Source organism: Mercurialis annua, linkage group LG1-X (assembly GCF_937616625.2).
Source record: "Mercurialis annua linkage group LG1-X, ddMerAnnu1.2, whole genome shotgun sequence".
NCBI lineage: Eukaryota > Viridiplantae > Streptophyta > Magnoliopsida > Malpighiales > Euphorbiaceae > Mercurialis > Mercurialis annua.
This window is the reverse complement of record NC_065570.1, coordinates 48,208,242-48,280,330: the sequence shown is the minus strand read 5'-3', so window position 1 is coordinate 48,280,330 and position 72,089 is coordinate 48,208,242. Positions and strand designations below refer to the sequence as shown.

Below are 72,089 nucleotides of genomic sequence, written 5' to 3'. Positions count from 1 at the left end.
CTTTTGATACTCTATAAGTAATTTAAATCTAATAATTGCTTTTAAGATTTTGTTGAATTAAGAGTTTGTTTGAACATAGTCAGATTAAAATCGTGACATTACAAAAGAAATTTGGTTTTAATTAAGTAGCAATCTTAAATACAAGATGGATTATTTGTAATTTGAAACGACATCACTATTGGATCGCTCATAAGTCAATTTGTTTAAAGATAGGCAGAATATTTGTTTGATCCAAAAATTTATGCAGATTCAGGTTGTTCATATCACATGTGTGCCAATTTCAATTGGTTTTACGACTCTAACTGAGTTGATATTGGAGTTGGAGTTATAGGCAATAGTAAATACATGTGGAATTTTGGATACTGGTTCAATTAAGGGCAAGATGAATAATGAGGCGGTTAGAACAATAATGAAGATACATAATTTCTAAATGCACATTTATGGTATCTCAATATATATAAAACTATGAGTTTGATAGGTTATTTGAAAATAAAGTGAGATTGCATGCTGCACTTATGATATATGCTCATTGAGTTGGTCGACTTATGAAGATTAAAGAATATGTTACGGCTGCAATATTTTTTTTACTTAATTATTATAGGTTGCTAATGACTTTATTTTCTGTATCAGTTATAAGACCTGAAAAATTCAAAACTTCGTGAAATTTTGATTGATACACTTGAAGATGGTACATGTTGAAGACGTTCTTAAAGCTTGTATGATCTTCCTCGACCTCTTTTGGAATAAGTTCAGTTTAGACATAAAGTGGAGAAAGTGGAGCACAATAGTAATCACAGTTTATTTGAGAATTCAAGTTCAAATTTGCATTAGGACTCTATTAGTGGAGTATTTGGGTGAATGATAACTTTATTGTTATTAGACTATTAGGAAGTATAATCCAATTAGGATTAGTACTCCTTATGCTATAAGGAAAATTTGTTCCCTATATATATCCTAGTTTATTCATCTTTCTGAATAGAATCAAAAAGTACGGAGCACACAATGCAGATTATACATTGATGTGAATAAGGGAAAAAAGGGGTGTGTGGGTGGTGTGAGGAATATAAGTTAATTCTAATTCTTTTTGATTACTTTTTGTAGAAAATTAAACACTTGCGCGTTTTTTTAGGCCGAACATATTTTTAGGTCCCTCTACTCTTCACTTTTTTTTCATCAGGTCCTTCTACTTCAATTTATCGTTTTTTTCATCCTTGTACTTTATACCCTTACACGGATGGACTATGGAGAATGTGCTACACTCTCCGTTAAATAGTTAACTCTGTTAAATATTAATGATAAAATTCAAAAAAAAGAACAGTAATATAGTTAAAATTCAAGGACTAAATAACACATTTTTTCAAAAAAAAAGGGCTTTTTACACAAACAACCTACATTTGCTAATTATTTACTTTTATACATGACATACTTTCCACTTACTAAACTACCACACACGGAGCTAATTATAACTTTTATACGGATCTTATATATTCAGCCCTAATATCACAATTTCATTTATTTTCTCTCTCTTCATCATTCATTCTCTCTTCTTCTCAGCTCATATTTCTCTCTCTTCCTCTCACCTCATTTTCCTCTCTTTTCTCTACCGTTCTTTATTTTTCTGTTCTGTCGTCTTCCGCTTCGCCGTCCTTCGCTCCTCCGTCATCGTTCTCATCATCATCTTTGTTGTCATCTTCGCCAACGCCATCATCTCCTCTACTCGTCGTCGTCATTTATTTGATTTCAGATCTACAATTTATTCATTCTTCTTCTTTTTTATTTTCAGATCTATACTTTTTTTACTGTTTCTCACCATTAAACATGTATAGAGATTATATTTCAAGAATATAATGTTAATTTCATGTTATGTAATATCAATTAATGGTTATATGGAATAATTTTTTGTTATTTCTGCATTTTTTTGTGTTTGGTTGTATTTCTGTGTTTTTTTTATTCTGCAGCTCGATTTGTTGATGATGGTTGATTGCTGAAATATTATAATATTACAGTGATGTTGATTTTATGTTGATTTTGTGTTGATAATCAGTTGGTATTTCCTTAATTTTAACATTGAAAAATTTATTCTAAAAAATACATTAGCAAATTAGATAATTTTGTGCGTGAAATAAACTGAAAAAAAAAACAAAATTTAAATGAGATTAGATAAGAATATGTTAGCATTATCATGTTGACAAGTTGTTGATTTCTTGTTGATATTTTATCGATTGTCACAATTTTTCAAAAAAAATATATTTTATTTTATTCCTTATGTTGATTCGTTGTTGATTTATTGTTGAAATTATGTTGATATGTATTTCAACTTTTTTTAATTTTCAATTTTATGTTAACATGTTGTTGATATACTGTTGATAACATGTTGATTTTTCAATCATTGAAAGAAAAATAAAGTTAGTCTTAAATTGATGTATTAATGAACTATTGATATGTTTTTGATAATATGTTGATTGTTTTTTACTTAAATCAATCAATGTTCTCATTTTACAAACATCTTGACTAAATTAACATTAATTGTTGATTCGTTGTTGATTTATTATTGACATTATGTTGATAAGTATTTTAACTTTTTTTGATTTTCAATTTTATGTTGACATGTTGTTGATATACTGTTGATAACATGTTGATTTTTCAATCATTAAAAGAAAAGTAAAGTTAGTCTTAAATTGCTGTATTGATGAGCTGTTGACATGTTTTTGATAATATGGTGATTGTTTTTGACTTAAATCAATCGATGCTCTCATTTTACAAACATCTTGACTAAATTAGCATTAATTGTTGATATCATGTTGACATTATGTTGATAACTTGTTAATATGATAGTATAATTTTACTAAAGAACAATAAAGGTACAAAATGTTTAAAATAAATGAATCAGATAAAGATGTTAGCAAAGTAAGTAATCAAAACAATATGAAAAAACAACAACAATAATTCAAATGAAAAAATAAAATTATTCTTACATATAAAAATAAAAATATATTAAATATACACCAACACAACAGTTCACAAATTAAAGAAATCTATTTCAAAATATATTTTTTTCCTCAATTCTCTTTGCAGTTGCACAGTTTCTTCAAAATCACTTGTATAATTGTTTTGTGTTCCACCTCTCATACCTAACTAAATTTCGACAAAGACAGCTATGATACAGTTTCATTTCATCCACCTAAAGTTTATTTCACAGACAATATTATCTTATTTGTCAATGTTAAAATAAAAAGAATCAGTAGATATCAACATAATATCAACATAAAGTCAACATAAAATCAACAACACTGTAACATTACAATAATTCAGCAATCAATCATCAATAACAAATCGTTCTGCAGAATAAAAAAAACGCAGAAATACAACAAAACACAAAAAAATGCAGAAATAACAGAATTTTATTATATAAAATCACAAAATTATTATATATAACATGAAATAAGTATTAGATTCTTTAAAGATACTCTTTATACATGTTTAATGGTGAATCAACAGTAAAAGATAAACAAATTACAGATCTGAAAATAAAAAAAAGAACAAAAAATTTCAGATCTAAAATTAAAAAGATAAAAGCGCGGCGAGACAAAGGCGGAACGATGGAGGCGAAACGGCGGAGGCGCAACAGCGGAGGCGAAACGGCGTAAGTGAAGGAGTAGAAATCGTGAATTTTTTTTCACAACTCAAAAGAATTTACTGTTATATAAGCAAGAACGATTGAGATAATGATGAAATAGAAATAAAAATGAGAGAAGCAAGAGGAGTCGTGCAGTAATGGAGATAACGCACAACAAAATCGTGGAGAAGAGAAGCGAAAATGGCGGAGAAGAATGAAGAAACCGTCAATTGAGAAGGAAAATAAGAAAACGGTAAAAAAGAAAGAAATCCAAAAAAAAAGGTTAGGTTTCATAAAATTGATGGTGTGAAAAGTAAAGATATGCATTGGGCTGTATAAAAGTAAAGTCTAGCCCAAATCCTGTATTTTATATAAAAAGCCCAAAAAAAAACAAGTTACCGGAATTAAAAAAATATCTATCTGGTGGTCACCTTTCTTTCCTCCATTAATGAAGGAGAGACCAGTAGATTTCTCCTCTAAAAATGGAGAAAACGGACCTGTGCGTTTCCTCCATTAATGGAGGAAACGCACCTTCTGATTTCCTCCATTAATGGAAGAAACGGGTCTGTGTTCTCCATTAATGGAGGAAACCGACCTGCGAGCAGATCTGCGTTTTCTCCATTAATGGAGGAAACGCACCTGCTGGTTTCTCCATTAATGGAAGAAACAGGTTTGTTTCCTCCATTAGTGGAGGAAACAGATATATGTTTCCTCCATTAAGAAAATGCAGATATACTCGTTCCTCCATTAATGGAGGAAACGAGCTCAGGTTCGTTTCATCCGTTAATGGAGGAAACGAACCTGCAAAGGCCACCACTTTTCGGTGGTGGCCGGTCGAATTTTTTTTCCTGGAGAGGAAGAAGACCGTGACGGAATTAAAATACGGACTAAATTTTATTTTTAAATAAAAATTAAATCTCAAAATAAATTGAAATTGAAATTTATTTTTAAAATTACGAACTAAATTTTATTTCGAAATAATAAAATTAAATCTCAAAATAAACCGAGTGTAGTGGGGAGGAAAAAGAAGGCGACAGGTTTAAAATTACGGATTGAATTTTATTTTGGAATGAAAATTATGTCTTGAAATTAATTGAAATAAAATAAAATAATTATAATTCGAGATTAATTATAATTATTAAATTAATTATAATTAGTTAATTAAAAATAGTTATTTCTAAATATATAAATTTATAAAAATGGGTTCGATTTTTGTTTATAAATTTAATACAAGGGTTTAAATATAGTATAAATTAAATACAAGAATTTTAATGTATTTTTTACTTTATTTTAAAGTTAAAATATCATATATTTTTTCAACACTCTCATTAATGGAGAGTGTGACACACTCTCCAAATTCCATCCTTAAAAGGATATAATAACAACGAAATTAAAGTTCAAGGGACACGTAAACTTAAAGTAGAGGGATCTATTGAAAAAAATTTGAAGAGTATAGGGACCTGAGGATGGGTTTGGCCTTTTTTTTTAATAGCATATTTACTAGATTTGTTCACTATTTGGTGATTCTCCATCAATTTTGTAGTCCTTTTATTATTAGTGGATGGCTCGATTCTTTCACCCGTAGATTTATGCTATGATGTCGAACCACGTAAATCTCTTGTGTTATTTATATATTTTGCTATATTATTATTTGTTGATCAAATTTATAATTAAATACCTACCTATTGGTTTCGGTTATGATGTACATACTAATATGATCATGAACCGGTCATAACAATTATTACTATAACTTCAGCAATTAATATTAATGTTGCAGTGAAATTTCTATTTTTTAATGCTCCATTTGGTGTACTTTAATGACATGAACATAACTTTAATTCATCAATAAATTTGAATTTAAAATTCGAACAAATACTGAAATAAATTTGATAATAAAAAATTAACACACTAAACCATAATTTACGTCGTCGAGATACACCGAAACCATACATATAACGAAACAGTTTATTTAAAAATTAAGAATATATATTCCCCCTGTTTCGTTTAAGAAAGAACAAATGAGTTTTACATATAAATTAAAAAAGCATCAATTGCTATAGTTTTTTCTCATTTTACTCCTATTAATAATGATTTTGTAATTTTTATATAGACTAATAGCCATTAATCATAGAAATAGAAAAAGGGGTAAAAGAAAAAAATTCATATTAAATGGCATAAAAAATAAGATACAACCATTTTAAATTGGACAAGTAAAAATAGGATGTATTTTTGTTTAAACGGGACAGAAGGAGTAGAATATACAGACAAAGAAACAATAATTTTTTTCTCAGAGGTCGAAAACCAATGCCTTCTACCTAGAACTGTGTGTCGGTCGGTTCGGTTCGATTCGGCAGTAAAGATTAAAAAACCGACGGTGCTGATTAATTTGAAAAATGGAAACCAAATTGCCAAATTATTTAACAGAAACCGAATAAAATATAACCGAAATGTATTGGTCGGTTCGGTTCGAGTTCGGATCGGTACATCAATTTGGGCCTTATAAATGGGCCAATAAATGGGCCTTTTACAAAGATACAAATTGTAAAGTAAACAAACATTTTACATGAAAATACATCATTACAATATTAATATGCAGTGCTAAACTGCTAAATAATACATACAATAGAGTTTGTATCATAATATCTGCATCACCCCATATAAAATTATACAAATATTCCCTTATCCTATACAAATGATATAAAGTTGCTGAATTTACAAAAATTCCTTTATCCTATACAAAAAATGATATAAAGTTACTGAATTTACAAAAATTCCCTTTAGGCCATCACATAATTACAGTTCAAATATATAATACAAATTATCTGTTTCAAAATGTAAATAATTGACAAGTCAAAAAACAGAGTTCATGTAGAGATTCCATTTGCCAATTGAACTTCATCTCTTTCAATTGAATAAGCCATGCGTTTGTAACAGCAATCATATAAGCAGAGATCAGAGCACAACAAAAACGAGAGAATTTGTGTAAAGACATTAAAAAGTACATAAAACATAAAAAGTGTACTAAATTGAAAAAAATTTAAAAACCAAAATTAAAAACTGAAATTGGAAAAGAGAATTTATAATTAAACAGGGGCTCAGGAATATAATTTTCCAGTCATTTATAAGGCGAACACAATGATATGATGGCTCTAAAAGGTGCCAATACATCACATCACTTTAATGCAGGCACTACAAAATCTGAATATAGTGGAAGATCATTATTGTCCAAAAAAAATACAAAAAAAAAACAAAGCAGTTTAAAAACAGTTTTTAAAGAGAGTTTAAAGTTAGAACAAATTGAAAAAGTTTCAAACTAGCTTGAAATTCTTTTCAAAATTAGAACAAATTCAAAACTGTACAAAAGTTTAAAATTAGAAGAAGTTCATACTTTTTTTGATAAGAAGTCATATTTAGATTTTTGCTTTCATTTAGACTTCAAATCCAGTTCTACCCTTAAAATAAAAAGTTCAAAATTTTCTCTTTTATGTTCTAATTTTCTCTCTGGAAGAGAAAACACTGCTCTTTTAAAATAAAAAGAAATAGAATATTTACATATAAAAAGTTGCATTAGTTTGAATAAGTCATACTATAATGACCAAAACCAATAAAACATTGTATTAAAAATCCTCAATTTTGTTGGTGAGTGTATGTAATTAGAATTGATATTATGGACATGCAATTGCAATTTGGAAACTGGTCAACTATGAGTATTTTCATGTATGGTTCTAGATAGCCTCCAAAACCCTGTTATTAGTCAACACCATTTCTAGATCTATTTCTCAATAACACCATCTGCAACATAATATATTTTTGTTTTTTGTTTTTATCAAAAAATAACACATATTTGATCAGAAATTTCAAATTCGAGTACTGAATATGCATTAAAGTTAAAATTTAGTGGTGATAGTTTTTCTGCTCTTATGTCGTATTTGATTCAAATCTGGATTAGTCGATACAATATGATATATAATTGAATTTTGGCCAATTAAAAATAGAAAAAAGTAAATAAAAAAAATAAGCTCTTTTTTGCCCATGTATGCCAGAAATGATAATTTGAAGAATATTTATAAAATTATTAAAAGGTTGGGGTTTTATTTACAATAAAATATGACTTGTCCATTATACAAAAAGTTGGGATTTGTTTTAATAACTCCTTAAATTTAAAGAAAAGAGATTATGAACTATGACTTACTTAAATGAAGCCAACTGAGCAATCAATTAATTTGGCATTAATTTAAAATTAAGATAAGATTTTATTAACATTAAAAAAAATTATTCATCAAAAAGAAAAAGAATTTGATTGAATATTGGATCTATTATTGCTAATTTTATTTGATGTTATGTCTTTGTCATCATCTACACACAAAAAAAATCGGAAATACCAACTTCACAATGTGAATGTTATAATATTCATCTAACTTAAAGTGAGATTCATCAACCTTCTCTTATTTCACTTAAAAAGTTAAATATACCATAACTTCAAGGGTTTGGTGTGCATAAGTAGGAGGTTTCTTAATAAACTTTTTTTTATGGTAGCAATTTGCACTGAATTTACTTAAGTCTATTATTTCCCTTAACAACTTAATGTGAATTTTATACACTAATACTCCCTCCGTCCAAAATTGATAGACAATCCGAAACTAATACAAATATTAAAAATATAGTTTATCGAGGTAACATAAGTTAATTTATACTAAAGTATCATATAGTGACTTTTATTTCTTTCTAACATTCCATTACAATTAATAAGAATTTATATAGTTATTTATTATTTAAATAATAATTGAATCTTTATAATTTAAAATAAAAAATTAAAATAATGTCAATCAATTTGAGACGGAAAGAATACCAAATAATAATGAAATAACTACAAAACTATCCTGAAAAATCACTTAATTTATAAAAATACATACCTAATAAAAAGAATCAATTTTATCTAAATATTAAAAAACTATACATAGTTTACGTATTTTTTTTATTATAAAAAACATTTTTGATACATATTTGAAACATATTTTATATATTATCAATACATCTCTAATACAGTACGTAAAAAGTGAAAATTTTATTTCGAATTTTATAAATTTTTTTGGAAGTATTTATTTTTATAATGTTTTTTTTCTTTTTTTGAATTTTTAAATTTTTTCCCAATAATCACCAACAAGAAAGTAGAGGCCACTTAAAAATATTGTATTAGTCCTTAAGAAAGATATTTGCTTATGCACACTTTGGATATTTCAAGAGAACATGTATTAAGATGAATATTATAATAAAATTTAGTAGAATTGAATTCTAGATTTAACGTGTGAGAACCAAGCATAAATATATATTGCAAAACATGTTTTCAAGAATTCCCCTAAAATATTTCCCATTTTATCACTTACTAATATCACATACATAGCATCAGCAGAAGAATAATTCTGATATTGAATTGAGGTATACAATAGCATAAATAAAGATGGTAGGCCATAAAAATAAAAAATAAAAAACTGGTCCAAACCTTTCACATCACACCAATTCAAACCTTCAAATCCTTTTCTGGTTTACCGAAACTTATCAAGTATTAAGTTTCTATATTTTATTTTAATTTTAAAACTTTAATTCTATAAAAAATATATAGTTTTTTATTTGTTTTCATTTTTCATTGAACATAATTTTGCGTTAAATAGGAAAAATTATATAACATAATGATTATGTCATTTTATTCGCGAAACAAATCAATGAAACGTTTGTCAAATTATGATAAAACTAATTAAAAACTTTTTACACCAAATATTTATTGGCTTGTAAATATATCACGGCACAACAGTTACATTGCGACATTAAATAGTACTATGTTTATATAAATCAAACGTACACGATTTTCATTAATTACAACAGCCCTGAAATTTAAATAATACTATATTCTTATCATCACACAATAAAGAAAAACTTAAATAATGAGTACAAAATAACACGTATTAATAAAAGTTTGGTAGTCTAATTTTTAGCAGTTAGCCCGTAGCTTACTTAACAGACTTTCCTTGACTTGTAGATTGGCGGGTAAACTATGCCCACCTTAACCTTTTTTTTAATTAGTATTGCGTCCATATTCTGTTTTCTTGATTTTCTTTCTTGAATTTTCTTGTTCTTGTTCTTCCTTTTATTACATGTCCATACAAAAAATCTTGAATATTAATATATATCACATCAAATTAAATTAATTTTAGCTAGTTGCCTTTCCTGATTCTTCAAAATATAGATTTGCTCTTCTTTTTACTCTCTTAGTTGTTCATCAGGTTAGTTCTCACCTTTTTTGTGCTTCTTTAGATACCTTTCCATGAATTTCAAGTTACCTATGCTTAGTTTTGTTACGGAAACTTATCGAGTTTTATATTTATAATCTTTCATAAAAAAGATTCATTTGGCTTTTTATATTTTTTGATGCTATTTCAGGATTTAAAAGTGGAGTAATTTTGATCAAGTTGTGGGTATTTGATATAAATTAGATTTTCTTTTTCTTGTTTGATAGAGAGATGGGGAAGCAATTTGATCGTCAAGATTCTGAGATTGAATTTCAGAGAAATCTTCCGGGTTGTATGTGGAGCATGTTTCATGTTCTTGATTATCATCACTGGCACAGTAAGATTTCTCCCAGAAGAAGACATAGGAGAGGGAAACACACCATATGTAAGCTATCTTATTTCTGCCCTTAATCTGTTTGTGTTGTATGGAAACTTCTCGAGTTTTGCGTATCAGCGTTTTGTTTGTGTTAACTAAAACGCTTTTGAAACTCCGAAACTCAATACTGTATTGGGGAATTTGTTTTGGAAGCTAAAATGCTTTTGAAACTCCAAACCTCAATATTTTTTATTGGGCGTCTTGTTTTTGAAAACTAAAACGCTTTTAAAACTTCGAAACTCGATATGGGCGTTCTGTTTATGGAAACTAAAATGCTTTTAAGACCCCGAAACTCATTATTGTATTGTGCGTTTTGTTTTTGGAAACGAAAATGCTTTTGAAACTCCGAAACTCAATTTTGTATTGGGCACTTTTTCATTTCAATGTTCTTATTTCCGTGCTACATAGTTTACGCACTTATGTGCCATTTATTGTGTTGTGTAGGCTGTGGATATCCAAAAACAATATCGTTTCCGCATTACACGGATGAAGAGCAGAACTTTTTGGATGTTGATGCTGTCCCCTCACAGGTACGGTCATGTTCTACCTGTGTGATGATTGCAAGTTGATTGCCCAAATGTATATATGTATAATGTATGTTGATAGTTGTTGAATTACAGCACGGTGTAGAAGCTGCGGCAAGCAAAAGAAATTCGGGTAAAGCTCGAATAAAAGCACTGATTGCTAAAGAGATCTCTACAAGATCACAGTTGCAGCGAGATATTTCAATCAATGGCTTCCGGCAATCAAAAGATGTTAGCAAAAAAACTGCTGATTGGCGAAATCCTATAATAATCCTTGAACGAAACGGTGATAATGCTGCCTCTAGATTGCATGTTTCATCTCAACTAAAAGAGTCTGATGCATTTTCCTCAGAAATGGGTGATAAGTTAGTCAGCAAGTCACTGAATCACAACTTTTCAGACAGTAAGCAGATTTCGCATAGTCAATTTGTGGAATGCGGAGAAGTTGTAGAGATTTTTAAGGCTGAGAATAAGTTATTCGTCGAAATCCTACACGACCCTGATGTTCAAGCTTCCAAGAAACTAAAAAAGTCAGGATCATTTCCTTTAGCTGTCTCCCCACATAAAATTTTCAAGCCTGTTACACTTGAACACAAGTGGAAGGAAACTTGGTCCTTCCGGAAAGGAGAAAAGTCCCCAAATGTTGTTGGATCGAAGTTTGATATGTTATCAGGTTTAAAAGATGATGATGACGGCGGTGGAGTAGCCGGTGTTACTCATGAATCAGACTTGTATTCTTCGTCTACGTCTAAGTTGCCTCATGGATCAAATAAGCACGGTTGGCATCAATCATTTATGCGTCATTTGAAAGATGCTATAAAGAAAATAACACATATAGGGAGCGAAAAGAAGGATCACATGTCGATGAATGCTTTCTTCCATAGAATTCCCTCAATTTCGAATGATAAGAACGAGAATTCTTCTGAAAAATTGAAGGATATTGAGGCGAATAATTCTTATAATGATTTTGTGAAGAAAGTTGAACTTCCTCATATGAGAAGGATATCCTCTTTGAATGAGTCAATGGATAGATATACTCGGTTGTTTGAATATAGTTCAAACAAAGAGGCCGGGTGGCATAAGTATCAATCCAAGAGCTTAAGATTGGCAAACGAAGACAAGTTTCCAACGAGAGGATCGAGTCAAAAATCCGTCAGGAGAAGACTTTCTCTGCCTGATCTTGAATCGCTTTGTCCCTTTCCGAATGAGACATCAATTGATGCATTTCAATCGGGGACACCAATCAAGACTAGTACGAAATATGATATGAGTAGCGAGAATGTCACCTGGAATGAGCTGAACTCAAGAATCGAACAGCTCGATGGTGTTGAAGAGGCGGTTGAGGAAAACACAGAGGAGGCTGGAAACAGCTGCGAGATTAAAGAATATTCTGATGATTTAATAGTTTGCCAGGATCAGAATATTAGTCCCGTTATAAACTCTAGCATTGTGCACGAAAATGAAAGTCCTGTTTCGGTTCTTGAGACACATTTTCGACATGACATAACTTCCCAGGCAGAGTTCCCTTTCTCAAAAGGTAAAAACATATACTTCTGTTACTTCCAATTGGATCGCTTTGATTATTTTAGTCATTAACTATATTCTCTAAATTGTATCAGATTCTGAATTGGACTCAAAGGGCATTTGCATCGACGAACCAGATTCTTCGGTCAATCTACAAGAAGCATCTATCAGCAACTCCTGGTCAGATTCAAACCTCGAGAATACTCAAAATACGCAGACGAAACCCAACAACAGTTTCCTTCCCTTGGTAGACGATGCTGATTTTAATTATGTGAGAGACATTCTTGAATTATCCGGCTTCACCGAGCAAGAGTGCCTTGGAATGTGGCACTCACTAGACCATCCATTAAGTCCTACTTTATTCAAAGAACTAGAGGCTTATTTGCATCAAGAAGTAGAATGCTCACCAGAAGATGTGGCCTCCACCAACAATCACCAGCTTCTGTTTGATTTGAGTAATGAGTTTCTACTTCAGATATATGAGAGCTCATTAGCTTACTACCCTAAGCCATTCTCCTTTGCTCGACGTGTACGTCTACGTCCATCACCTAAGGGAGACCATATTGTTGAGGAAGTATGGAGAAGAATTAGTTCCTTTAGGAACCCGAATTCGAAGTTGGATCAAACATTGGATGACATAGTGGCTCGAGACTTGGCGAAAGATGAGAGTTGGATAAACCTTCAGTTGGATGTTGAGGACATAGCACTTGACCTTGAAGATTTGATTTTTGATCAACTTTTAGATGAAATTATTTGCTCATGAGAAACTGAATTTGTTGGTTCCGTTCAGTTAATTCGATTTGGTTCGGTTTTTGCACACCTCGAGTAGGCCTAGTTATGATGCATCAATAGCAACTTTGTTTATATGAATTTTGTTTCTTCTTGGTTTTTTTCCTAGTAAATTAATGCTTCATTCTTGATTCTTACAAAGACTTGGAACATTGAAACAACTAGGTGTTCTGTTGTATTGTACGTTGTAATTATAAACTTGTATATATGTTGGTAAAATTCTTTGAAAAGTGATGCTTCTTCTGAACACATTAATAAAGTTTTATTTTACCATTGTAAAGAGGTTCAGGGTGTTCTGTTCTCTATTGCTGATACCTTTATGTTTCTTATTTTAGCAAAGGGTCAACCTGAACTCTGAACTTGTGACACGAAATTAAATAACTCACTCTCAACCATTTTGATCAATTACGGACAATATTCTTAATTTTAGATCAATAAAGGACAGTATTTTTTTTTCTAATTTTGCTGTTTTCTGGAAGAAAAGGATTTGAATTGTTCTTAGGTACAAAAATTCCAGTCAGTCAACATAATCTCTTGAAGTTCTAATTAGAAGTCTGATTAAATAATGGTTAAAGTATTGGTTGGGCCATAATTATTTCTTTCTCTTTGATAAACATGAATCTAGAATATTTATTTCCTTGTTTAGTTCAATACAACTGTACAAGGACATAAAGAAAGTGTTACTTCTGGACTTCTTCCACTTATACATGACTTCATATCAAATTCAACCTGGTCTCATTTTCTAATAAAAAAAAAACCTATAAAATTATAGAAAATAATTTAAAATGCGCTTTGAGCCTAAAAATTCACTTTTTGCATTTTGTTTTTCTTACAAACGTTTCAGTAGTGATACATTTCTAGTAATGTTTATTACGGACATAGAAAGTGTAAACTTTTAAGTATAAAGTGAAAAATGAAACATACAAGAATGAAAAAACGTATTTTTAAACGACTTCACTTTCAAATCCGGCCAATGAATTGATTTTATGCGAATTTTAAGTGAACTTTTAACTAGGAACAAAACTCTAAAACCCGTCCATATACTGCGGACCTAATACAAATTTGTATTTTATGCATACTTCATAGGAAAATTAAAAATTCAAACCCGCTGAATAGGAGCGAGCCTAGACGGGTACCCAAACTCGTGCACATATCTAATTCCACCTACCCATATTAGTAATGAGATAAGGGGAAGTACTTATGTAAACTGCAGGAAAGGTGCAGAATAAGAGAGTTAAATGCAAAGTAGATGGTGGCACAACTGTAATGTAACCCACCAGTTTGAACCATCATTCATTCTATAGCATTAGGACAGCTGAAAATACTAATAATGGTGGCTGCATAAATATCCCATAATTACTTTAAGCCTCAATAAATATAGATGGTAACACATGACATCATTTATTTTCTGATTTTGATTTTATTACCTTACTAGGTGACTGTATCAGTGTCATACATGTGGCACAGCTATTGAACTGCAACATAATTAAGGTACAAAATCAAGAGACGGAATGTTAAAACTATGGGAGGACAATTGGTTGGCTTTGGAATCAGCTTTAAAAGCATGTTTGGATCAATTCTAACGTAAAATTCATTTTATTTCATTTTTAAATGAATTCTATTTGAAAAATTATTTGAAGACTGAATTTTTGTGTTGGTTTTCTGAATTTTAATTATAAAATTAATTTTAAATGAATTGAAATAAATTGATTTTAAAGAATGAGGTTAAGTTTTGGAGGGGATAAAAAGAGCAAAAATGCAGTGTGAAGGTTGATCATCATTATCAAAATTGCCACAATTATTGTTTACTGAATACTAAAGACGAGCGAGGGGGAAAAGAAAAAGAAAACATAAACCGGTACAAGTAAAAAAAAAAAAAAACACAACAAAACTACACGGCTGCCCTCTATCAGCAAACAACACAAAAGAAACCAACTGTATCTACACCTTCCCAAATTCACTCCCTTCCACAGACGCACATATTCCACTACACTGCACTTGTAACCATAATGCAACTACAAATTTATACCTCTATTTTGCATCGAAAAGAGCGGAGCTAATCATTTCATCTCGATTTCAGTCTGCAGTACACTTACAGCTTCACCTGTCTATCAAATATCCAGCTGAAAGGAGCGATGGATGCTTCTTTCGCCCTACCTTGAGATCTCTCTTCCAGCCTTCTAATTCTCGGAGCTAGCCGACAAACGTAGTCCTGCGCCTTTTGTCCCTCAGCGGAAAGGCCTGTTAGTGTATCTACCTTCCATCTCCCCACCAAGAACTCCAGTATATCTGCATAATCCCTTGCTGTGTACACCCCGAGCCGCTGTGCAACAGCTGAGAAGTTATCAAAAAGATTGTCATCGCGGCCATCGTACATCAAGTGTGCAGGCATAGAGATTTTCTTTCTCATCATATCAGCAAAAGCCAAAACAGTTCCATCAGGATCAATCTCAAAGAGTTTTTCCACTATCTTTGTGTAGGCCGTCTCGTGGCGCTTCTCATCTGCAGCAATTGTACCGCATATTTGGGCCAACTTTATGTCTCCATACTCCTTGGCATGTCTAGCGGTGTTCCCGTGAGAGATGAAGGTTGCCCTTTCCTGGAATGATGTGTAGATGAAGCCAAGATAGGGGCTGTTTTCTGTCCGAGGATCCTACATGTTATAACGAAAAACTATCAGAATACAGTTCTAAAAAGAATAGGAATTAAGCAATGGGGACCAACAGAGATGAAAGGGGAATAAAACGGCATGGTATATCTATCTGATCACCTACTCCATAAATCTGCATTTCTAATTCTCAAAAGGTGCATAACCAAAACAAGGAAAACACTTTGCCTGTACTTTTGTTTGTGGGTATAGAAGCACACTGTGTTGCACGATAACTTCTCCAATCTTACATTTTGAAGTTTCGTTTCCATTCTCGGAAAACCTTGTGAAACACTGAAACTCTATACATAGCACATTGTTGTATAAAATCATTTACCATTTTCCGATTCAGCGATTCATGTTTCAACATTTCTGTTTCCGTGCTACATAGGAAGCACATTAACTATCTTCCAAAATTCTAATGCTCAATGAACAAGGATAATATACGTTAAGTTAAAAGGAACTCACCATTCCAGACCCGATCAGATATTGGATTGTTTTCTCAATTTGTCTCATGTCCACTCGTCCAGATAGATAGAGATACTTATTGAGAAGGTCGCCATGTCTGTTCTCTTCAGCAGTCCATGCCCTGGTCCAGACTGCCCAAGAAGTAAGACTTGCACCGGTTTCATCCCTAACTCCATCTAAGGTATTAAGCATTGTCTGATAAGTGGGAAGAGCTTCTTCTGTGATCATATCTCCAACCAAAACAACAAAGTATTCATCGGGAATCTCCTTTGCTCTCGCCCTGAGTTCCTTCACTTGCTCTTCAAACCCATCGGAGGCAGGATCTGGCAAAAAATCCTGTGGTTGCCAACACTTCTCAACCGGCTTCAGATGAACTAGAATGTTATCCTCAGCCCAATCCTCCAGAGATTTAAAGATCTCAATCTTTTGGGGTGGCATCGAATGAGTAACCTGAACATGCACCTCTCGAGGAGGCATAAACGGTTTCTTGATATTCTCAACCTCCCTGCATTAAGTAGAAAAACGAAGAGATCTTCAAAATTGACTTTAACATATAAACTAAAGATTGCTTAGCACTTTCAGAGATCATGTGGAAAATAAATCATAATTGAGTAGTAGTGGTTACCAAATCTTACACACGGAAGGCGTACATGCCATGAAAGTTTAACAAACATTGTAAAAAGAGTCACATTGATGTGCTCAATAATCAACCATTTGATTTATATATCCCCAAAAAGGCAACTAAATGAAAAATTGTTATCCAACATAGATTTAAATATGTTGCCCATATTGAAATCGATCAGAAATTGTTCAGTAATCCTTGGCTGTTGAGCATTAGCTTAAAAATATACTTAACGCGTTCACTCAGGACTCTAAAAATTAGAACGTAAGATGTCCAGAGATTTCGGTAGAGTAAGCTTGATATCTTGGTTTCTTCCACTTTCTAAAAGATGTTTATACAATCTATAGTCTGATTGAAATCACAATTCAAGAAATAGATACTTGATTGATCACCCAAGCTCAATAAGACAACTTGATGATCAATTCGAAATAGTGCTTCTTCGAACAAAGTTGCCAAAAGTACAGAGCATGAGCAAATTTTTCTCATCAAAAGCTAGCTTCAATTAGTACATAACAGTTTTGTCCATTAAAGTTCTTTCTAACATCCCTGTTATTATTATTTGTTTTTTTTTAAGATCCCTGTCTATTAAAGTTCTGCAAATGTTTTGCTGTAATTAAACAGAAACGTAATATTCCATCGGTGTGCTTAACAGCACATGTTCCACTCAAATGATTAAGAATAAAGCTTCCAACCAAAACAGTATCAGCTATAGTATACGACAACCAATAGCAATAGCAAAGTACCACACGGTGGTTGCTCTCAATATCGAAAATAAACAAAGTTCCTATAAAAATGCCATCCCAAGAGAAGAAACAAATATGGAGTAAATAGAAAGCACGCAGAAAATCATATAAAAAGAATTAATGGAGAAAGAGAATTTACACTCATAGTCACTGCAAAGACAATGTACAAGTTAACAAAGAGAAGTAAAAAGTAGTTGACAATAACACCAAACAAAGACTAAGAGTGGACAAAAGAAGAAAACATGACAGTAGCTGCTGGTGAGAAACTAATCCACTTGCCCACCAAAGAAATGAATATTTAATATAAAGTCTAGTTTCACCAATTCAAATTTTCCAATCGAAATTTTATTTTTTAATTAAGATGAACCTCTAAAACACAGAATAAGTAACTGTAATGAATCTACACAAAACAAAAGTAAAAGGCATATTCATACAGCCAAGGTAAATGTACTTAAATTAAAAGGATTTATAAAAAAAATAGACTTGGGCCTGCTTTGTCACTATTAAATCAAAGGCGACCGATACTCGAGAATATTCCACATACAGACAAACTCAATGAGGCAAACAACAAAAACAAGAGTAAGCAACAGGAGGACAAGCATACAGCTATTGAATACATCATAAGACAAAATTGAAAGTTCCATCCAAACTGCCAAAATTTGAACTTTCTAGCTGCTTTATAACAGATCATCAGCGCAAACTTGAAGTTGATGCTAAAAAAATGCTTTCTTAATGCATAATAAAATAAGGAACATCCTAAGTAATAAAAGAAAAATAAATCAACAAAATGCTTGACATAGAGTAAATGAACATTTAGAACACAACTTCCTCCTAAATGACATCAATGTTGTTACAAATATCCTAACCACCCCAATTGCCATTTAGCTGAAAAAGATATAAGGGAAACTATGCCAGCATGAAACTCAAATATCAAATTTAAAAATATATATATATAAAAGGAAAACTCCACCCACCAAAATCCAAAGATAGTAAACAATATAAATTCTCAATAGCGTATTATTTTTAGTCGCTTTAATTATCTTATGCAGGAAAGCAATCTAACGAGAGGCAAAAAAAAATTGATTTCCTGAAATCATATTGTGCATTCTGTCATTTTCTTTTCCTTGAGTTTTGTGGATTACAAAAAATATTCAGAGAAAATTACTATCCCTTCTGATATTAATAAATTACATCCATCTATTACTTTCTTTTTTCAATGAACTTGTATTTGATCTCTAACTAATTTTACTTTCAAATAAGTTCATAAATGATTTTAATAATCTGAAATTAAAATAACTTTCTAAAAGCAATTAAAATTAACTAAACATGATCAAAATGAAAATAACAAAACAGTTTTTATTCAATTTTTTAGAATTTTAAGAATTAATGTTAGTTTGATTTTATAGTACAGTAATAATCTAAGAAACTTCATATAATCTCAAGAAAAATTTGGTAAATAAGTGTTAATACTTTATAGATATTTCTCTAATTCTAATTTTTTAAATTTATTATAGTGGGTTTTATAGGGTTTTTTTTAATGTTTATAATTTTTTTATTGAATTAATAATTTCTATTATTATATAATGTAATAAATATTTTGTGATAGTATATCATAATTTTACTTATTATTATCAGAATTATTTTGTTACTTTCATCATCAATGAAATTTAAAAATTTCAAATAATTTTATAAAATTATTAACTAAATTAGTATTAAATTTCATTTCTACTACTAAATGTTAACTCTTTTTAAAATTGAACTTTGGTTTTATCACCAGCTTCTTCAACCAAAAAATAGCAAAAACAATTACCAGAAAGAAAATAATTGACATATAAAATTATATAACAATTGACTGATAGTAATATTTCCAAATGTTTGTTACACATTTCATTGCATTTTTATATGAACAATAAGCCATCACCATCACATGCTACAATTGACACATTTCTTAAACAATTAAAAAATCACAATCACCACTCACATTAAATTCAGGAAAAATAATTTAAAAAATTAGCAGAACAAAAAAAAATTAAACACCATACATTCTTGAAGATGCTCAGCAATAAATAACTTCAACCAAAAAAAAAAAAAAACATAACAACTTTTGATTAAAAGAACCCATTAATCCCCAATTTCAATAATTTTTCAAATTGAAAATCAAACAAAAGAAAAAACCAATTAAAAGTATGCATAAATTGATAAAGCCACAATCAAATTCAGACGAAGAAACCAAGAAAAACCCAGATCTAAAAATCAATAAAAAAATCAAGAAAACACACAGAGATCCATTCTTTACAATAAAAAACCAAAATGGGCATCAAATCAAAAGTTTAAAAAACTTACTTAGAGCCGGACTTGAGGGTGGAGGCCATGGAAAACTTGGGAGATCTGAGACTGGCCATTGTTGGAAGAGAAAAGGAGGGTAGCTTAGGGGATTGAGAGAGGAAGGGGTTGAGCTTGAGAGCCATTCTTGAAGTTATCGATGGTTTGTTATTTGATTTTAAGGTTCAGTTTGCTCCACAAACCAAAATTTCATTATTTATAGACAAATACACTCAACAGAGCGCAACGACAGCTGACAATAATAAGCCACTTCACTAATCATCCATTTTCTCTATTTTGCCCCTACTGTTTTCTCATATTTACTTCTTTTTTATTTATTTAGTCCTATTTACGAAAATAAACTAACATTGATAAAACAAACATCGTTCCGATTTTTTAAATTTGTTAAAATTAAGTTAATTTATAGTAATTAGTAATTTTATTATAAATTTGTTTAGCAATAATTGTGGGGAGAATTGAGAGAAATCGAGAGAAATCGAGAGAAAATCTAGTTTTGAGCTAAAATCTTTATTAAAACGGAGAGAAAAGAGTGATATCAGTGGTTTTTTGATATTCGGGTGAAAATTATTAATTTTACATTCGCATGTTCATAACTGTTGTATTTTCATGTGATTTTTGAGTGTTTCCGTGCTGGATTTTCAGCTTCAATGAGTCACTTTTTAAAGAAAAATAAGATTATTTAGTTTTTATTTGAACATTAAATTCAGATTTCGTCATGAATAAAGATTTCTGTTAGACTGTTGAAGTATATTTAAAATGGAGCATGCTAAAACTGAACGTTCTAAAGGTGCAACATTGTTAGAAAATTTTCATTGCTTGATTCTTGATATTTAGTTGTCACCGTCAAAACATGCATCTTTAAATATACTAGTTTCGCATTACGTGCTATGCACGTGGCTCGTAACGTAACTCGTCAAAGTACATATTAGTACATTTATTATAATTATATTAATTTTTTATTTATAATTAATATTAAATTAGTTAAGAATTTTTGTAAAAGTAAATATAATATATTCGGTTATTATATTTTTTTCCATACTGAATTTATTCTTCTTTTGGTTTTATAATAACCATAATTAAATAATTAATTTTATTTTATTAATAATATCTTTAAAAATAATAAGATAGAAATTTAAATAATATTATATTAACTAAATACAGTATTTTAATTTTGTAGTTAAATCAAACTAAAAGATAGATATTCCTACTAATTTGGAGACAATTTAGTTACTTTTTACATACAAAAAACTAAATTGGAGATAATTTAGCTAGATATTCCTACTAATTTGGAGACAATTTAATTACTTTTTCCATACAAAAAACTAAATTGGAGATAATTTAGCTACCTATTTTAATTAGGATTTTATAATAAAAATTAATTAAATAACTAATTAGTTAATGACTATAAAACCTTTATTTAGTAATAAACTTAAAAGGGTTATTCAGTAAATTTGTCTGTCCCCCCCATCCGTGCTTTTATATATAGATATAGATAATATTTGTTTAATTTTTTTCAAGAACATTAATTTTTTATTTAATTATTTTTAAAATATTTTGTATCAGTTTAATTATGATGTATTTTATTATTTATTTTAATATAATTTATTTTTGACAAAATAATTATTTAATTTCATTTTAAGAAAACTAAATTTATTTAATTTTAATTGATTGAAATATATTTAGTTATATGACAGAAATTTATAACAAAATAATATTTGTTAAAATTATTTGAGACATCAGATCCGAAGTGGTTTATGGGTCATTAATGAGGATCTAACTGAACCTTAAGCCCAAATAAAAGGGTGTATAAGGGCTTTTGAGGCTTCTGTCACGGGTGTCAGAGTCTAGGGCAAGTGGCTGATATCCTCTCGCATAAATGAGCCAAAGCCTTGTGTGAAGTATTCGACTCGACTGGTTTCTTCATTCCGTGGGCTCAATTGGTTGTCAACTTAATATAGAGAGAATTAGCAAATTACCTAAAAAAACAGAAATATTAGCATTTGTTAACATTAATTGTTCATATTTATTTGTCTACCTCAGCGTGTTGTATGTTTATTTTTTTACTCTTTTGTTTTGTTTTTATACCCCATATTTACTCTACATCACAGTTCCTTCTCCTTCTTCTTCATCTTCTTCATCTTTTTTTTTATCTTTTTCAATTTATTTTCAAAAACAATCAACAAATCAATTGTAATCTTCAGCTTATAACATTTCAAGAAATTAAATCCTACAATTTTATTATTATCTCTTATAATTTTATTGCTAATTTCAAATATAGCTTCCGATCCGCTCGAATTTTTAATTCGTAATCAAATTACTTCAAATTTCACTAGAAATTCAAATCAAACGATCATAACTTTCTCCAAAAACAAAGAAAACTGTAAATTATTAATTTATTTATTCTCATTAAAAATCTATTAAAAACGGTTTGAAAAGGGTTTCAAGTACAGTTTCAATTACGGTTTCAAACTGTTTACAAAGGTTCCAAACAGTCTAAAACAGTTTCTAAAAACCGCTTTTAAACAGTCTAAAAAATAACAGCTTTAAACAGTTTCAAAAAACAGTTTCGAACAGTATAAAACAGTTTCAAACCGTTTACAAAGGTCTCAAACTGTCTAAAACAGATTCTAAAAAATACTTTTCAATAGTTTATAAAATAACAGTTTCAAATAGTATCAAACAGTTTCAAACCGTTTACATAAAAAATAACAGTTTCAAAAAAACAGTTTCAAACCGTTTACAAAGGTTTCAAACAGTATAAAACAGTTGCAAACCATTTCCAAAGATCTCAAGCAGTCTAAAACAGTTTCTAAAAAACACTTTCAAACAGTTTAAAAATAACAGTTTCAAACAGTATAAAACAGTTTCAAACCGTTTACAAAGGTTTCGAACAGTATAAAACAGTTTTGAGAAAACAGTTTCAAACGATTTCTAAAATTAATTTTTAACATTTGAAAACCAGGTCAAAATATTATTAATGAAGAACATTACGATTTTTTCAAAAAAAGTTGTAAAAAATTCTAAAAAAACGATGCTAAAATAATTTAAAACAACATAGAAAGAAAAAAGTAGAAGAAGAAGAGAAGAAAAAGAAGAAGAAGAACTTTCTCATCTATCACCATCATATTATCTCTTAAGCTCTTTTTTTATTCAAATTTCTTTGTCTTGGAGTTCATTTGTATAATGTGGAAAATAGAAAAAGCAGATTTAAGAAAAACGAAAAAAAAAAGTTGCAGAGGAAAGGAGGAGAAGAAGAAGAAGAAGAAGAAGAAGAAGAAGAAGAAGAAGAAGAAGAAGAAGAAAAAGAAGAAAAATGAGAAGGAAGAAAGAGAAAAAGGAAAGAGAAAAGAAAAAAACGAAAAAAGAAAGGAAAAAGAGGAAAGAGAAAAAGGAGAGAGAAACAAAAAAGAAAAATGAGATATGCATCTGTTTAAAAGAAGGAGAGTAAAAATACAAATAAGTTATTTTGCTAATTGAGGTACAACTAAAAATAATAAAAAAATAGAGTAAAAAAGTAAACTTTTGAAACTGAGGTATTTAGAACAAATAAGTTAAAAAAAGGAGTGTTTTGGCAAATTCCTCCTTAATATATACAAATACTCATTCCGGTCTTTTAATTTATGAAACAGAAGATATAAAATATATCTATATATTTATTTAATTAAGAAAAGCAAGAAATTTTTCCTAAATTTTCAATTTAAATAAAATATTTATTTAGTTTTTAAAAATTATTATTAGTAAATAATTTTTTATTTATTTTAACAATTTAAATAAAATACTTATACTAAACCAAACAAACATTTCTATAAATTTTAAATTTAAATAAAACACTTATTTTAATTTTTAAAAATTATTATTAATATTAATTTTCATTAGTTTTTCAAATTTATAAAGTATTTATTTATAATTTTATAAATTATAAAATATTAAATATTAATTTTAGCCATTTTTATATAAATTTATTTAAAATAGAATTATTAATACATTTCGTGCAAATGTACAAATTTACGACTAGTTAACTTATATTTAAATATCCGCATGAATTCAGTTTAGTGGTTTAATGTCACGACCCAAAATCTTGAGTCGAGACCGGCGCTAGAAGATGAGAGTGTTAGTTCTGAAACCCATAACAAGCCTGAAAAAAGAATAAAGGATCACTTTACCCTCTCAACTTGGCAAAAAGTATCAAAACCGTCCAAATTGGAAAAACCGGATCACTTTTACCCTAAACTTGGCAAAACCGGCTTAAAAACACCCCTATACTGACATGACACCTTAATTGGAGAGTGGATTTCTAATTAATCATAATTACTATAATTAATCATATTTAAATACTAATTAATTATAATTAAACTCTAATTAATATAGGGACCATTTTTCATTTTTTGTCAATTTTTTTAAATTCCGATGAGGCGGAGGAGCCTCCTTCCCGGAGAAGAGGAGCTGATGCTCCTCTTTTCAGATGAGCAATAGCTCCTCAAATCTTTTCTCCTCGCCTGAGGAGCAATTTTCTCCTCAGGCGAAGAGCAGATCTGTTCCTCGAAGAGCAGATTTTAACAGACCCATACGGGTCTCGCATGAGTCTGTTCATCTCTTTTTTAATGGAATAAATCTCTTCCATTAAAGAAGAGATTGATCTGTTCATCATTTTTTGTGATGAACACACCCAACCAACCGTTTTGAGGGGTCGACTTAATTTTGAGTATATAATATTTTTTACGGTTTTTTATTTTATAAAATTATTGATATATTAAAATTAAAAAAATTGTAAAAACTTTAAAATTGGAGGGTTAATTTATTATTTTAAGTTTTAAATTGAAGGGACGCAATTGTTTTTTTTTTAATTCTTAGGTATTAATTTGAAATGTTTGAAAACAATCAGGACCATTTTTAACATGTTTCTATCAAAAACCATCTTGGTAAAACAAAACCGCTATCAAAAGTTGAGAGTGGGGAGGAGGGGTTTTGTACCAAATTTGACAAATTCAGGGTAAAAGTGATCTTATTTTGCTAATGTAGTAAATTTTTCGCGTTTCAAATCAAGACATTCATTCACAAACATATTCATAAAATATAGGCTTAAATGCACTCAAAATCACAAATTTTTGCGTGTTTTTGATATTGTCATAATCTTTTAATTTTGACATATTTAACATGAACTTTTCAATTTTTTGCAATTAAGACCACGTGTCTTTACCTTTGAAATAGTGTTATTTTACATTCAAAACGGTGTCGTTTTAATCTAAAACGGTGCCGTAAACATCCAAACCGGTGCCAGCGTCATTAATTGCAATATTTTTGAAAGTTCATGTACTTTTTTTACCAAAATTAAAATATTATATTAAATACCAAAAACACGCAAAAGTTGATGATTTTTGGTGTATCGAAGCCTAAAATATATGACCACATTTGAAATAAACATCAGAGCTTAAACGCTTAATACTTAAACATTAAAAAACTAGCCTACTACGGACATCTAGGATGAAACTTCGGAAACTTTCATCAAACATCACTTACAATTTCTGAAAAGTTGGAGGAACAAAGGGGTCAGTACAAAACTGAGTGAGTTCACAATATTACTAATAAATATTAGGGGTAATCCTATTAAATAGCACCACCTTTAGCATTTTTAGCAATTTAAGCACATACACAAAGTGTCTCAATTATTAGCCCAAATTTTTTGTAATACCTTGAAATTTGGGTATTTTAAAAAGGCCTAATGTCTTAAAAAAAACCCCGACCTTTTATTCCCTTTTCAATCCTACCCTCATGTTGCAAATCAGTCAATTTTACCCTATTTTGTACTTTTTCATTTCCATTGTACCCTAAAGTATAAAATAGACCTTTTTTATTTGGCAAAAATTCTCTAAATTGATCCTTTTTGTATTAGATTAACTTTTATATTAAATTGACCATTTTTGAAGAATTTTTTTGAATTTTTGTCAAATAATTAAAGGTCAATTGTATGCTTTAGGGTACAATTGAAATGAAAAAAATACAAAATGGGATAAAATTGATAAATTTTCAACGTCAGGGTAGGATTGAAAAAGGGATGAAAGGTCGGGGTTTTTTAAAGTATTAAACCTTTTAAAAATAAGTGATGTATCTCATTTTTAATGATTAAAATGAGAAAAATAAGAGATTGAGCGGAATAATATAATAAAGGGGGACATGAGTAGGTCGACATTGAAATTTTAATAAGAAAATTTCAATAATAATATTTCATAAGAGAAATGGAATTGGGTTAAACAGATAAATATGAGAAAGTGGCTAAAAGTACACTTTAGCTTAAAATTGAAAAATAAGTTTTTAATTTCCGGAAAATATAATTTAAATAGATTAATGACGGGAATTAGAATTTATAAAAATAATATCGATATAAATTGTTGAAAAATTAAATTATAAGATATGGTAATGATATTATTTATTTGAAGATAATTAATACGGAATTTATCGGACACAAAAGAAGTGTTCGACGGACGAAAACAGACAGTTTTGAAGTTAGATTTCTCCAAGGACCAATCTAAGTCGATTTCTCCAAGGACCAAAAAGAAACTTTTGCCATAAATATATAAGACATTCAAATAGAGTTTTAAACTCAGAATATTCATTTGATATCATCTCATCATCTTCCTCAAGCTTGAAGATTACATGCAAAAAATTTAATCCACTATAACTTCATCAGTTCTTGACAGATTTGGACGATTCTTGTGGCCACGGAACGAGGAGAACGACAGCTACTCATCAAGCCCTAGAATTAGAGAAAGAAGCATCATCTGAGGTTAGGATTTTGAGACCAATTTTCTGTTTTTGATTGATTAAATGGTGATGATGATTTGAGGTTTAAAATTGGAGTCTAAGTATTGTAAATTGATGGTTTTGAGATGAGTTTGTGTTGTTTGATGTGAGGTGAGAGTTGTGATGGGTTGTATGCATGAGGATTTGGCCTTGGAGGTGGCTGGCCGGAGGCGACGACCACCGAACCTGTTGGACTGATTGTCCAGCAGGTATAACCACCGTGTCGTCGCACGGTGGAGCTTTCTAGGCAGCAGCTGTGGTGCGACGCACCAGAGCAGTATCAGCCCTCCCCTTTGCCAACCCAAGGGAGGGTATGGTGAAGAGGGAAAGGGCTGAGCCAACCCTTTCCTGAGGTCTAAACGATATTGAATTTTTGACGTAAATGCTACGCTATGCGATAGCTTTGGTTTGGACGTAAATACAGTTTTGAAATCGTGATTATGTTAAGGAAATGATTGAATGAAATGGAATTGAAATTGAATAAATACCTAAGGTTGTTATCAAATAATAATGGATGGGAATGACATGTATAAAGCTGTTTTAAACAAATTAAAACGCTAAGATAGATTGACTAAAGACTAAGCATTTTACGTTATCTATAAGGCTAGTTACGGGTACATTGTTATTATTGTTAAATGTATGTTATCCACAAGACTAGCTACGGATTTCGGTACAACCATACCCATACCCTAGCGCCGGTCATGATCTATGAAAATGGGTCGTGACACTATTGTATAGCTCAACGTTTGACGATTGCAACGGTTAATCATTAGGTAATCGTCTAATGAATATCATATTCCAAGATCGAACTGATCCAACGGTTCAATCAAAAGTTATCTTAGTTTTACTAGACTTTAAGGTTGTCCGATATCGCTTGAAATTCGCTTCATCAATCATTAGAGATTATCTTCGTATTCTAATACCTTAGACTATAAGTCGATTACTAGGTTCTATTATCATCTTTCATACTCCTATCATCTCGTAGCATGATATCGTAATGTAATACCCTCAAAATATTTAAAGGTAATTAAGTCGTGGCACGTGTCGAGATTTCCGATAAATTAAATTAAGAAAAATTTAATTTAATTATATCAGGAATTTGAAATAATCTTATTAAGTCAATTAGCGGGAAATTAAGAATATAACTTCGAAAATTAATATAATCTCGTAACGATAATTATTTCGCCAAAGTCCGTGAAATAATATATAGTATTAGTGATAAAAGTTTCGAGTCAATCAGAGATCGTTTAAAATTTGGACGCGAATAGGTTTTGGACTAAATTGAAACTTTTGAAAAGTTTCAAGGACCAAAACGCAAATTGACCAGGTTATATAAGATTACCTTCAGATGAAGGATCCAGATACCAAATCTTCTTCATCTCTTTTCATTTCTCTTGTTCGTCATTTCAATTACGGTTCGCCGCTCGGTTTTCATTTCTCGTCCGTTTCTAACGTTTTATAACTCAAAACGATCGTATTTCAGTGGCGTATCACGGTAAGCTTGACGTTTATCGCCTAGACGGATATATTTTGAGTTATATCGATTCAAAGTTTTAGGCCACGAAACGATTTTATTGTTTTAACGATTATAGAATCGTATTTGGATGTTTTGATATTAGAATTAGCATTTTGGACACATTTAGAACGTTTTTACGTTTAAAGGCACGTCGGAACCGATTCCCGGGCTTAGCCCGTGGCTGTGCGTCGCACAGCCGATGCACAGCTAGACTGTGCGAACGCATAGTCTATGGACTGTGCAAACGCACAGTCGGGTGACTGTGCGAACGCACAGTCACACTGTGCGGACGCACAGTCACACTGTGCGGACGCACAGTCACACTGTGCGGACGCACAGTCCTCTGTGCAGCCGCACAGGTAGACGCGCGTACACACAGTGTTTTTGCCGATTGACCCGTTATCGATTAATTTGTCGAATGATGCTTAATATATAAGCCATGTTCGCGTACGCACAGGAAAATTTATCGTACGCGCATACCGAGATTTGAAATTGATTAGTATTCGACTAGTTATCGATTAATTTGAGACGTTAACCTAACGAGGTTAAACGAGAATGAATTTTAGAAACGGTAATTGATCCGTAAACGAGTTAGATACCGTTTATCGGAAAATACGTGAGAAGCACGACGTTTAATGAGAGTTCAGTGTGTCGATTCTCTAGTCTAGAGTCAATCTTGGAATATAATTCTGATTTGAGTCAAATGTTTTGAAATTGTTTTAGATCTGGCGAGGCAAGAAGCAGCTGGACCAGGAGTTCGGGAAGCTTGACGTTTCTAAGCCCCGACATATTTTTGGATAAGCGTTTTCTGTGAGTTTAGACGATTTGCTTTTAAAGTATTTATGCAAGCAATTATTTTATATTGCTTTATGTTTGATTTGCTTGTTTATAGTGCAAATTTTTTATATGAATTGCACATACGCTTGATTTGAAACCAGTATTGATCCGATGGAACGTGCTACCTATTAAGCGGCAATAGGACTGTGTGATCACCAGTTTGATTTGATACAGCTGTGAGATTAATTATGAGTATGAATTTCGAAGTTGGATATATGAATTTGATACGAGTGAGCACTCGGTTACGGTGTAACCTGGAGTCCCCGTATCTAGTGGGTTGGACCCACCAGTGAGTTGGACTCACAACTTGAGATTAAATGATTGGATTGAACGATATAGGATTAATATGTTTGAGGATTAGGGTTTCAATCGGATCCTGTACTAGGCTGTATACGTTTTGAATGCTATGACATTATTTTATGATTTAATTGAATACTTATTAGTAAATGTATGAACTCGCTCAATATATCCCCATATACTGACCCCTCACAGATTTCCTTTCAGGTGAAAAGACGCTTTGAAGCAACGAACTTCTATCCTACTTTCAGAAGTCTGTATTTTTGAAAGTATGTAAAGAAATAGCACTTTACTCTTAGAGCTGCAGTAGATAGATATTTTGTATCAAATGGTTTTCTGTATATATAACTTTATGTTATAAAGTATAAATATTTATGCATGCTGCATTATTTAATGTTTGTGATTTTGATTGCCAGAGGATATGTATACCTGACATGTGTTTTCAGCATGACACGTGTTTATGTATGTCATGCATGACGTCTATATTTGCGAAAAATTATTTTACGTTTTGAAGCTTGCTACGGGTTTCGGAGCAACAACTCTCATTCCCTAGCGCCGGTCTCGGCCCTGAGATTGGGTCGTGACACCTAACCACCTCATTTATAAGTAGGGACAACCTAGCTCATCGTTTATCGGATACGCATTACTATTCTGATATACATATCTATTCTAATAATATTGCAGCTCGTTAAACTACGGTTAACTTCGTATATTAAAAATGTAAATCTTCAACTCACGCTCTTGTATATGTTCGTTGTGCCTTCGAGAGTTGCTTGTAGCTTGACCTCAAACATTTCACCTTCATTATAGAGTTATTCTGGTCTAGGTATACTTATATTAAAACAAACAAGTTTGAAAATATTTCAACACTCTTTAAAACTAAAAAAAATGACTCATTATAAAATTCACGTTCAAATCCTTTAAACATTAGCATAATTGTGCACTAGGGTGATGACGTCTCTCATCCCCAAAGAGTTTCCACAACTCACCTTTTGTTTGAACCAAATGTGCATGATCCATGTTCTACTAATGTATGAATCCATTTATTATTCTTTCATTTTATTATGTATGTAGTGATGCAGTTCTATTCATGTCGTGGCAATAATACATTACTATGTCGAGTCTAGGCACAATTATGCTTTCAAAATCGTTTAAACAAATAACTTCAATTAAATTATAAACCTTTAAATTCATAAGTTCTCCAGACCTTAAACTCTGTAACTTGGTGAGTTCTTCACTTCTCTGAATCCACGCCTTTCTGTCAATCATCCCTTAATACCTCTATCGTATAACTTCGATAGCATCCTCATGTTGAATGATGCTTAATATATAAGCCATGTTATCGAGCCAAACAATTACCAGTCGACTACTCCGCATACAATAACACAAAGAATCACAGACTTATATCCTAGCCATGAAGGCTGGAACGATATAAAATAAAAGATAACGTGCAAACGACATGACTCGTATCCTATATGCTGTAGTAGTTCCTAGGTAGACTCACATACAAAAGCAGCGGTATCCTGGACCAACTGCTCTGATACCAACTTTTTCACGATCCAAAATCATGGGTCACGACCGGCGCTAGGAAATGGGAGTGGTTTCTCCGGAACCCGAAGCAAGCCTAAAACCACTTAGAATTTTTCGCGAAATCAAACATAACATCATACATAAAACGTTTTCCTAAACTTCTTTAAACAATAAATTGAAAACGTTGAAAACACTTTCTTAAAACCGATGCATAAGCTACAAGCACCAGGTACTTACTGTGCGCTAACTCTATCGAGCATTGCCTTGTCCAACATACATTCCACTATATAACCAATCGCAAATATAGGCAATTGGCGTAACAATCAAACAGTTGAAAGCGCATTTATCAAATTAAAACTTTATCCATATAAAATCATGTAACATAATGTATAACATGAAAACCATTTGATACAAAACTAGGTCTATCACTGACGACTACCGCAGCTCTAGAGAGGAACAAAGCTTTCCATGAATCCTTTGAACTAAGACTTCCAGAATATTAAATGGAAACTCGACCACTTTGTCATATCAAAAGCCTGAATGAAAACACTATTGGGGGGGGGGTTATAAAACGCTGAGTGGGTTCATATAATTACTATAAAGTATTAACTAAAAACATAAATCATACTTATACGCATCCAAATACGGAACCGAATGAAACCCGAAGTTCGTTAAGTTTGTTATTGAGTTCGTATAATTTGGTATTAAGACAAAGCTTCGTTATTGAATCTAGTCCCGAGATAGTTCTACTGAGTTAACTGAAAAGATATAGGTCCCGAGATAGTTCCACCGAGTTAACCTCGTATCTCAAATTGATGCAGTCCCGAGATAGTTCCACCGAGTGCACTCACATTAATACAACTTATTGGATATTCTTATATGGCATCGTACTTATTTATTATTGTGTGTTCTTTACGTATATTAAATTTATCATGATTGTTGTACACACAGTCCTATTGTTGCCCAATAGATAGCTCGTTTCAGCGGATCTATATAAGGGTTCAAAACCTTTAAATGCAATAATGCAATTTAAATAAAACATTTGATAAAACAATGCAAGTAATTAATAATCGATAGTAAATATATAAACTCACAGAACCGCTAATAATCCAAAATAAATTCATTTCCGTCATCCCTGTCAAGCTTCCTTGGTTGGCCAATTCCGTATCTCGATAATCCGTCGAATCTAATATAGGATTTTATCAATAACACAATAATGATTCTATTCTAGAAACTAGCCAAAACGTTTAATATTTAAACGTAACTCGTCGTATTTCTATCGTATCATTCTCGATATAAGCTTAATACGTCTTTTTTATTATCTTTGTTATTAATCAAAATTTAATTTGACTAATTAGCAATAAACTGATTGTTATACCTTAATAACCCTTCCCTTTATAAAATTTATTTCCATTGCTAACCTATCCTTTTAAACCTTCAAAATCAACCATTTTTAATAATCAAAATCTTGTTTAAACTCTCACAAATAAATCCTTACATATCCGTCATGATATGGTGATTAAACCCGAGTGAAAATTAACATGAAATAGTATCCGATTTTGGTCCGAAACTTCGATCCTTGGCTGCTTGGGGACTGTTTCGAAACAGTTCCCCTTTCTCCTTCATGGAGTCTGCTCGACGAGTAGATTCCATATCCGCTCGAGGAGCAGATTATCATCTACTCTACGAGAAGATTACTTCTGCTCTCCGAGAATTAAACCGACTTCTCAAGTACCTCGGGTTCCATTCCGACGTACTCGCCTCGACACACATCCAAAGCTGTATCCAAAGCTCCAAAAGAATCAATCAAAATCATGAATTTTTAAAGTTTAAATGTCCAAAACAATAACTCATGCGTAACCCACAACATATCTACTTAAATACTCAATTGAAATCAAAAATGAGCATCTTACTGTATTTGTATGTGTGTTAGCTAGAGAACCGAACTTGAAATCTTGAAATCGGTCGTCGGAAAATGGAATTATTTATGCCGTCATGAGGGATGCGCAAGAGAGGAAAAAGATAAGAAGTTGATGAAATTGACTGCTGAAAACCCTAAGAAATGGATCATGCGCTGGTTATTTGTAATAGTGATAAAAATTCACTTTAGCTCAAGCACCTTAAATACGTTCTTTAACCAAATAGTTTAACTATCATCCAAAACAAAATAAAAACAGTTTCGAAGATTCACAAAACTTTGACAATAATTTTTTACAAATAATTAATGTACTTCGACATAATATTTATCAATCTGGGACCTATACTTTATTTTATTTTAATTCCAACTGACATTTGAGGTCCCTTTCAATCTCACTTGATATCTACTTCCAAATTCTATGAAATTTTAACAATAACTTTTTAAAGTTATTTAACGAACCTTGACCTAAAATTTATTAGCTCGGGACTCATAAATTATTTTATTTTAATTTATGGGATTATCCTTAATTCAGTTCAAACTCACCTTAACAAATAATAATTTCTAAGTTTAAATAATAACTTTCAAACTCACCTTAACAAATAATAATTTCCAAGTTTAAAAATTATTTTGTGATAATTAAAATAGATTCACTTTAGTCTATGTCCTTATAATTATAACTTAATTTGGACTTTCTCGATTTAAATATCCAAATTTGGACACGTGGCATTATGTAGTACTTTAAAATATACGAGGTATTGCAATTACAAAACTAATAAATATCTAAAATATGATACAATTTATAATTTTATAGTTTTAATTTTATATTTAATATATATTTTAATAAAATTAATATATGTATATAGAATTATTCATAATATTGATATAAGCACAGTTTAACCATAAAAGAAAATAAACAAAAAAATAAAATAGAGAAAGGGGCTATCGTCCAAAAATGATATTAGGAGTAGGGGAGAGCGTCATCTGGTTCGGTTCTGAATCGACTAAAATAGACGGTGAATTTTCCTAAATTTCAAGGTTTAATGTCTTAAAAAAATCTCACCTTTCATCCCGTTTTCAATTCTACCCTGACGTTGAAAAGTTCGCTTCGATCGGTTTTCGGTTATTTTGGTTTTACAACCTCCCAAACCGAACCGTTCACCAAGCTCCAAAGTTTTCAAAATTGAAAACCGAAATAAACCGTTTGCACCAAAAAACCGAACCAAACAACAAATTTTGGATGGTTGGATTTAATTTTTTGGTTTAGTCTGGTTCTTACTCGATCCACATTAATAGTTACTAAAACATAGACTTAATTAGTTTGGACAGATGATCTTAACTTCTTTTTTTATTTTTCCAATAAAAACCGCCTTAACTATCATCAGTTACACCAAAACAAAAAAGCGACGATTTAATAAAAAAAAATAGAAAAAAGGGCTGATTTGAAAATTTGGAGATTGCTAAAAGTCAGGAATTTCCAAAATGAGATCTCTAGAACCGTACCATAAATTAGTTTGATTTGGAGATTTTATTTTGTTGATAGGTTTAATACGGGAATTCAGAATTCTCAAGATCTGATATGGTCCGATACGAATATCACTAGAACTATAAATATTTTTATCTATAACATGATCTTTAAAATTATCTTGACTTATTAACTTATGTTTTTGGTTTGGTACGTTTAAATTTATTTTACTATTACTGATTTTGTAAAATATCACAAATAAATATGTAATGATAACGAAAATACAAATGCTTCATCTTAAGTAAAAGAGTGTCTTCAATAAAATAGAAATATATTAGTGCAAATCAACAGAATTCCAACTTTATTAATTAATAAAAATGGTCCATATATGAAATGAAATTAAAATCAGTATATTTAATATTTAATAACTTAATAATTCTACTAATTTATAATATTTTAGGGATCAATTTTATTTTATGTCGGATAATTAATAATTTTATTATTTAATAAATTATAAAATTTAAAATATATTCTATGTTCTATAGAAATATTAGTTAAAAGAGAGATGAAAAATTCAAAATATATATACAATTTTGTTTGTTCGGTTCGAAACGGTTAGGTATGATTCTCGGTATGAAAAATTTACCTAAGATTCAGTACCAATTAAATTTTCGGTTCGATTCGGAGAAAGTTAATGGTGAACATATATTTTTTCGGCTCTAAATACTTTCAGTTCAGTTTTTGATCCAGGTTTGGAGATCTACAAAACCGTGCACAACCCTAGTATTAGCTGAAACGTTGGAATTTTTTCTAAACTAAAAAAATAGTAGTACTATATGATGACTTATAATTCTAAAATTAATAAACATTATAAAACTAATATATATCTAAAATATGATACGATTTATAATTTCATAATTTTAATTTTATATTTAATATATATTTTTATAAAATTAATATAATGTTTATTGAATTATGCATAAAATTGATATTGACATAGTTTAACCATAAAAGAAAATAAAATAAAATAGAGAAAGGGGCTCATTGTTAAAAAAATTATATTTGGAGTAGGAGAGAGCATCAGTCCGTTTTGAATCGACTAAAACAGATGGTGCTAAATTTTCTTAAATTTCAAACCAAACTGTAGTTATTTTCACAAAATACCTTGCTTAGTGGTTCAAAAATGCGGAATCTCGTCTCAATCATCATTTTTCAGGATTATTCCGAGTAAGCTCTTTAGCTTAGACAGGACATTTAATCCATGTCGCTATTCCTAGCGTTAGGGGAGAATATGTTCGATGGAATAATTGTTAGATGTATTACCACATCCTCAAGGATTGGGCCAGCTTTTTACAGGCCAGTGGAAACTTTATGCTCATAATCCATATTTAGGTCTCCCCGCATGCAACTCACGCCATTCGAGGTAGTCCAGCAAAGCATTCATTCGCAAATCCTGTAGTTAAATTAAGATTGCTCCTTCCGTAAATAATGATCAAGATTATTCAAAACTTAATGGAATCCTATGTAATCATCATTGTAATATCATATATCCTGTTATTCTCGTAGAGAATTCTGATTTATTGGCAAAGAGACGAAGAAATAAATTCATCATCCCATTCCAATCAATCAAAAAACAAGAGAAAGGCTCAATGACTCGCTCGACTATATTGATTGAAATGGAAATACCACTAATTGGTATTCTCCATAGAAATATCATTTTTTCTTATTTTGACGATCCACAATACCGAAGAAAGAGTTCGGGAATTACTAAATATGGAACTATAGGGGTGCATTCGATTGTCAAAAAAGAAGATTTGATTGAGTATCGGGGAGTCAAAGAATTTAAGCCAAAATACCAAATGAAAATAGATCGATTTTTTTCATTCCCGAAGAAGTGTATATTTTACCCAAATCTTCTCCACTAATGGTATGGAACGATAGTATCATTAGAGTCAATACACTGATTGCTTTAAATACAAGAAGTTATGCCACCACCCTATCGAAAGCCGACCTCTTCTTCGTCCGATCTGGCAGAACAACTCAAAAGATAAAGAAGTATCTTTTATAAAGCAAATCGACTAAGATTTTTGAATAATCTACACCACTTCTGCTTTTATTGTAACAAAAGATTCCCCTTTTTTTGGAAAAAGGCCCGTATCAAGAATTATGATTTACGTATGGACAATTTCTCAATATCTTATTTCTTTTTTTATTCCTTTCCGTCATTCCTTAAGTTCCATAGGTTTGATCCTGTAGAATCTGACCCATTTTCTCATTGAGCGAAGGGTACGAAATAAATCAGATTGATTTTTCGATCAAAAGTACTATATGAAATCTTTAGTCTTTTCCTCTTTCGCTATCCTTATATCATAGGTACAACGTTTGAATCAATAAAGAACCTTTTCTTCTATATCTGTATGCATAGATATGATTACATTTTGATTCCTTCCCGACACCTCAAAGAAAATCCCGAATTGGATCCCAACTGGACGGGTTAGTATGAGCTTATCCATGTGGTTATGCACTCTTCGAATAGGAATCCATTTTCTGAAAGATCCTGCCTTTCGTGCTTTGGTGGATCTCCGAGATGTTTTCGATGACCTATGTTATGATGAAAGGATATCTATATGATCCGATCGATTGTGTAAAGCACGCGGTAGCAATGGAACCGAGAAACGTATACAGAAAAGACAATTCTTTTCTATTCTATTAGTATTTTCTATTATATTAGTATTTTTTAAGTATTCGATTAGTATTAGTTAGCGATCTCGGCTCAGTGAGTCCTTTCTTTCGCGATAAACTATTGGCACCAGTCCTACATTTTGTCTCTGTGGACCGAGCAGAAAGAGGCTCAGCGAGAAGAGGATTGTACAATGACAGAAGCAAGGAGGTCCACCTCTTTCAAATATACAACATGGATTTTGTCAATGCAATTTAGTTGGACTCTCATGTCGATCCAAATGAATCATCCTTTCCAAGAAGATCTTTGCTTGCTAGGCAAGAGAATAGCAAGTTACAAATTCTGTCTCGGTAGGATAAGATGGCATAGAATGCACTCTTGTAAGGAATTGTGCTAGAAAAGGTATCCGTATCAGTAGGACTACCATTCGTAGTAGCAATAAGAGAAGGATTCAATCTACTTCAATTATGGACATTGGGAACGATTTTTACCGAAAATTTTGGTCGTTCAGTATGGTTTTAGTTTGGTTTCAAATTTTTGTTTGAATTTATTTAATAAATTAAATAAAAATCTTAATTTTTATGGTAAAATAACAACAACAAAAACATGATTTAGACTAAAAGTCAAAAAAATCCTTAATTTTACTGAAAAGTATGATTCGGTCGGTTTTTCGATTATTTCAGTCTTACAACCTCCAAAACCGAACCGTTCACCGACTTTAAAGTTTTCAAAATGTGAAATCAAAGTAAACCGTTTGGACCAAAAAACTGAACCAAACAATCAATTTTGGTTATGTTCGATTTAATTTTTCAGTTTAGTTCGATTCTCACCCAGCCCTCATTAATACTCCCTCAATACCATAAAGATAGGTAAAATAGAATTTGCACACGAATAAAAAATAATGGTTAAGATAGTTATATTTTGTTAACTTCCAATAATAAGCTTAATTTAATTATTTAATTATTTTAAATATTATTAATATATATAATGGGAAAGGTAATTACTGTGTTGGAATTAAAATTAAATTTTAAAAACATAAGTTTATTATTAATTTTTATATTGCATAAAGTGACAATTAATGCTGATTTATGGTCTATAACACAGGTGGTTGCAATTATTAAAGGTTAACATCAGTATTTTATGTCGATTACTCGAATTAATTATATTTTGGGACGTTTAAAAAAACCATTTTGCCTATATTTATGGGATGGAGGAAGTAGTTACTAAAACATAGCCTTAATTAGTTTGAATATATGACCTTAACTTGTTCTTTTTATTTTTGCAATAAAAACCGCATTAACAGTCATCGATTGCACCAAAATAAAAAAGTGTCGATTAAATAAAACAAATAAAAAAAAGGTTGATTTGCAAATAAACTTTATTTCTGGCCATTTTGTATTCAAAGAATTTCGGGCCAAATAGCACTATCCATATTAAAAAATAAATTTTAGTTAAATTAGTATTATGATATTAATTTGTGGGTATATTTAATTTTTTTTTTTTCAGGTAAAGATTTACGGACTCCTAAACATATATGGCACATACGATATGCTAACTAAGATAAAAGTGTAAATACAATAAAAGAATTAAATTTATTTGTGAAACTTATAGTGAAAATTGAGGTGTGTAAGTGATTAAACCGTTAAAATTTAAGGACATAAATGTTAAATAAAAAGTTAAAATGACTAAAGCTAAAATTTGAAAATATAAGGGGCATTTTAATACGTTAAACCAGTTGTATATTGTGAAGTTCAACGGGACCCAACTACGAATCAATTTGCAAGATGACTATTCTATTAACCATTCACACTCTAGTATTCCAATGCAAAAGCCTTCTCTAGCTCTTCATCACGAGGCTATCAATGGCAGATCAATTGTGGATTCATTACGGTAATTTCAGTGAACTGTGAACTCTTGGCATTCTGTTACTGTATATTTATGGCATTTGTTATAAGAAAATTGACCAATTTGCTTAATTATTCGTACAACTGTAGACTTTGATGATCTCAATGACAATAGTTCTTGGAAATGATACCTGCTCTGGATTTGAAAAGCCGCTCTATTTCTATATATTTATACTCCTAATTCAAGTTGAAAGAACAAAAAGAATACGACAATGAAAAAAACAAAGAAGATGTCAGAATACTTGCCTGAAGAGGTTGTACTTCAAATACTAAGCAGATTGCCTGTGAAATCCATTTTGAAATTCCGTTGTGTGTGCAAGTTATGGAATTGTATCGTCAAAAACCCTCATTTCATCTCTGCTTTCTCATCTAACAACCATAACCATTACTTCTTTTTGCGTCACTCTTATGCCTCCTACCAAGACTCTCGTCTGCGTTTCGACAACAAACATCTCGATCACTACCTGCGTCTCTATCCGCCTTCCGACAAAGCCAAAATAATCAGTGTGGTTGCCTCTAGTAATGGTCTTGTCTGTCTCTCTGGTGCCTCCCAAAAGTTCATTCTATGGAATCCTTCCATTAGAAAATCCTTGATGGTACCTGAATCTACTTTTCCTCGTTCCTGTCCCAACTCCAAAACTGTACTTGGTTTTGGTTTTGATTCAAGAACCAATGATTACAAATTGTTGATGGCTCGGTTTTTGGTTCACTCTATTAGCGAGGTCTTTCTCTATTCGCTCAATTCTAATTCTTGGAAGAAAATCTTAGTTGCCTGCAAGTATAGAGAAGGTATTGATTGGTTAATTGATACTTCTTTTGTCGATGGAAGATTCTATTGGCCAATAATTGCTGAAAAAAAGAATGTGGTATTGGTATTTGACTTAAGAAATGAGATGTTCGCAGAGATAACGTTGCCTGAATGTTTGGAATATGTTGACAAATCATATTTGAAAATGAAAGCATTTGGAGAATCATCGATTGCAGTCATCCATCAAAATGCACGGGATAGCTCTTATGAGTCTAATATATGGGTGATGAAAGAGTACACTAGTGGTGCATGGATGAACTTAGCAACAGTTGGAAAACGTTGGAGAGGAGATTCAAATGTGCTCGAGTTTAGAGATAATGGTGAAGTGTTGGTTAGTTTCTATAGTGGACAATGCTTAGCCTCATATAATATAAAGAATGGACGGATCAAGAAACTGATCTATCTTGATTATAGATATGAAAGAGTTTCCGCCTATAGGCATGTGGAGAGCCTAGCATTACTTGACAAAGGTACGAGATTAGCTATAAGAAGATAGAGACCCAACAAATTGCTTGCAAATGCCTCATAAGAGATTAGTTTATTTTTTGTTGTTATGAAAAATTGTTGAAGTCAAATATTTCAATTTGTATGAATTATTATCAGTTTCCTTAGTTTCCTTTTTATGCTCTAGATTGTATATGGTAGCAACTAGTTAACCTGCTGCTACTGCAGTTTACTTTGAAACGCGTCTTTATTTGTGAATAGTAATTGCCATACAGACTGAGAATTTCTTTTGAACACCTTAGCTTGAGATTATTGCTTATTAGGACAATCTTGATGTTGTGCTGGCATTACAAATTTACGAGGCTACTTATAAAGTTATAAACTTATAATGCAACCTCTTTAGAAAGAATAGACAGTTAGGTAAGTTGATTGATGTTTTGTTATCATTTTCAAATTTTATTTACTAATTATTTTGCCATTAGTTTATTCAGCATCTCTCATTTTATGGTTTCCATTTCAATACAACATATGTTACTATTATAAGGTTTTGAATATAGAGATTTTAATGGAAATTCTCAAGTGAACATGGAGTAAACTGTGCATAGTAATTTTGTTGGTACTCTTCATTGTTTTTAGTGTTGGTTTAGTTGAAAATACTACCAAAGAACATAGTGCAGCCATGCAGATCCTTTTAGAATTTTAGAATGGTTTGGTGAAACAGGGGATCTCTTTCATTTTCTTCTTGATTCAAGTAGTTTGGCACCGAAAAGGGTGGGCAGCTCACGAGGCTATTGCCATCCTTCAACAGAAGATCGAATGGGGATCCGCCTCCACTAGTTCTTGCTATTGAATATTTTGACGTGTTCGCTTGTGGAGTTCGGTGTACTGGTGGCCATGCTTGCCTTGTCGAAACAAATGCAACCGACTTTGAGGATTTTGGCGTCGGGGTGTCCATACCATCCAATGTAAAATGATGTAGCTTATTGTTGCTCGATGATTGTGGCCGCGGACTAGGCTTCATTTCGGAATGTGGACTCGGTGGTCTAAGTTAAAAATTCTTTGCGGCTCGGTTTCAGGTGTACTTATCGTTTGCTACCTGACGTTGTAACTAATTTCACTACCTCGGGAAACTATTTGAATGAAATCTACTCCTGATGGGTTGTATTCTACAGAGTTTAATACAGATGCCAAATGGTTGATTGATTCTAAATTTATGAAAAAAAGAAGAAAATATGTTGAACTTAACTTTTGTGTTCTTTATTCTAATTCATTCACTGTCATTCTTCAATTTTGATTTTTTGATTCATTCACCTTCTAGTCAATTTATAAAGCCCATTGCTTGAATTTAGATATTTTATGCTCATTCAAATTTTTTTGCTGGTGAAATCATTTTATAAAATTTAGTTTGTGAAATTTTAAAAGATTTACAGTTTTTTTTTATGGCTTTTAGCCATCTCATATGATAATTTAGCATTGAAGAAATTATGCTCAGTATGCTTTTTTTTTTTATTTTTCTTTTGCATAATAGGCTCTGTTTTTTTTTTTCTTTTCGATGTTGTAAAAAGTACGCTTTTTGAACTTTTCTTTTCTATAAAAATGCGATCTTTTTTAATTTGCTATCAATCTATGAGTAATCTACTAGAAATGTACCTTTTGTAATAAGAGAGTGTATTTTTACAACATAAAATATTAGAGCATATTTTGCAAACAGTTAATTAAAAATAGGTATTTTTGTAAAAGACTCATTATTATTGTCATGCCAACATAAGTTATATCCAATGTTTTTAAAAATGGACCGAGCCGGCCGGTCAAAATGGGTCAACTTGGAACTAGTCACCTGTCCGATCGAGTTAGATATTAAAGTCAAACTTTCTAAATATTATTATTATTATTTGTTATTATTATTCTATATCCAATATAATTTATGAATTACTTTTTATTTAAATAGGTTTCATATTTTTTATTAAAATTGAGTATTTAATTTAACAATTATTATTTATGAAAATTTAAAAATTTATGTTTTCTATTTCTCAAACAATATAATTATACATCTAAATATTAATCAATTATAATAGTGTTAGATTTAGTAATTAATTTTATATAAATGTCCCATTATACTTCTTATTTATAAATTTAATTTAATAATATTTTTATTAAAATGAAAAATAATTTTTTCTCTCTTACAGTATAATTATTCTATATAATCTTAACCACTGATCATTTACAATTAAAGTATATATGATAAAATTTAAAACAATCGGCATATTTTCTATTTATAATTGTTGGGCGTCTTTCAATTTTGCCAAGAAACCAAACAATGAATTGCGAGCGTGTCAGGAACCGAATTCCAATTGCAAGCGTGTGAAAATGATTTCAAACAAGCGATTGGTGATTTTGTTGACCTTATAACAAGTAATCCAAATTATGAAAAAGTAATTGAGAATTAAAAGTGAATACCACAATCGAATTCAACTTGTAAATGCGTTTGCAAAATTCGAAAAAAAAAATATAAGTGTTCGTGAGTATTTTTTTTGCCATTGGGGTGTTTTTGGAAATTTGGTTAGGGTTGTAAATGATGAAGTGTTCTTCTATTTATAAGGTTTGTGGTGGTAGTTGAAACCGCTTCAAACCTCTTGTAGTTGCTTCAAGACTTCTTGATATAGCTTGCAACCTCTTGATTCTTCATTACCCACGTTCTGCAACTTCGTGCTTCATCGAAAACCATTTTTCACGTTATATGGTTTCATATTATACGGCCAAAATTTCTCATGCAACTTCATAGAAATTTTTCCACGTTTATGTCCTTTCTTTGAAGTTACATTTAATCCTTTTGAAGTCATACACTCACGTTTTATAACTTCGTGTTTCATCTTAAACTTGTTTCCACAATCCATGATCTCATGTTGCACGTCAAAACTCTATTCATGCTGTGGATTTTATTTATGTAATTTTTCGGACCCGTCCTAGTCAGCATCAGCCTGCCACATCAGATCTAATGGACTACCACATCACCATAGGCTTTGAAGCCGAAGCCCGCCAAACCAGAATTGTCCAGACCTGATTCTAGACTTGTTTGAACTCGAAATCGATCGCGGTTTGAACCAACAGACTGGAGGAAGAAAACTTCACTGTTTTGCTGGATCCCGAATCCGACCGCACAGACAAATATACAACAGATAACTTCTAAACACTTCGGACTTAAGGTTTAAAAGTTTTTCTTACCTTGTATGTATATCACCCGCAAATGGGCACGTTAAATTGTATATCGCATTCCAAGCATGTCCAAATCCACCATTTAACAAGGTTAATATAATGACATTAATTAGCTTTGAATCCAACTATTCACCTAGAAATTTTAGAACTCCCATGAAAATATAATTAGTGGTTGTGTAGGTTTTCAAGATGACATAATTAAAATTATTCTCACATATACATCTGGTTTAGAGGTTATGCATGTAAAATGAATAAAATCCACCTATCTATTATATAATAGAAATCCCATGATTAGATGCTTGCTTATAAATAATTGCTATTTGTTCACCTATCAGTCCAAATCGAGTTATATGTATATTATGCATGCTTTTTAATTTTTCCATTTCAAGTTTTCTAGATTTGTTTATTTTCCATCACTTTATCCTATGAACTGCTTTGGATGTTGAGATAAAATTTTCCAGACTTATCTTCTAAATCGATATAATCAATAAATTAAGTATAAGAGTTTTGATAGTGTCCACAAACCCGATTTTTTTGGTGTAATACACGATGATTTCACCCATAAATATGTGAGACTATCTGGTCGGTGTAAAAGAAATTTTCTAACTGAATTAAGTGGCGGCCCTTTATTTTTAAAACTCACTAAATCCAAAGTTAGCCATAACTCTGGGCGGGCACCGAGAAAATCCGCTCCGCTTACAATAAGTCATGTCTGGATTTGAAAAAGTAGATGTAGAATTTATTAACAAATATCTGCACTGTCACCTATTGAATTTACCGAATAAGATATACATAAATGTATAAGCGATGTATCTTTGAAGGTATCTAATAGACTAATAAATACGACACAATTTCTATAGATAAAAGTAAAATGGTCAAAATAATTCTTTTTAATGAAAATATGAAATTATTAAGCTTATAACGTACTTTTAGAAATAAAGTGATTTTTACTATAGTCCAATTTTTAATTAAGATAAATTACTTATATTATTTTTATTACATTTGAAAAATATATATATTATTGCGAATTCGCAATTTGTATAATATACTTATTGACTTTTATTGTTTTTGCTAATGTAAAAGATGTTAAATTTTTGCTTTTATTTATAACCAGGGGGAGGAGTGAGACTCTAACACGAGACCTCTAATAAAAATGTATGTGGCTATAACCATGATGTTAATTTTTACGCTAAAAAATTGTAATCCACACAATATTCTCATAAATTTCAAATTTGTTAACTTTATAATATTTATTTTCATGAGTTTTTAATTTTTATAAAATACTTATTCCATTATTTTAATTATAACTTGTTATTTTCAAAAGTATATTTATTTTAAAATTAATTTTTATTTTCATAAACTTTTAATTAATATAAATTGTTTTTTATCATAAATAATATATTTCTAAGATTATTTTATTATTCATATAATTATTTTATTATTTATAAAAGTATTATTAATATAAAAAATAATTTTATTTTTAAATTCGTTAATTTTTAGATTTTATAAATTTTTATTTGTTGAATTATTATCTAATAATCACCCATGACACCTCATTTTAGAATTTTTTACAGGAAATCTCTTAAACTTCAAAATGGTCACAAAATCCTCTAAATTTTATGTCAACGCTCGTAAAATCTCTTTAGTCTACTAAAATATTCCTAAAAATTTAAAACTAAAAAATACTCCCTCCATTTTTTTAGTTGTCACTTTGGGCAATTATATTTTTCCATCAATAGTTGTCCATTTAGAGATTTAAGATGATTTTAATCTTTATTTTCCAAATTTACCCATGTCTAATAAATGACTCTATATTTTCCTTTAAAAAGCATTTATTAACTAGTGGGGTTATATTAGGATTCTTCTGTATAATTTAAGACAAATTGAGCATTATCTTGATATGTGTAATTTTTTTTAAATGAACAACTAAAAAAAATGGAGAGAGTATCAAATAAAAAATTTAATCAAATCAAACCTAACCCGATCCAACCAAACCTGTGTTCCACTTAAGAGAAACAACGCCGTGTTAAAAAAATTTCATCGTCCTCCAATGCCAGACCAATTGGGATTCACCTGCACCGGTGGTCGCGCATTTGTCTCAGAATGCAGAATTTAGGTCAGCCGCGTCCGCTTATCTGAAACCCTCCGGTAATTCCACAAAACTCTCTACTCTTGGCATTCTGCTACTCTATATTAATGGCATTTATAAGAGTCACGATTTCAGATAATTAGGGAAAAACCCATCTTAGTTCTAACCAAATGACTATGAAAATGAAAAAAACAGAGAAGATGTCAGAATACTTGCCTGAAGAGGTTTTAATTCAAATATTAATCAGATTGCCTGTTAAGTCCATTTTAAAATTCAGTTGTGTGTGCAAGTTATGGAATTCTATCATCAAAAATCCTCATTTCATCTCTACTTTCTCGTCAAACAAACATCACCACTACTACTTTTTGTGTCACTCTTATAACTCTAATCAATACACTCTGCGTTTCGACAACAAACATCTCGATGAGTACGTCTCCATCCACCTTTCAACCAAGCCAGTTACTTCTGTATGGTTGGCTCTAGTAATGGTCTTGTCTGTTTGTTTCAATACCGTGTCAACTGTAATAAGTTCATTATTTGGAATCCTTCCATCAGAAAGTCCTTGCTGATACCTGAATGTAGATCTTTGCCTGAATAAATAATTGGGTTTGGTTTTGATTCAAGAACCAACGATTATAAATTGTTAATGGCTCAGTTTTCGGTTTCCTCTGATAATGAGGCCGTTCTCTATTCACTCAATTCTAATTCTTGGAAGAAAATCACTAATGTTGCTTGCAAGTTTAGAAAAGATGGATGTCGGTTAGTCTCTCTTTCTTTTGTCGATGGAAGATTCTATTGGCCAATAATTGCTGAGAAAAAAGAATATGGTGTTGGTGTTTGACTTAAGGGATGAGATGTTTGGAGAGATATTGTTGCCTGAATGTTTGGAATATGTTGACAAGACATATTTGACAATGAAAGCATTTGGAGAATCATCGATCGCAATCATCCATCAAAATAAAAGGGATAGCTCTTATGAGACTGATATTTGGGTGATGAAAGAGTACAATAGTGGTGCATGGATGAAGTTAGCAACACTCGGAAAACGATGGAGAGGAACTTTAGATGTGCTTGAGTTTAGGGATAATGGTGAAGTGTTGGTTCAGTTATATAAAAAACCTCGCGTAGCCTCGTATAATATAAAGAATGGACGGATAAAAAATCTGATGGCTTTGAGCAGTCGTTATGAAGTAGTTTCTGCTTATAGGCATGTGGAGAGCCTAGCTTTACTTGACAAAGGTAACGATACATTGATACCTCACACCAATCCCAGTCAATGCTAGTGATGCTTGTAAGAGATTATCTATGAAAATATGGAAATCCAACAAATTACATGCAAATATAAGAGGCTATTTTGTGGCCATACTACGTAGAATGTGTTAACGTGTCATAGCTATGTTCAACACTCCTTTTATTGTGTTCTTTCAAATGTGTTCAACTAAATTATGAAGATTTTGAAATGTAGGATACAAGCAGTCTACTTGAATAGGATTTTCTTTTTGTTTTATTGTGCTAGTTGATCATCTATTTAGGTTTCATATGAAAATTTAGGATTAAGTCATGTGGGAAATTAAGTTGATGCACATGGCGTATGCCAAGCATTCTAAATCATGCTACTGATAATGGAACTTCTCCAGAAATCACGGTAGGTTTAGTAAGTTGATTGGTGCTTTTTGTTATCATTTTCAATTTGTAAATTGCATTAACGATTAGATGTTTGTCTTAAAAAGGATTAAGGTTTTTGCTACTTTTGTCCCTATAATATATATCTTGCAAAAAGCTTGTCATATTTCTATGTAACCGCTTATTAAACTCTGGAATTTTGTGTATATAATATTTTCTTGTAAAAAAATTTGCTGTCATTTTTTATTTCAGCGTTTCATTTTTGTACAACATATGCTACTGTTATAAGGTTTTGAACTTTGAGATTTCAATGCATATTCTCAAGTGAACATGGAGTAAAATGTGCATAATTTTATGGTAGCTTTTATTAATTATTAATGTTGGTTTAGTTGAAAAATACTACCATTGAACAAACACAGTACAACCTTGCAGATCCTTCATGTGGTTATACTGTGAGATTGTTTTGATTCATATGGGTAAAATGCTTTGTTTGCTTCTCAAATTTTCAATTGTGAGCATTTAAAATCATGAATTCTTAGAATTTTAGAATGGTCCGGTGAATCAAGGGATGCGAACTTGGGCAGAGATGATAGGAGGTTAGGGTCTTACTCTGCCTCATAAATGTGCAGAGAAGGCAAACTTTTGTTAGCTCAATGACCAACAACCTAACTCAACTCGACAATTGACTTGAATAGCTTGAACTCGACTCAATTAACAATTTAACATGAATCAGTTGAAAGAGTTTTTTGATTCAATTCCTAATAAGAACTTGGGCAGCTCATGAGGCTATCTTAGTCCTTCAAGTTCAATGATAGGTCAAATGGGGATTTGCCTCCGCAAGGTCTTGCTCTTGAATATTTTGATGTTTTGGCTTGTGGAGTTCTGATATGGTCGCGCTTGCCTCGTCGAGACAAATGCAACCGACTTTGAGGATCTTACGGTCCGATGGTCGATACCATCAATTGTAATATGCTATAGCTTGTGGTTGCTTGATGATGGTGGCCGTGGACTAGGCTTCATTTCAAAATGCGGCCTTGGTGGTGCAAGTTGAAAAGTCTGTAATCCAAGCCTACTTGTCATAGGTTGACATAAATTCTGAAATTTATATGCATCATAACTCATTGGTTTTCTGACATGAAGTTTCAAAGATCATATTTGCTCGATTAAGGTAGTATTCTTTTGGATAAATTGGCCACCACGGCATCGAGATCTCAATTCCAGGAGAAATACTAGTGGCGAACTAGTTCACACTTCACACAAGATTTCCTCCAATTCTATAGATTACCGTGGTACCAATTTAGTTAAAATTAACCAGTCAGTTTTATCTTAAAATTACTATATCAATTTATCTCATAAATTAGGTAAATATTTTATTTTAAGTTATCCAAAAATGTAAAAATATTATTTTTAGATATATTCTAAATGTGTTTATTTAGATTTTAAAAAATATGCTAATTTATCTTTAAAGATATAAATAATTAATAGTTTTAATAGATTCATTAATTATAACTAATTAAAATAAATTTAAAATATTACAGAAAAAATATACAGCATTAATAATATTTTTTAAATTTAAATACAAATTGAAAAGTACTAAAAAAAATTTGTGTTTATAAATGTTAATTTTTTTAGTTAAATATATAACAGAACAATAAATTACACAAATATGTTATAAGGTTTTCTTTGAAGCACCCATGCATAGAGACTTTTGATGAATCAACACTCAAATTAACAATGAACAAAGCATCACTTCTTCCTCTAAACTTGGCACAAAAAATCTAAAGTCATTTTCGGAAAAGTGGATTAAACTATTCTAAAAGTTGGCATTTTCGTATCAAAAAAGCTCTCTCACATGAGTGAAATACACGCTCCAAAAGGTCTTTAATATTTTGTTCATTTTTCAAATAAATTCTTAATGATTTTTAAATTTCAATTACACCCTTACAATTTTAATAGTTTAAAAATTATTTTATCTCTTAAGTAAAATGTTAGGGGTTTTTTCCGTTTTTTCCCTCTTCTCATTTCATCTTCTTCTATCCCACCGTCTTTTAAATTTAAAAGAAATCTATTTCTTTTTCAGTCAGAGAAATGAGTTTGATATCAAAAATGCCAATTTCTAAATTTATTTGATCTATTTTACTCGAAAATGACATTTTTGATCTTTTGTTTCAAATTGAGGGGATGAAGTAATTCTTTGTTCAATTCCGATGGACTAGAGTGTTTAATTGTTATCTAAACTAGGATTATATAAAAAAAATCAAATCAATCAAGTCAAATTGATTTAACCATACCATACTAAAAAGCCAATTTGAATACTTAACGATTTGATTTTTATTTAGAAAAATAAAAACAAAAATTAATAGTCTTAATTTTGATTTATATAATTATAAACGAATAAAAACCAGACTACACCAATATATACATATATATCTTTTATTTAAAACATAAAGGTTGTAATTTTAAAAATAAAATTTCTAATTTTTTTAAAACTAAACTCTATAAAATAATATATTATAATATCTACTAAATTTTTTACAATTTTATATTTATTATATATTAATAAATGTTAAATTTTTTATGATTTTAGGATAACATGTTAATAAAATAAAATAGTCTAAACATTTATGACTTGTTTTTTTATTTTGTAAGTTATTAGTATTATACTACATAAATATATACATTAGCGGTTAGCGAATTCCAACCCTTACCAGAAGAGAACAAGGGTTGTTTGCGTTTGAGGGAACGATTAAGGTTAGACTATTGAATGGCAGATCAATTACCTCCTGCACTAGCTCTTGCTCTTCAATGGCGGTCACCCGCATCAACTTATCCCTAACACTACGGTAATATCAAAGTCTTGTTAGTGTGTGTATATTTTAATGGCATTTATAACAGTCATGAGTTTAGATAATTAGGGATTACGAATATTAGAAGTAGATTTTGATAATGTCAATTCCAATTTAGAGTTGTGAAGTTATTAAATTGATAGAACAGAGGAGATGTCAGAATACTTACCTGAAGAGGTTTTAGTTCAAATATTAAGCAGATTGCCTGTCCAATCCATTTTGAGATGCACTTGTGTATGCAAGTTATGGAATTTTATCATCAAAAACCCTCATTTCATCTCTACTTTCTCGTCAAACAATCATCACCGTTACTTCTTTTTGAGTCACTCTTATTACTCTAACCAATACTCTCTGCGTTTCGACAACAAACATCTCGATGAGTACATGTCTCTCCATCCACCTTTCAACCAAGCCGATGCCTTCCGTATGGTTGGCGCTAGTAATGGTCTTGTCTGTCTCTATTGTACCTCCCGAAACCATTTCCTCTTTAACGAGTTCGTTATCTGGAATCCTTCCATTAGAAAATCCTTGAGGGTACCTAAATCTAGTTTTCCTCTTCTGGGTTTGGCTTACGAATTACTACTTGGGTTTGGTTTTGATTCAAGAACCAATGATTACAAATTGTTAACGTTTTCGTTTGCCTTTAATACTGATGTGGTTTTATATTCACTCAATTCTAACTCTTGGAAGAAAATCACTAATGTTGTTTGCAAATTTGGAAAATATGGAGGTTGGTCAATTAATCCAACTTTTGTCGACGGCAGATTCTACTGGAATGTGACTGTTGAGCAAAAGAATTTAGTGTTGGTGTTCGACTTAAGGGATGAGATGTTTGGAGAGATTTCATTGCCTAAATGTTTTGAATATGTTGACATGTCATATTTGAAATTGAAAGCATTTCGAGAATCATCGATCGCAGTCATCCATGAAAATAGGCGGGATAGGTCTTACGAATCTAATTTATGGGTGATGAAAGACTACAATAGCGGTGCATGGTCGAAGTGAGCAACAGTTGGAAAACGCTGGAGGGGAAGTTCAAAGGTGCTTGAATTTAGAGATAATGGTGAACTATTGGTTATGTTTAAGAGAAAACCACGCTTAGCCTCATATAATATAAAGAACGGACGGATAAAAAATCTGATGGATTTGGACAGTAATCTTCAAGTGGTTTCTGTTTATAGGCATGTGGAGAGCCTAACTTTTCTTGACGAAGGTAATGATATATTGATAATTCCCTTGTAGCCCAGCCATTGCTAGTTTCTATGATTTATTAATGCTTCTAAGAGATTAGCTATAAGTAGATAATATGTATTGTGCTGGTATTGAAAATTTAAAGGCTATCGTTGTAGTCATATTATTTGACAATGATGCTTAAACATTGGGTGTGTTTATGCTTTTTTGTGTCATTGCTGTGCTCAACTTTCCTTTCCTTGTGTCCTTTCAGATGTAGCAACTAAATTATAGAGATTTTGAAATGTGGCATCTATTCTATTTGCAATTATGATTTAAGGTTTGTCTTTAAAAAATTAAGGTTTTTGTCACTAATGCCCTATATATCTTGCACAAAAAACTTGCCAGAGGCTTAAGTAAACGCTTATGAAACTGCAGAATTTCGTATATATAAGATATTTTTGTAAAGAAGTTTGTTTTGTCTTTTTGATTTCTGCGTTTCCATTTTTGTACCCATTTTGTTACTGTTATAAGGGTTTGAACTTAGAGCTTTCAATGCATATTCTCAAGTGAAGTGTGAATAATTTTGTAGGTATTTTTCATTATTTTTTAATGTGTTTATACTATGATAGTGTTTTGCTTCATATCGGTAAAATGCTTTGTTTGCTTTTCAAATAATGATTTCTTAGAATTTTAGAATACTCTGTTAAAGAGGATACCTTACTCTGCCTCATAAATGTGCAGAGAAGGCAAACTTTTGTTAGCACAGTAAGCAACAGCCTACTCAACTCGGTAATTGACTCAAAAAGCTTGTACTTGACTCAATTAACATGGAATCAATTGCTAAGTATTTTATGATTCAATTCCGTATAAGAACTTGGGTAGCTCATGAGGCTATCATCGTCCTTCAACATCAGATCAAATGGGGATTTGCCTCTGCTAGCTCTTGCTTTTGAATATTTTGATGTGTTCGCTAGTGGAGTTCTCTGTTCTCGGGGTCGCGCTTGCCTCATCAAAACAAATGCAACCGATTATGAGGATCTTGGCATAGGAGTGTCCATACCATCAAACTCTTCTACATGAAAATACCTCTTGCCATCGATGATTCGACGTTGATACACTTCGACTTGAAAATTCCCAATACTTTTGTCGTTTAGTGTTGCAGTTTAGCTTGTGTACCTTACTCTCCAGTTTTATTCTGCGTCGTCTAATCAATTTGTTTCTGTTTACCACTTAGTTTTTTGTTTTTGTTTTTGCTGTGCTGTACATTTATCTGGTGTTTGCTGAGTTGCCTCACTACACCTTTATTTATCTTATTTTCGAGTTAGATATACTTGAGAAATTAGTCTAGTTATGCCATGAGCCTTTTCTTAGCATCAATTGTCTTTTTTAATTATTTTAATAGGATTGATTGCTAGATTCTTTATGCTACATTTTTGTTGAAAAGCATTAACAAACTATGGTGGGGATGAGATAAGCCATGTTTAAGGTGCGGTTGGTACCAAGACCCTGTTTCAAGGGAGAACCTGCTCGGGATCACTACATTTTTTACTTTGATTTATTCTGATTGTGGTTGTCTATAATTCATGTTGTGATTGATTCTTGATTTCAGGTTGCAGGCAATGATGGATTTGTGCATCATTCTCATGTAGAATGGAATTCCCTGAAAAATTACTTGTTGCATTGTCTATTAGACATCAAAGATCATAAACTCAATATAGGTTGAATAAAAGAAAATGAGAATTGCTTTCTATTGTTTAGAAATATTTTATGTTCTTAATCAACCGTTGTATGATAAACAACAAATAATAAAATTCGAAAAATTCCTCAATCTTTTATTGTTCATTATTGCAATTCATATTTCTGGTTTGGGTATATATTTGTATCTGAAGATTCAGATGCATTTGTAAAACGTAACGGAATGAGGAATCATGTTCCTTGCCTATTGTTCAAACATTAACCTGTAATGCTATTTATCCAACTCTTCATTATGAATACAAACACTTGCATAATCATGTTTTATACAAACACTTAGGGAGACGGTGGAGAATTACATAAGATTTTATTCATATTACATCAAAGACAAACCATATCCCTCAATTCACATTTTTAAACGATGCTTCATTAGCAAACGTATGTAATCAACCCATTCACCTATTTTACCTTTCCTAAAGGTCGTGTGAGGATAAATCTTCACCGTCGACGTTGATACTCCGGTGAGTCTCCCATGGAGAGGGTAGAAGAATAAGAAGAAAAGGCATCAAAGATATTCGTTTTTTTTTTGAAATCAGATGACCAATTTGTTAGAGGAGGAATAAAGGGGGAGGATATTTGAATTATCTATTAAGTAGCACAGACACGGGAAAATAATATTATTTTAAGGTTTTTTCTGTAGAAAATGAAATTTCAAGTGTATGAAACGTTTTCAAAAAGAGACATTTTGATTGAATAAAGTGTACGTGCTATATATATTATCTAATTGTAGGATTAGACAAAAAAATGATGGAAATAGAAAAAGGTCCAAGACTTCAAATAGATTGACACGTTCACTTTAAGGAAAATTACACAACATAACCGTTGCTACATGTTATTGGTCCAACAAACCAATAGTGCGTTAGACATGTGAAAAATTAAATGATAAAAAAATAAGTAATAATTAAAAGATTATTAATCGCAAAAATTCATTGGCTTGTTTAAAAATGACGCGGCGCAACAGTTTCAAAGCAAATAAAAGAACAATTTTACCCCCTCAACTTAGCACGATGTATAAAAAAAATCAAAACAATCACTTAATACCCTGAAGTTGTACAAAGCGGCTCAAAACACCTCTTCCTAACGTGACACCATAGTTTGAGAGTGAGTTTCTAATTAAACTCTAATTAATTTTTGAACCTTTTTTAAAAAGGAATCAATTTTTTTTAATTTCCGGCGAGAAAGAGCTAACTATAACAGTTATTTAATTGCGACGTCGGATAACTCAATTATTATTATCAACACTTATAAAGTGAGGGTTAATTTTTGTGCTGAAAACACATCAGTGGATTAATAAAGTGAAACACGGGCAAAAGTTAGGGCCATTTTTGCACCTTTTACCATCTTATAATCGCTTTCTTCTAAAGCCTATTGAATCGCAGATCAATTAGGATTAGGGATTCACCTGCACTCGCTTTTAGAGTTCGATGTTCAGGTCACCCGCTGAAACTCTCCGGTAAACTCTGTGCTTCTATTAATGGCATTTAATTAGGAAACGACAATATTAACCAGTTTTCTCTATAAAAGTAGATTTTGACAATTTAGAGTTATTAAGCTGAAAGAAGAGAGGAGATGTTAGGATTCTTGCCTGAAGAGGTTGTAGTTCAAATATTAAGCAGATTGCCTGTTAAGTCCATTTTCAAATTCAGCTGTGTCTCCAAGTTATGGAATTGTATCATCAAAACCCCTCATTTTATCTCTGCTTTCTCATCTCACCATTACTTCCTTTTGCATCACTCCTATTACTCTAACCACCACTCTCTGCGTTTCGACAACAAACATCTCGATCACTACCTGTCCCTCCATCCGCCTTGCACCCGAACCGATACTGTCCATATGGTTGGCTCTAGTAATGGTCTTGTCTGCCTTTATTGTACCTCGCGAAAGAATTTTCTCGAGTTCATTATCTGGAATCCTTCCATTAGAAAATCCTTGACGATACCTGAATCTAGTTATCGTCTTCCCAGGTCGTCTTTCGAAATATTTTTTGGGTTTGGATTTGATTCAAGAACCAATGATTACAAATTGTTAACATTTTCAGCTGACTCTATTACTAATGTGGTTCTCTATTCACTCAATTCTAATTCTTGGAAGAAAATCACTAATGTTCCTTGCAAATTTAGAAAATATGGATGTTGGTTAGTTATTCCAGCTTTCATCGATGGCAGATTTTACTGGAATGTGACTGTTGAGGAAAAGAATTTGGTGTTGGTGTTTGACTTAAGGGATGGGATGTTTGGAGTTTGCCTGAATGTTTGGAACATGTTCACGCAAAACATTTGGAAATGAAAGCATTTGGACGATCATCGATCGCAATCCTCCATCAAAATAAACAGGTTAGCTCTTATGAGTCTCATATTTGGGTGATGAGAGAGTGCATTAGTGGTGCATGGACGAAGTTAGCAACAGTTGGAAAACGCTGGAGAGGAAGTTCAAAAGCGCTTGAGTTTAGAGATAATGGTGAAGTATTGGTTATGTTCAATAGAAAACCACGCTTAGCCTCATACAATATAAAGAATGGACGGATAAAAAATCTGATGGTTTTGCTAGTTTCTATGATTTATTAATGCATCTAAGAGATTAGCTATAAGAAGATAAAATGTATTGTGCTGGTATTACAAATTTAATGGGCTATCGCTGTAGTCATATTACTTGACAATGATGCTCAAAGATTGGATGTTTTAATGCTTTTTTGTGTCATTGATGTGTTCTGACCATCGGTTATGGGTTATTTTGTTTATTCCTTTACACTAATAATTTAATCTATTAGTCCAATGGATTAATTTTTGAAGTAACTTAATAAAGCAACTAAAATTTAGAATTAGTGAAAAAGGATCACACACTTAATTTTTAAAGTCAAATACAGACTTCCTTTTTATTATATACTGTTTAATATGATCCATTTGAAATTATTCTCTTTAATTATCGATACTCCTCCTACAGGCAATCTTCCTCCCCAATTATTTAAAAAAAAATATTGACCCTCGATAATTACTTAAATAATTAAATATCATATATAAATTCTTGATAATTGTAGTATAACACATTAAAATTAAAACAAAAATCACTAAATGATTCAAAATTACTACTTAATTAAATAAAAGTAAATATGATATAAATTAATTCACTTTTATCAACATAAACTAAGTTTTTTTTATACTCATATCGGTCCTAAATTGCATATCAATTTGGGACGGAGATAATAGTAAAAGAATAAAAAAATGCTAACCATTAGATCTAATTATGCTGAATTTTTAAGTGAGAAATTTAATTTAATTTATTTTATTTTTCTATATATTTAATTTTTAGATTTAATTTTTTTTCTATTTTTTAAAAATACAAATGAAAAAACAAATTCGAATGAACGAAATTAAAGCTATGAATTACCATTTTCCTATCAGCGATTTCATTAAATTAGGTTTTTGTAGTTTAGTAGCCCAAAAGTAAATTAAAAAAAAAAGTGAAGAATGAAAAAGAAAAGAACGAGTTAAAAGGGTTTGCATGGAGACTGTGTTAACGAGAGGCTATGATCGTCGTCCAATGCCACATTAATTGGGGATTTCAATTGAAATTAGGTCAGCCGCTGAAACCCTACGGTAATTCCACAAAACTCTCTACTCTTCCAATTCTATTAATAACAGTGACGAGTTACGGACTCAGAATTACCAAACCTGGACTCTGATTATCTACTCAATACTATGAAAATGAAAAAATCTGAATACTTGCCTGAAGAGGTTGTAGTTCAAATATTAAGCAGATTGCCTGTCAAATCCATTTTGAAATTCCGTTGTGTCTCCAAGTTATGGAATTTTATCATCAGAACCCCTCATTTCATCTCTGCTTTCTCATCTAACAATCATCACCATTACTCCAACGAAGATCTCGATCGCTACCTGTCTCTCCATCCGCCTTTCAACCCGCCCAATACCTTCCGTATCGTTGGCTCTAGTAATGGTCTTGTCTGTCTCTTATCTTTATCCCAATACCCTCCCATCTATTACAATCAGTTCATTCTTTGGAATCCTGCCGTTAGAAAATCCATGCTCATACCCGAATCTACTTTTTGTCTTCTTGATTTGACCTCCCAAAGATTATTTGGGTTCGGTTTTGATTCAAGAACCAATGATTACAAATTGTTGGTGGCTCGGTGTTTGGCTCACTCGATTACTGATGTCATTCTCTATTCACTCAGTTCTAATTCTTGGAAGAAAATCACTCATGTTGCTTGCAAGTATAGGAATGACAACTATTTGTTATTCGCTCCTTCTTTCGTCGATGGAAGATTCTATTGGCCAATATTCGATGAGAAGAAGAATCTGGTGTTGGTGTTTGACTTGAGGGATGAGATGTTTCGGGAGATATCATTGCCTGAATGTTTGAGATATGTTGACAGAGCATGTTTGCAAATGATAGCATTTGGAGAATCATCCATCGCAGTCATCCATCAAGATGAACGCGATAGCTCTTATGAGTCTGATATATGGGTGTTGAAAGAGTACAATAGTGGTGCATGGATGCAATTAGCAACAGTTGGAAAACGCTGCAGAGGAAGTTCATATGTGTTTGAGTTTGGAGATAATGGTGAAGTATTGGTTCAGTTCTACACAGAACAAAGCTTAGCCTCGTGTAATATAAAGAATGGGCTGATCAAAAATCTGATGGCTTTTGGTCGTAACTTTGACAAGCATTTTGCCTATAGGCATGTGGAGAGCCTAGCATTACTTGACAAAGCTAATGATACATTGATACCTCACATCGAGCCTAGTACTTGACAGAGGTAATGCTAGTTTTTATGATTTATTGATGCTTCTAAGAGATTAGCTATAAGAAGAAACTATGTATTGCAAATTTAATAGCCTGTTGCTGTATTATTGGGTGTGTTGATGCTTTTTTTGTGTGTCATTGCTGTGTACAACATCCCTTTCCTTGTGTCCTTTCAAATGTAGCAACTAAGTTATGGAGATTTTGATGTGGTATCTATTCTATTTGCAATTATGATTTAAGGTTTGTCTTGAAAAGGATTAAGGTCTTTGTCACTTTTGTCCCTATATATCTTGCACAAAAACTTGGCCGAGGCCTAAGTAAATGCTTATGAAACTCCGGAATTTCGTTTACATAAGATATTTTTGCAAAGAAGTTTGTTTAGATTTTCGCATTTTTGTAAACTCCGGAATTTCTATGCATTTTCGTATCCATTTTGTTACTGTTATAAGGGTTTGAACTTAGAGGTTTCAATGCATATTCTCAAGTGAGCATGGAGTAAACTGTGAATATTTTGTTGGTACTTTTCATTGTTTTTTAATGTGTTTATTTATACTATGAAATAGTATTTTGCTTCATATGGGTAAAATGCTTTGTTTCCTTCTCAAATCATGAATTCTTATAATTATAGAATGGTCTGTTAAACAGCATATCTTACTCTACCTCATAAATGTGCAGAGAAGGCAAAGTTTTGTTAGCACAGAGCGACCGCGTAACTCAACTCGGGGATTGGCTCAAATAGTTTGAACTTGACTCAATTAACATGGAATCAATTGCAAATTCATGGTGCAGAGTCCATTTTTTCAAGGGAGAACCTACAATTTTTTTGTTTGATTTATTCTGATTATGGTTGTCTATGTTTCATGTTGAGATTGATTCTGAATTTCAGGCAGTGATGGATTTGTGCATCATTCTCATGTGGAATGGAATAAAAGAAAATTATAGTTGCTTTCTATTGCTTAGAAATATTTTATCTTCTTAATCGACTGTTGTTTGATAAACAACAAATAATAAAACTCGACGATTTCCTCGATCGTGTTCCTTGCCTATTGTTCTAACATTAACCTGTAATGCTTTTAATCCTACTTTTCATTATGAATACAAACACTTCCATAATCATGTTGTATACAAACACTTAGCGAGACAGCTTGAAGACAAACCAGAGCCGCTCAGTTTTCATGGATTTCACATTTTTAAAATGCTGCTTCATTGACGAACTAATGTAACCAGCACATTCAGGTACCTTACCTTACCTAAAGAAGGTCGTGTGAGGATAAATCTTCACCATCGACGTTGATACTCCGATTAGTAGAAGAATAAGAAGAAAAAGCATAGAAAATATTCGTTTTCTTTTTGAAATTAGATGACCAATTTTCTAGAGGGAGAATATTCGAGTTATCTATTAGTAGCATGGAAACGGAAAAACAATGTTATTTTAAGGTTTTTTTTATGCAAAAAGTAAATTTTGTATTCAAAACTTTAAGTTTATAAAAGGTTTTCAAAAAGAGACATGTTTATTTAATGAAGTGTTTATACTACTTAGATTATCTACTTGTAGTATTAGAAAATAAGAAGATGACGGGAGTAGAAAAACGTCCAAATAAATCTCTTTTCTTCACTCTCTAATTTTTAAATTTACATTTTATTGGCATGGATTTATAAACACTCATAAAGTGAGGGTTTAGTTGAGTGACCTTTTTAGTTAACATTAGGGTTATTTTTACGCCAAAAAAACATATGTGGCTTAAGTGAAATGCAAACAAAACATTAGGGGCACTTTTGCACCTTTTACCATATTATAAATGGCTTTCTTCTAACATTAGCACCCAAACCAAAGAGAGTAGAGAAGTGTTTAATTGCTATGTAAGTCTTCAATGGCAGATCAATTAGGGTTAGGGATTCACCCGCACTACCTACATTTTGCTCTTCAATACTTTGCCGCTGGTGGAATCCGATGCAGAAACTAGGTCACCCGCATCAACTTATCTGAAACACTCCGGTAATTCCAGAAAACTCTGTGCTACTGTTATGTTAGTGTATGTGTAGATTAATGGCATCTATATTTAAGTTGAAAAGAACAGATGAGATGTTAGAATACTTGCCTGAAGAGGTTTTGATTCAAATACTATGCAGATTACCTCTTAAGTCCATTTTGAAATTCACTTGTGTGTGTAAGTTATGGAATTGTATCATCAAAACCCCTCATTTCATCTCCGCTTTCTCGTCAAACGAACTTCACCGTTACTTCTTTTTGCGTCACTCGTATTACTCTAACCAATACTCTCTGCGTTTCGACAACAAACATCTCGATCACTACCTGCCTCTCCATCCGCCTTTCCACCAAGTCGATGGCGATGCCTTCCATATGGTTGGCTGTAGTAACGGTCTTGTCTGCCTCTATTGTAACTCCCGAAACCATTTTATCTATAATCACTTCATTATCTGGAATCCTTCCATTAGAAAATCCTTGAGGATACCTGAAGCTAGTTTTTTTTGCTTAGGTTTGTCCTCCAAAAAATTATTTGGGTTTGGTTACGATTCAAGAACCAGTGATTACAAGTTGTTAGTGGCTCGGTTTTTGTTTGACTCTACTTGCGAGGTCACTCTCTATTCACTCAGTTCTAATTATCGGAAGAAAATCAAAAATGTTGCTTGCAAGTATAGACAAGGTAACCGTTGTTTAATTGATTCTTCTTTTGTCGATGGAAGATTCTATTGGCTAATTACTAAGGAAAAGAATTTGGTGTTGGTGTTTGACTTAAGGGATGAGATGTTTGGAGAGATTTCATTGCCTGAATGTTTGGAATATGTTGACATGTCATATTTGAAATTGAAAGCAGTTGGAGAGTCATCAATTGCAATCATCCATCAAAATAAATGGGATAGCTCTTACGAGTCTGATATTTGGGTGATGAAAGAGTACAATAGTGGTGCATGGATGAAGTTGGCAACAGTAGGAAAACGCTGGAGCGGAAGTTCAACTGTGCTTGAGTTTAGAGATGATGGTGAAGTATTGGTTCAGTTCTATAATACACCACGCTTAGCCTCGTATAACATAAACAATGGAAGGATCAAAAATCTGATGGCTTTGGATAGTAATTATGAAAGGGTTCTTGCTTATAGGCATGTGGAGAGCCTAGCATTACTTGACAAAGGTAATGATATATGGATAACTCCCAGGTAGCCCAGCCATTGCTAGTTTTTATGATTTGTTGCATATTTGATAGGCTATTGTTGTAGTCATATTACTTGAAAATGAAGCCTAAATATTTGGTGTGTTGATGCTTTTTTTTGTTCATTGCTGTGTTCAACATTCCATTCCCCGTGTCCTTTCAAATGTAACAACTAAATTTTGGAGATTCTGAATTGTGGTATCTATTCTATTTGCAATATATGATTTAAGGTTTGTCTTAAAAAGGATTAAGGCTTCTGCCACTTTTGTCCCTGTATATCTTGCACTACAACTTGCCAGAGTTCTACGTAAACGCTTATGAAACTGCGGAATGTTGTATTTATAATCTATTCCTCAAAAAAATTTCATTGTCATTTCTGAGTTTAGCGTTTCCATTCACGTACACCATATGTTATTACTATTATAAGGTTTTGAATTTAGAGTTTTCAATGCATATTCTCAAGTGAACATGGAGCAAAATGTGCATAATTTTATTTATACTTACCAGTGTTTTTAATATTGGTTTAGTTGAAAAATACAACCATCTTCATCTGTTTATACTATGATAATGTTTTGCTTCATATGGGTAAATTGCTTTGTTTGCTTATTTAAATTTTTAGATGTGAGCAATTAAAATCATGAATTCTTAGAATTTTAGAATGTTCTGCCAAACAGGGCATCTCTATTCTTTTCTGCCTCATAAATGTGCAGCGAAGGCAAATTAGTTTTGAGTTATCTCCGTTTATATATTACTAGCGTAGAACCCTCGCTTCGCTTCGGAATTAACTAAATTTAAATTAAAATATAAAATTTAAATTTAATAATTTAAACTATCTAAATGTTAACATTTTAAAAACAACTTTCGTTATTTTAATATTAAAATTGAATATATGCATGATTTATATTTTAATTTATTATTGAAAATGAGATCATAATTTAATTTTTTTGAATAAATATATTTATTGTATTAATTAAGTATTATATAATGATATATCAGATAAGTAGAAATAATAATAAATGCAACTAATTAGTTTTTAAAAATCAATATATTTTGTAGTTAAAAATATTGTAGTTTTCTCATAAATAAAAAAAATGTTTAATATGAAATTCACAACTAATTCTATATAATAGAAATTACAAATTCAATAACATTAAAGTATAAAATAAAAAATTTCAAATCAATTTACAAACTGCAAAAAAAAAACACAATTCTTTAGTCAATAATCTGCCTTTAAATTCTAATACTTATTTTTTTTAAAAATGGAATTTAAAATATTAATAAAGTTACGATTCTTTTTTATGTTTAAAATTCATTTTTTGTCCATCTATTAATTAAACATATGCTATATAAAGAATGAGATTTTTTTTTGTAAACCAAGAACAAAAAAAAACAAAAAAAAATAGATTTTACTAAAATTTAAAATGAAATTCAAACAAAAATAAATAAGTAAAACACTTATAAAATCTTAACAGCAAAACAATAGACGATCACCTGAAAATAAAACAGCTAATTTAAATTTACACTAATCTTTAAATCATACGTGTTAAGAAAGGTCCAATTCCTAATAACAAATAATAAAATAGTTTAAAAAATAAAATCAATAATAAACCATAAACAATAAAGATATGTAAACCACAATCTAATTAAATCAAAAATAAATTTATGCATATCAACGTCAAATTATAAGTCATTTGATATATGTTTTAGATTAATCAAATATGTCGACAAATTTAAAGTTTATAATCCCATGCAATGTTTTGATTTTTGTAAGTAAAAAGTTAAATTTTATAATTTATAATATGTGAATATAAGTTTTACTAAAATGCAATTTTAAAATAATTTGGTTTAGTTTTCTTGATGTCAATATTTGAATAATAAATACTTCTTTAACAAATATAATACTAATATAAATACAAAATAAATAAAATATTAAGTTCGAAATAAATCAAAAAATATTATAACCAAATATTAGTCATTAAATAATTCAATTAGTGCTAATTTGTATGTTATGTGGAATGTATTTGACTCATATATTTAAGTTAATAAAAATGAATCAATAATCAAAAAAAATATGTTAAAAGATGTGATTTTTTTTATAATATTTAATAATTTTAATTTTGTTTAAAATTGCTAGTCTTTAAAATTAGATTGATTATTATTTAAAAGTTAGTTTATTATAATTATTTTTATCAATTTTTTTTACAAATTTTTTTGATAGAATATTTTATTGTAGGTTTTGTTTACTAAGAAGAATTTGAGACAAATATACCCTCATGTATACAAATTTTATAGAAGATTTTTTGAAAATAAATAAAGAATAAAGGATTTTCTGAAATAAAATAAAATGTGACTTGCCTTTTCTGTAATAAAATTAAAAAATTAGGATTGAATTAAAATGCTGACATGCGTGGTGAGTTCTATTCATAATTATATTGAATAACTAGTAGTATGGCCAAGCTTTGCTTTGGCTTTCTAATTTTATTATCATAATAAATAATTAATATTATATAGATATTTCATTAAAGTAAAATATGTTTAATAATAATTTCATTTTTTTAATAATTACATATCATTAATTTTTGAAATTATATCACTTTTTAAAACTATAAGTATATCTTAATAGGAATTGTATTAAGAAAAATAATATCAATATAAATTTATTTTATCAAAGTAAAAAATAATAATATAAATTAAGAACACTAATACATATTATAAAATTACTTTAAAATTATCATATTTTAAATTATTGATTCAAATTAAATATTAAAAATTCAAAATAATTTTCTTATGAAGACAATAATAGAGAAAATTTAAATAATTATAGTTTGAAAACATTAATTAGTAAAATTATTAAAATATAAAATTAAATATATATTTTTGGCACAAAAGAATATTAATCTTTTATAATAAGTCCTTTATATTGCCATGCGGCATAAAATAATTATTGTATTCAATTTTTTCATCTAATATGAGACAAAAATGTTAGAAGAAGACAAGAACATTTGCATCTAAATTGTAGTAAAATAATAATTTTACATTTAGATATTTAAATTAATAATTATATTTTATAGAATGATATGATACTGGTTATTTTGGGTATAATTTTTTTTTTGTATATTTAATATGTATTTAGATTAATTTGATTTAACAATCATATGACTATTTAAAAACTTGAAAGAAAGAAACTCAAGAAAATAAAATGGATTCTAATTAATAGAAAAATCATATTTTTCTTCATATAGAAAAAGAGAAGATTTTTTTATTACGAACACTTAAAATTAATTAATTTTATGTGTTCATTTCATCTATTTTTTTACTCCCTCCGTCCCACAAAAATAGGTCGTTTGGACAAACACGGAAATTAAAAATAAGTAGTTAGATTAGTTAAAATTAGTTTATTTATGTACTTTTCCATTTTTAGCCTTTAGTAATTTTTTAAATAAATCAATAATGTATTAATGACTAATTTCTGTATTGGTGTATTTTGTATTGATATTAAAAAATGACATTTATTCCATATTGGAACATGGAGCAATTAATTAAGTTGAAGATAACAATGTACATTTATTAGGAGTAAGTAAGACTTTTAGGTTTAAAATTATTAACCAAAAATAGAAGGTGACCTATAATTTAGGACACCCAAAATAGAAAGGTGGCCTATCTGTAATAACCCGGAATTTTGGATTATTAAATTAAGATATATGTCGTAATTTGGACGATTGGGATTATAAGAAGTGATATTTAAATTCAAATGGAGAATTTAAATATTTAGGGAAGCCCATAAAAATATTGGAATCATAAGAAATTATTTTGGAAATTTTTGGATAAGTATAATAATATGACAATTTTGGAATGACGAACTTCCAAAATTCATATCGTTCTATTCCGACATCAGAATTCGATGATCTATATGTCAAATCGAAGCTATCGACGTCCTCTTCAATTTTATGAATTTTATTTTATAAAATTTGAATGAGAAACAATGCAGAAATTTAAAGAACAATGCAGCTCAAATCGAACCGCTGGGTTCGTCAGGATTTAAGTAATCAGGACTAAGGAAACGTATTATTTAAGTTCAAATTGAGAATTTAAATAATCGAGGAAGCTTATTAATATATTTGGAGTGCAAGGAATAAATTTGAGAATTTTTGGACGAAAAAGTATATTTTAGCCGGACTGCAATTGGACTGCAGAATTAATAAAGAAAATTCATTATAAAATAAAATAGACGTCCCGAGATAATAATTTGGAAGTTATTATTCATGAAATAATATTTGGAAATATTTGGGAGAATTAAATATCGAAAATGGTAAAAGTCAATTTTACCATAAACTTTGATTTATTTACGAAATTGCCACAAGGGCAAACTTGTAATTTTGCCTAGACTAATAAATATCCTAAGTCTTCTTCCCCACTTCATTTCCAGCAAATTTCTTTTACCTCCATTGTTGAATGCTCTCAACTCACCATTTACCCTTAGCTATATTATTCATTTGTTATTTCTCAATAATTCCTTAACGAAAAACGTTGGAAATCACCCGCTAATTACTAATCTACAATTGCATGTAGGATCAAGGTATAATCGCTAGCTCAAAACTTTGTGTTTATTTTCTGATGTTTAATAAGCTTATATTATGTGTTTTAGTTGTTGAAATTTGTGGTTTAATTGTGTTTAATTCGGTTTTTGTGCATAGTTTTGATATATTCGGTTTGAATTAATTTTTATATATGGGAAATTAAATTAATTTTAATTTATGGGCTGATGTTAAATACTATTTTTATATATGTTTAACAATGTGATATCCATGGATTAAAAGTGTTAAAAATAGTGGGTAATTAGTTTAAAGAGATGGGTTTCGGTTTTGAATTAATTTTTCCGTGAAATTAAATTATTATTTTTAATTTCTGGGCTGATCTACTTCATGAGGTTAAAATATGCTTTAAAGTGTGATTTTTGTGGATTAAAAATGTTAAACATTTCGGGTATTAATTTAATGGCTTGGAGTTCGATTTTTAATAGTTTTAAAGACTTAAAAATCGCTTAAAAATGATAAATAAATGGATTTTAAATTTCTGGAAATAAATTGGTTTATGTTTGAGTTAGATGTTGGGTTGATGGTGAATAAATGTTTAATGGTGAATTTTTAATGGTTTGTTAATCGGGTTTAATTTTTATAATAGTTTAATCGGTAAAAAAATGTTTAAAAAGGGTATTTTTATCATTTTAATTTCTGGACAGAAATTATTCATGAAAAATGTATGAAATATATATGTTGATTATTTATGGAATTTAATTGATTTAGTTGAGGTGTTTTGACGGATTAATAATCGGTTTTGATTATTAATTGTTTATACGGTTTTAAATTGTTAAAATTGTTAAAATTATGAAAAATAATTTATTTTAATTTTGGGGCTGCTGTTTTAGTATGATAATTAAAATAAATATGTTTTGGTTAATTTGATTGGATTATCCATAATTGATGAATACTTAAGAAATTAAAAGTTTCGATTTTAATCTAAATTGTGTTGCATGTCTATGAATTAAATGTGAGATCATAAAATTGAGTTGATGAGTAAGCTTAGACTATTTAAAGGATTGATTGATGTGATTTTCAATTGATTCGGACTTGATTGTCAAAATTTAAAGTTTTAGGTTTAAATTGTATTTTTTAAAAAAACAAAGGACCAATCAGTATTTTAACCATATTTCCAGATTATTGATGTGTATAATCTGATGTGAAATGATTTTGAGAATTTTAAAGAATCTTGATGATTTTTGAAAGAATTGGATATGTTTGCCGAAAACTAGAGTTTTTGAGTTAAATCGTATTTTTCCAAAGTTGAAAGGCTACATGGTATGTTAGCCAAAGTTTCCAGATTATATTTGTTAATAATCTGAGGTAAAATGATTTTGGATATTTTAAGTAATTTTGTCGATATTAAAATCGATTGAATTACGAAAGGACCTAAATGGTCAATTTTGAAAAGTTTGAGGGTATTTTGGTATTTTAACCAAAAGTGGAATTTAAGATAATACGGGGATGTTTTAATAAATTTAAATAATTAACCTTGAAGTGGAAAGTATTATTGATATAAGGAAATATATTTTATATAATAAAGTATTTTTATGAAAAATGAAATATTTAAATGAATATTTCTGAATAATGGTTTTATGTGTAAAAAAGAGATAAGTAAAGAAAAAATTACATGAATAAAATAAGTTATGAACTTATTAAATAAGAAATTATTTGGGGATTAGAATTAATTAATTAAATTGAATTAAGATGGTACAGAGTTAATTCCAGAGTAGGATTTTATTAATTAAGAGAATTAATATTTTGATCCTAACTAGATTCGATAAGTTGTCGAGCTATCGGGTCGGAGGACCAAGGGAATTAACGGAGTTGTTTAAAGGAGCATTGACGGAGTAATACCGTAGTTAAACGGTTTCTGTGAGTACATGTTTTTACATTTCGGTATTCGTAAAGTCTCCTATTTTAATATACTATGTGATATATGTGTTGCGGTGTTATATATTTACATGCCTTGTATGGATGTATGTTTTATGTATATACTATATGTATATATTATTTTGATGTAGAAAGGTACACACATAGTTTTTAAAATTATTATGCAATTGCTTATGCTTGAATGTGTGTTACATCGGTTGGCTGTGCTATCGATGTCAGGATTATGTGTGTGTGTTACATCGGTTGGCTGTGCTATCGATGTCAGGATTATGTGTGTGTGTTACATCGGTTGGCTGTGCTATCGATGTCAGGATTATGTGTGTGTGTTACATCGGTTGGCTGTGCTATCGATGTCAGGATTATGTGTGTGTGTTACATCGGTTGGCTGTGCTATCGATGTCAGGATTATGTGTGTGTGTTACATCGGTTGGCTGTGCTATCGATGTCAGGATTGTGTGTGTGTGTTACATCGGTTGGCTGTGCTATCGATGTCAGGATTGTGTGTGTGTGTTACATCGGTTGGCTGTGCTATCGATGTCAGGATTATGTGTGTGTGTTACATCGGTTGGCTGTGCTATCGATGTCAGGATTGTGTGTGTGTGTTACATCGGTTGGCTGTGCTATCGATGTCAGGATTGTGTGTGTGTGTTACATCGGTTGGCTGTGCTATCGATGTCAGGATTGTGTGTGTGTGTTACATCGGTTGGCTGTGCTATCGATGTCAGGATTGTGTGTGTATGTTAGATCGGTTGGCTGTGCTATCGGTCTCAGGTGAATATGGTTGATCGGTTGGCTGTGCTATCGGTCCCATAATATATTATGTGTGTGTGTTAGATCGGTTGGCGGTGCTATCGGTCTCAGGTGAATATGGTTGATCGGTTGGCTGTGCTATCGGTCCCATAATATTGTGTATGTGTGTGTGTGTGTATTAGATCGGTTGGCTGTGCTATCGGTCTCAGGTGAATAAGGTTGATCGGTTGGTTGTGCTATCGGTCCCTTAAGATTTATGTATGTTGTGGATATGGTTGATCGGTTGGCTGTGCTATCGGTCCCATAAGATTATGCATGTATGATGTGTTGATAAGTTTCGCCATCAATGTAGATGGACGAATTTAAGAAATGTGGTTTAATTTAAAGGTCAACGTATATGGTTGACATTCTTTGATATTGAAGTCTTGATTGAAATATGTTATGTGTGAGCTCAGGCTTCAATTGTTTTAAAGATGTTTACAAAGGATTTCGAAAATACATAAAGTTATTTTAAATATAAAACGGTTTTTAACTTTATGAAATATTTATTTGTAACGGCATGAACTCACCAGTATATCTGACCCACGTTGTGGAATTATTTTTCAGGAAAGCTGGTCCGATTTTGATGAAGGCTTCCGAACGTTTATTTCTCGGAAGTCTACTTTGATAAAAGACTGTAAAGAAGGTTTTAAGTTCTAGTTGTCCGCAGTAGATTAGTATAGTCTTATTGTAATCAAATATTTTAAAGCGCATTTTAACTCTGATGTTTTGTCCCATCAGTTATTTAATAAATGTGTCATACGTTTCTTTTTAAAAGCGAAAAATTTATAGTGTTTTTTTCAGGCTTGCTACGGGTTTCGGAGCAACCACTCCCATTCCCTAGCGCCGGTCTCGACTCGAGATTTCGGGTCGTGACAAAGGTGGTATCAGAGCAGTTGGTCCAGTTACCTCTGCTAATATGTGAATTGAGTGCAGTTGGTCAGAGATACCACTGCTAGTCTGTGTAGATGTTGTGTGAACCTAGGAGTAATGTACAATGTCACTAGGTTAAGTTAGGAACTATTGCGGATTATAGGATTTCCAGTCATGTCTTTTAAACGTTTTCATCGTTTTCATCGGTTTTTCAAATGATTTTCAAAACGTCATGTCCTATGTGTGGTGTCAGGATATGAGTTAGATGTGTGTGTTAGCACAATATATGTTTGTGGTTACTCGAGTAAGCATTACGCTTTCGAGTATATAGTCTGCGAGGAGTTGTATACTCTCGAGACTCATATTATCTATGAAATGTGTGTTTATTATGAGTATGATTGATTGATTGATGTGGTATGTTTATAGCGTAATCACTGAAAGGAGTGATATGCTTTCGAATGTGATAAAGTCTGCGTAGAGAGATATACTCACGAGACTTGCGTTATGTGCTTTAGCCGAGAATTCCTAAATGAGTTGATTATCATTAGGATATGGCTTATATGTATGACATATGGTGATATGTGCGTTGTGAATTGTTTAATTGAATGATTATATGTTTTGATTGTTGTTTAGTCTACGTAGAGTAGTACACTCTCGAGGCTTATGGTATGTGTTATGATGGAGTAAATCATAAATGAATTGGGTTTTCTTTGAACCTAATTTTTATGTATTGGTGATGGCTATGATATGATTATGTGCATGTAATGTGATTGATTGTTGTGTGCATGCAATGGAATAGTGTATACGAAACGTATAAAACACGTGAAATATAGCCATATATGAAATAGACAAATGAAATTGTTATTAGAGCCTAATACGTAAAGTAAGAATGAGACGCGACTACGTATACGATAAAGACTTTGCGAACATGAAACGTATATCATGTTATTAAGAACGCGTTTAGATTTCTTTGTGCTTTAGAATGGCCGAGCAAAGAAATACACGAGCGCGTGCAAGCGCACGGCGATTAAACGAGACTTTAGGAAAAGCCTTAGATAATGAACGTGTACCGGTTCAACCGGCAGATAGAGGCCGTGGACAAGGTAGAGGTCGAAAAGGACCTAGAGTATATCAAGCTGGGAATGTGCAGGCACCAGGAATGCCGCAACAACCCAATGTTGATATACATCAGTTAGTAACAGAAGTTACGGATTGGTGGAGTTGTGTGTTAATAATAGGACAGTAGATGCAACACCAGCATGAGAAGAGAGAAATTTTGATAGAGATCTGGTGTTAGCATACGTAAAACTGAACCCAAAGGATTTTGATGGATCAAGTGATGCGTTAGACTTTTTGGAAGAAGTCGAGCAAAATGCTCATAGACTTCAAGCTAACGAAAGACAGACAATGTTGTTAATGGAGATGTCGATGAAAGGTCCAGCCAAGGATTGGTTTCGACAAGTAATTGGACCAATAATGGGTCATATAACATGGGCAGAGTTTGTGACCAGATATAAGGATTTCTTCTTACCGTTTGCGGTAATCGAAGGTAACCGGGACAAACTGTTATCGTTAACTCGAGGTAACAGATCTGTTCAGGAATATGTTACCGAGTTTAATCGATTGAGCAGATTTGCTCCAGACTTGATGACAGATCGAGTCAGAGTAAACATCATGTTTGTGAAGGGATTATGACCTCAGTTTATAGGACTGTTGAGTCAGAGAGACAGGGATTTTGTGCAAGTTGTCGACGGTGTAAGACAACTGGAAAGTGCATTAATCCAATTTGGTAAAATTCCTGACCCCTCACGACTGAATGAAGTTAGAGATGAATGTTTTGGCTATGGAAACCAAACTTCAAGGCAAATAAGAGAAGAGACGATATAAATCTTTTGGAATAAGTGATTTTGCAGAACCCTATGTCTATAGAAACTTACGATGGCGCCATTTTTATAAAAACAAATGTGTTTAATGAAAAAGGAATGTTTTATAAACACATGATTGTGCCCGGAGACGATTTATGCCGGCATTGCATTGGCAAGAATAGAATTGCATCACTACATTCATATTATGTTCACTATTAGGACATGCATCATGTACATTATGTATGTTGAAAAGAAAAGAGGAATGTCATTGCAACTCTTGGTGATGAGAGAAGTCATCACACCGGTGCACAATTATGCCATGATTTTATAAGTGGAAAACAAAGTAATTTTAAACAGATAAGTTTTTAACGTACGTACGCTGAGACATTGGCTCTGTAATGTAAAGAAAGGAATAGGACAAGGAAAATATACCTTGTAAGGCCTAAATAAGGAGATATGTTTATAGAATAATGAACAACATGGTATGAAACATTCTGAGAGTTAAATGGAAAAGTCTTCAAAGAAGTATTGATGATGTGGAAAAGAAAATGTTGGAGTATAAGTGATATTATAATTCGAGGACGAATTATTTTAAGGAGGGGAGAATGTAATAACCCGGAATTTTGGATTATTAAATTAAGATATATGTCGTAATTTGGACGATTGGGATTATAAGAAGTGATATTTAAATTCAAATGGAGAATTTAAATATTTAGGGAAGCCCATAAAAATATTGGAATCATAAGAAATTATTTTGGAAATTTTTGGATAAGTATAATAATATGACAATTTTGGAATGACGAACTTCCAAAATTCATATCGTTCTATTCCGACATCAGAATTCGATGATCTATATGTCAAATCGAAGCTATCGACGTCCTCTTCAATTTTATGAATTTTATTTTATAAAATTTGAATGAGAAACAATGCAGAAATTTAAAGAACAATGCAGCTCAAATCGAACCGCTGGGTTCGTCAGGATTTAAGTAATCAGGACTAAGGAAACGTATTATTTAAGTTCAAATTGAGAATTTAAATAATCGAGGAAGCTTATTAATATATTTGGAGTGCAAGGAATAAATTTGAGAATTTTTGGACGAAAAAGTATATTTTAGCCGGACTGCAATTGGACTGCAGAATTAATAAAGAAAATTCATTATAAAATAAAATAGACGTCCCGAGATAATAATTTGGAAGTTATTATTCATGAAATAATATTTGGAAATATTTGGGAGAATTAAATATCGAAAATGGTAAAAGTCAATTTTACCATAAACTTTGATTTATTTACGAAATTGCCACAAGGGCAAACTTGTAATTTTGCCTAGACTAATA

At 31.1% G+C, this 72,089-nt stretch overlaps 7 protein-coding genes across 9 annotated transcripts; 6 read left to right on the top strand and 1 right to left on the bottom strand.

Annotated features, from left to right (window-relative positions):
- The first annotated feature begins 9,710 nt into the window (after nucleotides 1-9,710).
- On the top strand, nucleotides 9,711-13,393 carry LOC126665270 (protein TRM32-like). Of its 2 annotated transcripts, none has more exons than XM_050358015.2 (5): nucleotides 9,711-9,894; nucleotides 10,130-10,285; nucleotides 10,721-10,806; nucleotides 10,897-12,337; nucleotides 12,420-13,393. In XM_050358015.2, the coding sequence occupies exons 2-5, from the start codon at nucleotides 10,132-10,134 to the stop codon at nucleotides 13,085-13,087; spliced, it is 2,349 nt and encodes a 782-aa protein (XP_050213972.1). In that variant the 5' UTR covers nucleotides 9,711-9,894; nucleotides 10,130-10,131; the 3' UTR covers nucleotides 13,088-13,393. The 2 variants fall into 2 exon arrangements, with proteins under 2 accessions (XP_050213972.1, XP_050213973.1); XM_050358016.2 differs by having other exon boundaries at nucleotides 10,052-10,285.
- Nucleotides 13,394-14,870: 1,477 nt separating this feature from the next.
- LOC126656345 (stearoyl-[acyl-carrier-protein] 9-desaturase, chloroplastic) lies at nucleotides 14,871-20,146 on the bottom strand. Its single transcript, XM_050350893.2, has 3 exons — nucleotides 19,937-20,146; nucleotides 16,229-16,733; nucleotides 14,871-15,766 (listed from the first exon to the last, which is right to left on the bottom strand). The coding sequence occupies exons 1-3, from the start codon at nucleotides 20,059-20,061 to the stop codon at nucleotides 15,206-15,208; spliced, it is 1,191 nt and encodes a 396-aa protein (XP_050206850.1). The 5' UTR covers nucleotides 20,062-20,146; the 3' UTR covers nucleotides 14,871-15,205.
- Nucleotides 20,147-39,090: 18,944 nt separating this feature from the next.
- On the top strand, nucleotides 39,091-40,833 carry LOC126672170 (F-box/kelch-repeat protein At3g06240-like). The gene is made up of 3 exons (XM_050366117.1): nucleotides 39,091-40,156; nucleotides 40,613-40,709; nucleotides 40,767-40,833. Exons 1-3 carry the CDS (start codon nucleotides 39,091-39,093, stop codon nucleotides 40,831-40,833), a joined length of 1,230 nt encoding a protein of 409 aa, XP_050222074.1.
- A 4,781-nt stretch (nucleotides 40,834-45,614) lies between these two features.
- Nucleotides 45,615-46,273, top strand: LOC130015118 (putative F-box protein At3g52320). Its single transcript, XM_056104670.1, has 2 exons — nucleotides 45,615-45,929; nucleotides 46,088-46,273. The coding sequence occupies exons 1-2, from the start codon at nucleotides 45,615-45,617 to the stop codon at nucleotides 46,271-46,273; spliced, it is 501 nt and encodes a 166-aa protein (XP_055960645.1).
- Nucleotides 46,274-49,757: 3,484 nt separating this feature from the next.
- On the top strand, nucleotides 49,758-52,822 carry LOC126664268 (putative F-box protein At3g16210). Of its 2 annotated transcripts, none has more exons than XM_056106523.1 (2): nucleotides 49,758-51,114; nucleotides 52,684-52,822. In XM_056106523.1, exon 1 carries the CDS (start codon nucleotides 50,055-50,057, stop codon nucleotides 50,904-50,906), a length of 852 nt encoding a protein of 283 aa, XP_055962498.1. In that variant the 5' UTR covers nucleotides 49,758-50,054; the 3' UTR covers nucleotides 50,907-51,114; nucleotides 52,684-52,822. The 2 variants fall into 2 exon arrangements, with proteins under 2 accessions (XP_055962498.1, XP_050212532.1); XM_050356575.2 differs by lacking the exon at nucleotides 52,684-52,822 and adding an exon at nucleotides 51,816-52,426.
- A 1,546-nt stretch (nucleotides 52,823-54,368) lies between these two features.
- On the top strand, nucleotides 54,369-58,617 carry LOC126672163 (F-box/kelch-repeat protein At3g06240-like). Its single transcript, XM_056104667.1, has 4 exons — nucleotides 54,369-55,093; nucleotides 55,207-55,283; nucleotides 56,472-57,600; nucleotides 58,263-58,617. Exons 1-3 carry the CDS (start codon nucleotides 54,396-54,398, stop codon nucleotides 57,593-57,595), a joined length of 1,899 nt encoding a protein of 632 aa, XP_055960642.1. The 5' UTR covers nucleotides 54,369-54,395; the 3' UTR covers nucleotides 57,596-57,600; nucleotides 58,263-58,617.
- An 810-nt stretch (nucleotides 58,618-59,427) lies between these two features.
- LOC126664267 (F-box/kelch-repeat protein At3g06240-like) lies at nucleotides 59,428-60,976 on the top strand. Its single transcript, XM_050356574.2, has one exon. It carries the CDS (start codon nucleotides 59,623-59,625, stop codon nucleotides 60,766-60,768), a length of 1,146 nt encoding a protein of 381 aa, XP_050212531.1. The 5' UTR covers nucleotides 59,428-59,622; the 3' UTR covers nucleotides 60,769-60,976.
- Nucleotides 60,977-72,089: the final 11,113 nt, after the last annotated feature.

Coding starts and splice junctions, on each gene's coding strand:
- LOC126665270 (XM_050358015.2), top strand. CDS start 10,132: ATGGGGAAGCAATTTGATCGTCAAGATTCTGAGATTGAATTTCAGAGA. Junction 10,286..10,720: donor GAGAGGGAAACACACCATAT/GTAAGCTATCTT, acceptor TGTGTTGTGTAG/GCTGTGGATATCCAAAAACA. Junction 12,338..12,419: donor AGAGTTCCCTTTCTCAAAAG/GTAAAAACATAT, acceptor AAATTGTATCAG/ATTCTGAATTGGACTCAAAG.
- LOC126656345 (XM_050350893.2), bottom strand. CDS start 20,061: ATGGCTCTCAAGCTCAACCCCTTCCTCTCTCAATCCCCTAAGCTACCC. Junction 16,734..19,936: donor ACCCTCAAGTCCGGCTCTAA/GTAAGTTTTTTA, acceptor TACTTAATGCAG/GGAGGTTGAGAATATCAAGA. Junction 15,767..16,228: donor ATCTGATCGGGTCTGGAATG/GTGAGTTCCTTT, acceptor TATAACATGTAG/GATCCTCGGACAGAAAACAG.
- LOC126672170 (XM_050366117.1), top strand. CDS start 39,091: ATGAAAAAAACAAAGAAGATGTCAGAATACTTGCCTGAAGAGGTTGTA. Junction 40,157..40,612: donor CCTAGCATTACTTGACAAAG/GTACGAGATTAG, acceptor TTTTGCCATTAG/TTTATTCAGCATCTCTCATT. Junction 40,710..40,766: donor ATTTTAATGGAAATTCTCAA/GTGAACATGGAG, acceptor CATTGTTTTTAG/TGTTGGTTTAGTTGAAAATA.
- LOC130015118 (XM_056104670.1), top strand. CDS start 45,615: ATGAAAAAAACAGAGAAGATGTCAGAATACTTGCCTGAAGAGGTTTTA. Junction 45,930..46,087: donor CTCTAGTAATGGTCTTGTCT/GTTTGTTTCAAT, acceptor TTAATGGCTCAG/TTTTCGGTTTCCTCTGATAA.
- LOC126664268 (XM_056106523.1), top strand. CDS start 50,055: ATGTCAGAATACTTACCTGAAGAGGTTTTAGTTCAAATATTAAGCAGA.
- LOC126672163 (XM_056104667.1), top strand. CDS start 54,396: ATGTTAGGATTCTTGCCTGAAGAGGTTGTAGTTCAAATATTAAGCAGA. Junction 55,094..55,206: donor AATGTTTGGAACATGTTCAC/GCAAAACATTTG, acceptor AGAGTGCATTAG/TGGTGCATGGACGAAGTTAG. Junction 55,284..56,471: donor GCTTGAGTTTAGAGATAATG/GTGAAGTATTGG, acceptor AACAGTGACGAG/TTACGGACTCAGAATTACCA.
- LOC126664267 (XM_050356574.2), top strand. CDS start 59,623: ATGTGTAGATTAATGGCATCTATATTTAAGTTGAAAAGAACAGATGAG.